This window comes from Sardina pilchardus, chromosome 23 (genome assembly GCF_963854185.1).
Source record: "Sardina pilchardus chromosome 23, fSarPil1.1, whole genome shotgun sequence".
Lineage (NCBI taxonomy): Eukaryota > Metazoa > Chordata > Actinopteri > Clupeiformes > Clupeidae > Sardina > Sardina pilchardus.
The window spans coordinates 900,379-968,408 of record NC_085016.1 but is presented as its reverse complement, the minus strand read 5'-3'; the positions used below and the strand labels follow the sequence as shown (position 1 = coordinate 968,408).

Here is a 68,030-nt window from a genome sequence, read left to right as displayed (position 1 = left end):
ATTCAGAAATATTCAAAACATGCTCAGTGGTCAAAACTATTCTACTGTGATGTGAGCTTTGTACTGGGATCTATGCACACAGGTGAGCATAAAAGATCATAAAATCATAAAAGTTTAAAGCTGTTATTGTCCCACTGGTCTAATCCGATTCAATGATCTATGCTAAGCTGAAGCTACAAGTTGTATTGCCAGACTCACAGATTGGCTGGATGAACGTGAAAAAAGGTAAATATCAATTGTTTTGCTCGCGGGGAGGTGGAAAAATGGCGGAATATCCCTTTAATGTCCAAAGTGACAAACAGGGTTTCCCTTCTTTATTCCTGCTCACTTGTTCTGATTGTTCTCCTCTGTTTGTGGTCAGTGTTGCGTAACTCAATCTGGGCATGCACAATCCTGGCTGGGAGATTCTGCCTTCTTTCCACTGCACTCTTGGCATTTCCAGCAGCTGTAGGTCAGTGTTTTTGGAGGGCTTTACCTGTGGGTTTGCCGGCAGGTCATGACACCAGCAATGCGTCATTTTTAAAAGGTGAAAATGACATCAAGGTGAGCTGAATTAAAGGACGACTGGCTTTTCAAACGTTGTGGTTTGAGAACTTTCCAAAAAGTGAGTGATGTGATTCATAGAGAGGAAGTAAGCCACCCACGCCTCTACCACAGGCTTGTGTGGCCACACAGACATCATCAGCTCATCAGTGGCTTATTGTAGCTACTGAGATGTTTGTCTTTTGTCCATGAAATATGCAAGGGATTGTCTGTGTTAGTGACAAACATGCAAAAGACAAAACTGTTGTCAGATGCTTCCTGCTCACTTATAACATGCAGTTCATGCACTTTTTAAACATGTATTGCTTTTGAACGTAAAGCACACTGAATTAACCCTATGCTTACCTAAAGCACACTGAATTAACCCTATGCTTACCTAAAGCACACCAAATTAACCCTATGCTTACCTAAAGTGCGCTGAATTAACCCTATGCTTACCTAAAGCACACTGAATTAACCCTATGCTTATGTAAAGCACACTGAATTAACCCTATGCTTACGTAAAGTATGCTGAATTAACCCTATGCTTACCTAAAGCGCGCTGAATTAACCCTATGCTTACCTAAAGCACACCAAATTAACCCTAAATGTTTGAAATCCGCTAAAAGGTTCCCAAAATTCCATGACTTTTCCCTGACTTCGTTTCCCTGACCAAAATCCTGAATTTGGTCAAATGTCACTGAAAACACAAAGTAGGACTAACCACAACCACTCAAGCAAGCAGTAATGGAGAAAGCTAATAATCCTGTTGTGTTAACTATATTTAAACTGCTACAAGTCCCTCCTTCTCTTACAGTAGGCTGAGTCAACAGGCGAGTTTGTGATGGCGCAGCATTGAGCAGCATTGAGCAGCGCTGCGCAGCACAAGAGACACGTGGTTAAAAATCTGTCCACGATGGTCTAGATGGGCGTGTGTACGACTCTGCAGTCGATATATCACATGGCCTTAACTTATCGCGGGAGCAAGGCTTCTGCTGCGCAGCAGCGCAGTATCTCTCCAGGTACTGCGGAGCTCAGACCGGCCTTCATGACGTCGGGACTTTTCCCTAATTGGCTTTTACATCTCTGACGTATGTGCTGGCGTTTAGATGCCTCTTCATATCCTGTTTCGTCACATGGTCACGTCTAGACTACGGGAAGTAAAGAGTGTCCAACTTCATAGCAGCGTTTGTATCCCCGCCCCTGCTGTCACCGGCAGCTCTCGCTGCTGCAAGAGGTCAGTTGGGGTTGAACTTGAACGCGCCTATTAGGCACTCTCTACTTCCCGTAGTCTAGACGTGACCATGTGACGAAACATGAGGCACAGGCCCTTGTGGATATGAAGAGGCATCTAAACGCCAGCACATACGTCAGGGATGTAAAAAGCCAATTAGGGCAAAGTCCTGACGTCATGAAGGCAGGGTCTAGGCTCCGCAGTACCTGGAGAGAAACTGCACTGCTGCGCAGCAGCTGCCTTGCTTCCGTGACAAGTAAAAGCCACGTGATAGTGACTGCAGAGTCGTAAACACGCCCATCTAGATCATGGTGGCAGTTCTGCGCCGCACTGCTCGATGCTGCGCCATCACACACTCGCCTATCTTCCCCATTGTGTCGGTTGTAACTCGCCCCTGAATCACGCTGCAATAGATCTCTGAAGTTCGCCTATAAATAAGCTGTCAGCTGTCGTCTTTGAGATCTTGTGCTATCTTGCTGTCATCTTTGAGATCTTGTGCTATCTTGCTGTCATCTTGAGATCATGTGCTATCTTGCTGTCATCTTGAGATCTTGTGCTATCTTGCTGTCATCTTGAGATCTTGTGCTATCTTGCTGTCATCTTTGAGATCTTGTGCTATCTTGCTGTCATCTTTGAGATCTTGTGCTATCTTGCTGTCATCTTGAGATCTTGTGCTATCTTGCTGTCATCTTGAGATCATGTGCTATCTTGCTGTCATCTTGAGATCTTGTGCTATCCTGCTGTCATCTTGAGATCTTGTGCTATCTTGTGCTATCTTGCTGTCATCTTGAGATCTTGTGCTATCTTGCTGTCATCTTGAGATCTTGTGCTATCTTGCTGTCATCTTGAGATCTCGTGCTATCTTGCTGTCGTCTTGAGATCTCGTGCTATCTTGCTGTCGTCTTGAGATCTCGTGCTATCTTGCTGTCGTCTTGAGATCTCGTGCTATCTTGCTGTCGTCTTGAGATCTCGTGCTATCTTGCTGTCGTCTTGAGATCTCTTGCTGTCGACTTGAGATCTTGTGCTATCTTGCTGTCGTCTTGAGATCTTGTGGTATCTTGCTGTCGTCTTGAGATCATGTGCTATCTTGCTGTCATCTTGAGATCTTGTGGTATCTTGCTGTCATCTTGAGATCTTGTGCTATCTTGCTGTCATCTTGAGATCTTGTGCTATCTTGCTGTCATCTTGAGATCTTGTGCTATCTTGCTGTCATCTTGAGATCTTGTGCTATCTTGCTGTCATCTTGAGATCTTGTGCTATCTTGCTGTCATTTTGAGATCTTGTGCTATCTTGCTGTCATCTTGAGATCTTGTGCTATCTTGTGCTATCTTGCTGTCATCTTGAGATCATGTGCTATCTTGCTGTCATCTTGAGATCTTGTGCTATCTTGTGCTATCTTGCTGTCATCTTGAGATCTTGTGCTATCTTGCTGTCATCTTGAGATCTTGTGCTATCTTGTGATTGTTCCCGAGTGGCTCCTGTGATCTGTGGTACGTTAACACGGCACACGTAGATTTGCTACCCCAGAGCTAACTTGCAATGCAACTTGTAACAGGTAGTTAGGTTCAGTTAACACCCGGATTTCCTAATATGGGCAAAGATGGCAGCTTTGGTTCTTTTTTGTAGGTGAACATCAGGTCAATGATGAGGTCAGTGGAGTAGAATCAGACTCAAATTCTGACTAGAGTTGAGCATGACAATGTCAGGCGAGGCACTCATTGCAAACCACAAGCTCAGATGCATTGGGGTCACTTTCACATTTCAGTGCACTGAACACAATGTGGGTTCAAGGAGTCAGAAAATAGTTTCAGCCAGAGTAGCATGTGACCTAGTTACAGCCCCCGACCACATCCTGTGACAAGGACAACATCCTGTCTTGCAAATATAAAATATAAGCATAGTATGGAAAAGGTATGAAGTTTTAGCATTTGACCCCACTACGCAATTTCTAAAAGAAATCAATTTACACCAAAAAAGGCCATTCTTCCTCGTTAATCTTTGTTCTCTTTTAAGTCCCTCCCACTAGGTATCTAATCCCTCTTCAGGCCCTTTCAGTCGGTTCCATTTTCGGTCGACCTGTTCAGAATCAAAGCAGACACTTTGAAATGAAAACTAATCACACTTTAGCGTGATGCTTTTCCAAATATCCACTTAAAAACCTTTTAAAAAAAAAGTGTTTGTTTGTTTTCATGTTACCATGAGTCTGGCTATCACCATACTAAACTCACTCTTTTCAGATTGAATATTAGTCTTCGCTGAAGTCTGCGCTGTATTTCTACTGCACACGATGTGACACTGCCACATTGGTTTAGGTGCTTTTTATCAATTGTTGAATTATTGCATATAATTAATATGTAAGTCTCATGTAATATCTTTATTTGATATGTATATGTACTTATTTATATGTATTAATCATGTCTCTGTACGCTGTATGGAAAAGGTATGGAGAGGGGTGTTTTTTATAAGGCCAATACGCCTACCACCGCGCACCCGAACTTATATAGGGGAATGCGCTAGGTGAATGGGGGCGGTCTGAAGTAGATAGCAAGTGCGTATGTGATTTTTGAATCGGTGGCGCCAGTACTTCAGTGCTGCAGCTACATTGTTTGTGAGAGCTTTCCTGCGAGTTTGAGTCAAAAATAGACAATACTACTGGGGAAAACTTAGTGACAATCCAGCTAAACCGTGTGCGTTTCCTGGAGTGCGTGACCTGCCGCAACAGAGGACGCACGGAGAGACCTGCCGCAACAGAGGACGCACGGAGAGAAATTCTGTCGCTGTCTGCTTGGTGGATTTATCTACCAGATTTCGGTGAGCTCGATCCATTTTTTACTATTTTTTCACATTGCTGGGCCTAGCATAAAGACTGCGATCGCGTTGTTCCTTTTTCTGGGATTATATTTTTTGTTTGTTCGTCGCGGGACTCTTTCATTTCCTGGAATGGATTATTGACATTTGTGCGCGGTCTTGGATAAGGACAGGAGATTTTTCGTTAGTTTGGACTCTTAGGTTTGTGTGCGGGACTGAGAGAAAGAGGGAATTACACGCTTGGGTTTGTTTGGGGACTTAGGAATTGTGTGTGAATATATAGCGCCGCTGTGCGCAATCTGATTTATTGTTTGATGCGTGGCTTTCTTCCTTCAACGAAATATCGTTTCATTGTCTATTGAAAGTATTCTAGCAGCGCTCAGATTTAACTTTTCGTTTTACTTTAATTATTTGGAATATATATGTTTATTGCCAGTCATTAATTTTTCATTCAAAAGAACTCCCTTCGCGTTAAGTAACACGGCCTAAGATAAAAGGTTGAATTGTTACAACGAGGCGTGATCAATGACGTTCTCTAGTTCTGACTCCCTACGCGTGGATAGTACTTCAACCAATCAGACCAACGATCTGGGTGCGTCTTTTGGATAAGCTAGTTTGTGATTGGACCCAAGAGTCGAGGACAGGAAGCAGGGGAGATAGATGTGCAGGTTTCCAGCCTGAGCTGCCGGGTGAAATCCAAATTTGCTGGCAGGTCAGGCAGGGTTCACCCGGCCTATATTACCATTAGCTCAATGTTGTTTATTTCTGGATACGCCTTAGACGTATTTATTTATTTATGTACAGTACAGACCAAAAGTTTGGACACACCTTCTCATTCACTGAGTTTCCTTTCTTTTCATGGCTATTGACATTGTAGATTCACACTGAAGGCATCAAAACTATGAATTAACACATGTGGAAATATGTACATGTACTTAACAAAAAAGTGTAAAACAACTGAAAATACGTCTTATATTCTACAGTTTCTTCAAAGTAGCCATCTTTTGCTCTGATTGCTTTGCACACACTCTGCATTCTCTTGATGAGCTTCAAGAGGTAGTCACCTGAAAAGGTTTTCACTTCACAGGTGTTCCCTGTCAGGTAAGTATCAGCCATTGGACAACTTTTCAACTTTAAAAATGTCTCATTTTGTGCAATTAGGTTTTATTTGTTCTTATTTTTGTTGTACCATTGTTGTGAATAGGCCTATACTTTACATTGTATAGCCTACAAATGTATAGTTTGTTTTTGCACATCTAAAACTTTCAACTACAAGTTTTCAAAATAGCCTTTTGAGGCAGTGTTTTTCTGTTAGTGTTGGGCCGGCCAATAAAGCTCATTTATCATACATCACCTTGTATGTTGACACATTTGTATGAATGCACGTGTTCATAGGTGCATAGAACCCCCCCCCCCCCGAAGTGTCCTCTTTTTTGCAAACTCAAATCTGGTCACCCTATGAGTGCATTTACCGTAAATATTGGAATAGAGCGGCAAAAACGAGACGCCAACGAGACGCCAACTTCCTGCTACGTGAGAGTCACATATCCACGTTGGTCTAAGTGTTCAGAAATAGTTGTGTGAATCCGTGATAAAAAAACCCCTCTGTTTTCATGTAGGCTAAGCTAAACGAAAAGCCAAACTGCATGGAAATAATATGCATTCATAGCCATAACGTTTCTGTTGCAATCAAAATCAACCTAAGCATGAACGTCAACTGTTATACATCTGTCCATCATCGCGTAAAAACCCAAAAGATGTTTTGATTGAAATAACTTTATTCAGATGACAATATTAGTGTGACGTACCTTGGTTTAGCTGTAAGCAAGTATAGAATGTAAAAGGGGAAAAGCACAAATACTAAGAGTCATTTATGCATGTGTCAAGGTTGCGCCTCGATAAAATCAATCTTCAGTTCTGCGTCCTGTTCTCCAAGCGAGCCAGGAGACATGGCTGCACCAGCCTAAACCTGCTCTCAAGTCCTTGGCAAGTCACAGTAATAAAGTCTGTTTTGTCATTTGACATTTTGTGTCTGGCTTCCTGTATCGTACGCATCAGCCCCATCCATGTGTCTGGCTTCCTGTATCGTACGCATCACTTCCTGTATCGTACGCATCAGCCCCATCCATGTGTCTGGCTTCCTGTATCGTACGCATCACTTCCTGTATCGTACGCATCAGCCCCATCCATGTGTCTGGCTTCCTGTATCGTACGCATCAGCCCCATCTGGCTTCCTGTATCGTACGCATCACTTCCTGTATCGTACGCATCAGCCCCATCCATGTGTCTGGCTTCCTGTATCGTACGCATCAGCCCCATCTGGCTTCCTGTATCGTACGCATCACTTCCTGTATCGTACGCATCAGCCCCATCCATGTGTCTGGCTTCCTGTATCGTACGCATCAGCCCCATCTGGCTTCCTGTATCGTACGCATCACTTCCTGTATCGTACGCATCAGCCCCATCTGGCTTCCTGTATCGTACGCATCAGCCCCATCTGGCTTCCTGTATCGTACGCATCAGCCCCATCCGGCTTCCTGTATCGTACGCATCACTTCCTGTATCGTACGCATCAGCCCCATCTGGCTTCCTGTATCGTACGCATCACTTCCTGTATCGTACGCATCAGCCCCATCTGGCTTCCTGTATCGTACGCATCAGCCCCATCTGGCTTCCTGTATCGTACGCATCAGCCCCATCCGGCTTCCTGTATCGTACGCATCACTTCCTGTATCGTACGCATCAGCCCCATCTGGCTTCCTGTATCGTACGCATCACTTCCTGTATCGTACGCATCAGCCCCATCCATGTGTCTTTCCTTCCTGCTGGGTTTTGCAGGAGGCACGGAGCTTCCAGTTGATCCACTGGCGGAGTCTAGGCCTGGCGGAGTCTAGGCCTGGGTCGAAGAAAGTGAACTGTGCCATTGGCATTTCAAACGTCGTCTCATCCAAGCTGTTGTCCAAGGCATCAGCTGCAACAGTTGACACCTGTTTTTGACCAAAAAATGGAGAAACAATCTTTTTGTGAAAATCAACTTTTTAACATTAACGTTTCATTAGTATGTCAACCACGATTGCACTGTTGTCTCGTCAGTCTCTTCAAGGTTGCTAGGGACTCTGATGGTCGCTATAGACTCTGAACAGGATGGTAGACTTAGCAAGCTAGCACTAGCAAAGTTGTTGTTAGTCTATATAGCAATATCCAATGTAAATGGATCATACTGTAATGACGCGTTTTCCATCCTTGATGTAAGAAGTAAGCATATTTATTCACTGGACCACGTGCAAACTATATCCACTATGGTTGATCTTCAGTGTGTTTGCTTGCTATATGTCTCTGCATGTGGCTCTGCAGGCAGATACTAATCATCGAAATGGTACTGCGGTTCGGATCGCTAGTACAGTCTGTTTACAAGCCTGAAACTCTACCAGATCATTCCCAAGCCCACCCATGAGCCCTCCCCATTGAAAATGCAAGTCAACGAAAGTATTTAAATTGACGTTTAAAGACGTCAATGGCAGTGAATGAGTTAAGATAAGATACAGTAAGATAAGATGAACTTTATTGTCCCAGAAGGGAAATTTGTCTTGGGCATTACAGTGATGCATACAACTGCTTGTCATAAAAACAAAACACCAATTCACGCATACCACATAGACAACAGAAGACAACAGAATGGAATTACAGTGGGCATGGCAGACATAGTAATCAATAACTCCAACTTAGAAGAGAAACACTCCTAGCCAATGATATTGCACATCTCCCACATTTGATGAAGCAGCATGCGTCTGCACTCATAATCTAGGTGCTGAGCTTTCTACACCTGTGGAAAGGGGCCTGATGAAACCCATGAATATGCTATATTCTAACATTCAGTGCATTGTAAGATGCAGAAAAAGCGTCAGTTCAGTTGAGATTAGGTATTTCACTTGATGAAGATGACCATGTGTGTGCTTCATCTAGGAAATCCAAGAGGGCAGAAGAGAATCAAACGTCAAACGTGTAAAGCTTTTTCTTCCTCAGTTCCATCTTTCACAAACATGGCATCCAGTACCACTGCTATGCTGATGATACCCAGATCTACCTCCCAGTTGCCCCTCAGACCACATGCACATTAAACAAACTCCATAGTTGCCTCAATGATATCAAATCTTGGATGGCATGCAATGTCTTACAACTCAACAATAGCAAAACAGAAGTCATTATATTTGGTCCCCCTCCCTCTGTCACCAGCCTCAGCAGTGCTCTTGGTCCCCTCTCCAATAACATGAACGCTGTGGTCAGGAATCTTGGTGTCATGCTGGATAGCTCTTTGAATTTTAATAAACAAATCAATAGTGTGGTTAGAAGTGTTTTTTTTTTTTATCAACTTTAGAGTAATATCAAATCTTAAATCCCTTTTAACCCAGAATGATCTTGAAATTCTCATACATGCTTTTATTACCTCTAGACTTGATTACTGCAATATTTTATACACAGGTCTTACTCAATCCAATATCCACAAACTACAGATGGTCCAGAATGCAGCAGCCAGATTGCTCACTGGCACTAAAAAGAGAGAGCACATCACACCAGTCCTGGCTCAGCTGCACTGGCTCCCTGTCAAATTCAGAATTGATTTTAAGATTTTACTCTTTGTTTTTAAAGCTCTTAATGGCTTAGCCCCCCCCTTACATTGTAGAAATGCTCTCCCCACACTCCACCCCCAGGTCGACCCGGTCATCTACAAAACAGCTCCTCTCTGTGCCCCGTACACGTCTTAAAACAAAAGGTGACCAGGCATTCTCTGTTGCTGGCCCAAACCTGTGGAATCCTCTTCCACTCCATATTAAGTCCTCTACCACCCTTGCCAGCTCTAATTTAAAGACATACCTTTTCACTCTTGCCTTTAATAACCCTTAACACCCTCCCTTACTCCCCACTGCCTTTTTATTTATTATTTTTATTTTCTATTTTAATTTATTTGTATATATTTTATTTCACTTAGTCTATTGCTTTTAACCTTCTTATTTTTTTACTTCTTTTATTTTCTTGCTTGATTCTATTTCACCTGTTTTATTCTATATATTTTATTTCACTTAGCCTATTGCTTTTAACCTTCTTATTTTTTTACTTCTTTTATTTTCTTGCTTTACTAACCCCTATGCCGACGGCACAAATGGTGTCGCAAACGGAGGATTTGAGAACAAAGATCATGATTTTCAAACAGTCATGTAACTTCACTGATGACCAACATGTGAAGGAAATAGTTTATGTAGTGGCCATTACAGTCTACCACTATAGCACAGACAACACACTACACACTTCCTAAAGGAAATTGTTTACAAAGTGGTAATTTTCATAGAAAAAATGAATGGAATAAACAATAGAGTAAAACAGCAAGGTATAGAGAAGATGAATAACTCATTTAGTTTGTTCTTTTGTTTTTATTTGAATAAAAACACATGGTCAAATACACTGTGAAATAATGAAATGAAAGTAAGATATGAAAAATGAGAGTAATCTATGAAGGTAATATAACAATAATGTGTTTGTGATCTAAAATATGTCCGAAGTTTAAAATGCTGCATACATCCATAAATAAATGTTTTCAATGCTATGAAGCTTATTCCTGTTTCGGACTGGTGACTTAATTAAGTGCTAAAATGAAATAAGATGAAAGTAAGATGATGTTGTAAACTGTACAAATCAGCGGTGACAGGCAACTACATGTAAATGTTTTATTTCATATAGCAAATGTTTTAGTATTTCAGCTGTATTAAAAGGAGAAGTAGTGTGAGGCTGCTTTATCCACTGCGTCCACTGCGTCCACTGTTCTGGGGGAAGTGGCCTCAATAAACCTCCCCTCACAATTTGCTGACTCGAAAGTTCGCACATCACTTCTCTCCTCTTTCATGAAGAAGACAAACGCCATCTCCTGATCGCTGATACAGATAGACTCCAAGTCCTTCTCACATTCCTGTGGTCAAAATAAAAACATCTTTCTATTAATGCAAGGAACGTCTGTCTGTGTGTCAGTCTGCCTGTTCCACGCATAACTCTCGAATCACTCATCCGACAATGGCACGATTGTGTGCAGTGCCAAATTTCATGTGATACGATCAACAAATGGCACATATATCGCCCAGACAAGCTGCAATTGCCGGTTAATCTCTCACCACTGTAGCCACTCCCCTTGCACACATCAGCGCACCAGTCACTCCCGTGCTGCTTGACTACAGACTGACCCGTAGCCTCCTCCTGAGTTGAGTTTAGACTACATACTGTACATACATACATGAGGAAAATAAACGTTAACATACATATACATGAGGGAAATCAACGTTAACTCTATGAACGTAACTTCACTACATGCGAACTGGGTTGACTTCACAACACTATGTTGCATCCAACATGCCATGTTAATAAAAACAGATTGTTATGGACCCATGTCTCCGGCTATTTCAGTATGCGAACCTGAGTGCCTTATGAGGTAGCCTGATTACCATCGACTTTCAAAGGCTCTGCGAGACTTTAGGCTGACCAACAGCCTGTGCTAACTCGGTTTCTCCAAGCGCTGGTTGACCCGCCTCCTTTAAGTGCCTCGATTTGCTACTGGTCGATGTCAGAAAGCGGTTTGCCGAGTTTAAACCAATAACAAGCCGTTGGAGCTGCTCAAAGTTGATTGGTTCTCGACCAAAGGGGGCAGTTCCACAGATTTCGGGAACTCAGAAATTCTTCCCGATTAGCAGTTGACCAGACCAGCGACAGCAAAAGCCTGAAGCCGTTACGGTCTAAAAAGGAATGATCACCTTCGTTCTGCCTATCACCGAGACCATATGTCAAAATAGTCATGTCCATGACCTCCGGAAGCAGAACGACTTGCGTAAAATATTACAGCAACGTGATTACTTACTGTGCTACAATAAATAATAAACTCTTCACTGCACAAGCAGGCTAGAGTACCACACAATATCACAATAACGTAATCACTTACCGTGTAAGAATAAACAATAAACTAGCGCTAGGTGGCCTGCAGCAAACTGACAGGCCAACACAAAATCTGGCTGCACAATGCAGTAAACACAAGAGATAACAGGCAGACTTACGAAAAACTTCGGCTGCAACAACAACAAAGCACAGAAGACCGCACGGCGGCCCACACCAGTGCGCGCACGCACCTATAGTGGGCTCGCACAAAGCCCACGGCTGCGAACAGGCATATAGGCACAGTATAAACAAAACAAATACACATACTGTATATATATCAGTGCAATTGAATCCCAATAGGCTACAATCATCCCAAAAAAAACAGTTACCAAATATTATGGACCTTCCTCATGCAGGACCTCCACAGCTATAAATATAAATATAATTTATATAAAACTACGCTTTTGACACTCAGAAATGTGTAGTTTGACACGTGAAGGAATGCAGTTATTTTGTGTAAGTGTCTAGGGCTGTAGCCTAGTACTGCCTGAGTGTTCTTCACCTGTGTGTCTGCATTAGGCTACGAGCCAAAAACAGCTGAACTGGCTCCCCTGATTCCCTTCAATATTGTTTTCAAACGTAGACTATTTTAAACAATAATTTTAATACTTCATATAGGTCTAAAATGTAGGATATGTATCTATTGCCCATGCAGCACAGCGAATCAAAGTTAATAGGCCTACATTAGGCTACTTTCCATTTTGCATACGGTCAGTTGTAGGGCACAATATCTAAACCAACTAAAGCTCGACTGAAATATTTTATACCCATTTATTTCAAATGTATGGGAATAGTGAAATCACGCATTCAAAAACGGAACATGCGATTATATTTCAGAACTCTGGGAAAGTCTGGCAATCAAGCTGCGGAGAGATCAGGGGATTCACTTCCTTGTGTGGTTGGCCCAGGCTGGGGCAACAGCTGGCACTGGAGAGATGTGTGCAGACATCAAACGTCAGTTTCCGCCTGCTGTTCCCACTTCTCCTTCTCGTTAAGTTTCTTCTGTTTTCGGATTCACGTTCATCTTCTTAATGTAGCTTATGACACTCTGTCGCTGTGTCTGCATATGCCTACCTGTCTGTCACTAACTTGGGTCAAGGGGAGACAGAGGAGGGGGCCTTCATTCACTTGCAGGGCCTTATGCAACTTGCGTAGTGTGCGTATAGGGAGAACCGGCCCTGGGTGCTTTAACTCAAGTAGAGACCTATTTCATTGGGCACAATTCCCATTGTGGCGTAGTCAGCTTTGCAATAGGGGCACATGCCCTAGTGAAGAGATAATGCAAGTAGTTTTCTATCAGTTCTGTCAGTTTGTCTTCAAACCACTTTACCAGGATGTCTAACTGAAGCGACATGGTGCCTGAAAAATCATAATTACTGCATAGGCCTACTGTATAAACCTCCATCAAGAATTAGATACATAAAGCCATAAAGGCTACATCAGTAAAGACTCATTTAAAATATGGCATTAGGCTACATCAGTAAAGACTTATTCAAAATATGGCAATAAGCTACATCAGTAAAGACTTATTTAAAATATGGCATTAGGCTACATCAGGTAAAGACTTATTTAAAATATGGCATTATAAACCATATAGGCTACAGGTGAGTGGTTGATTTCAGTCTACATGGGGCATGAATTTGATGACTTACCACAACACTCAAATGTACACCATCATCAGTTCTGGAGCATTGCAGGAACTTCTTAGTGCCCGTGAAGTTCAACACAACTGGCCTTCCCTTATGTTGTTCATCAGTTGGCCTGGGCCTGTAGTAGTAAATGGTGATCTTTTCTGAGAGGGTAGAGCAAATTATGGAGATGAAATTCTGTTAAATATCTATCACCTAATTATCAAGACATCTGCAAAAATGAAGTGAATATTTGGTACATACTTTTTGTAGTCGTCAAACTGGCCTTGGTTGTTCTGTAACTTAGAAACATGTTATCTTCCACTTTCCCCTCAGTGAATGCATTCTTGATGGCCTCTGTCTGCTCCTCTTTTGTTCTTTTAAAACAGGGCAGGACTAAAAAACGACACACAAACCACTTGTTACTCCGAATGCACTCATGAGAGCTCTACTGAGAATGAAAAAAATGAATGTCTCACCAGCTTCAACCCGGGCAGCCTTGGACATCACTACTACACAGTCCTGGCAGCTCTCGCCGTGTCCACCCCCCCGGCCCAACACCATCTCCACGCAGGGGCCCAACAGCTCCACCAGCAGACCAACCTCCAGCTCATCCTGGTCACAGCCATCGCTCTCTCCCTGCAAGTCTGGCTCCACGGCCATGTCCATGGAGAAGGTCAGGACTGTGTCCTCCTTAAACACAGACCAGAAGTCTCCTGTTTTCTCAGGAGCTTTCTTAGGATGCTCCACCCCAGCATGGTGGATTCTCTGATGGCAAGAAGGAATTCAACATCAACTCTAGTCAACTCTAGTCAACTCTCACAAATGACCCTCAGCTACTCTCACCAATCCCCTACTGCTGGCATTCAGAATGTTCTTGGCTACTGCTTTTGTATTGGCCATTTTGAAGGTGTGGATGTGTCTTATCAAATCTCCCCCTTCCATTTTCACCAAACCACAGTGCTGTATGACAATCACACATTTGACAGAGTCAAGTTGTGATGAAAGTGCTCGTTTGGGGAATATTACATTTTGGGCACATAGACTGCAGTCAGGTTATCAAGTACAGTCGTTCACATTGCTGTGAATTGTGAAGGTGACCGTCTGTGAGTTGATGAAAATGTTCAAGTTTGAGTTGAGTTTTGAGCAGTTGTGAACTTACCAGCATAGGATTGCCTGAAGACAACAGCTCTGCAAACTCTCTTGGAGTTAAATCTTGCATGTCCAAGTCATTAATCTTCAAGAGCTGATCTCCTTGTCTGGATGAGAAGCAATTCATGTATTCCCATTTAAACATTCCATCGTGCAAACATTTCACATGTATGGCAAACACTACTTTCATGTGGCATGCATTCTGTATAGCAGAATTAGAGTAAAGGCCTACAAATCAGTTTCCAATGTATGTTTTCAAAGCCATTTATGCATATGAGGGAGCAGATACATTATTATTTGTCCCCACCTCGTGAAGAACTGTCTGTTCTCATTAAAAACAGTGTCCACTTCATAGTGATGCTTCCCGTCTTTGACTCTGTGAAGTATGCCGACGCCACCGCTAACTGGTGTCTACCAGCAGCAGGAAAATAGGGTCAGATCACAGAACCAGAAGAGAAAACACACACAATCAACAATTGAGGCCAGAAGCCAGTGAGAGAGTGTCTGGATAGAGAAGAGAATAAAGAGACTCTATAGTCTACTCTAAACCATAGACATACTGTATATACTGTACGTATATATATATTTTTTCTCATTAGGTTAGTGCTTAAAATGATTGTTAATAAATAAATAACCATAACCATATATATATGTATATATATATATATATATATATATATAATCTAAACTATAAGACGTGCCAGTGAGAGAGTGTCTGGATAGAGAAGAGAAAAAAGAGACTTTATAGTCTAAACCATAGACATACTGTATATACGTATATCTATAGTCTAAACCATATACACATATATATAGTCTAAACTATAAGACGTGCCAGTGCAGAGTGCCTGGATGATTGGCTGAGGTTGACGATTGGCTGAGGTTGACGATTGGCTGAGGTTGAGTAAAACTTCATGGTAAGCCAATCAGAGGTAGAGTTGGGCGGGTGCTCCAAAGCTTACATAGTTCGACACACAGTGCGCATCACAAGCGAGTTTGTCAAAGTGAAATCAGTATGGCGAGCCCAAATACTCCAAAAATAGCATTCGCTAAATGAAAGTATACAGTCATTATTTTTTCTTCCATGAAATGAAAGGAACGGATATAATCATCAAATGCACATTGTGCCCTAGTCAAAAGTGCCTAGCCTACATCAGTGACAAGTTATTCAAACTTACTCAAACATCTCTCAACATCGCATGCCTCCACAAAATTAGTTTTGTGTTATTTGTATCGATCCACTATAAACATAATATCTACATACATGCCATTTGATTGGAGTCTCACTCCCTCAGCAACATTAGAATAGTTTAGATGCGTGTACATTGTTTCTCTTAATACTGTATTGTACTAAATGTCCATTTCATTATAATAACGTACGTAATGAACATACACCTGTATCTTAAGTTCCGTAAAAGAGGTACGTTCACATTTAAAAATGGACTTGAAAGTAACGTAACAGTTACTTTCTGAAAGTAGTAACTAGTAACTGTAACTAATTACTTTTTTTAAAGTAACTGCCCAACGCTGCATGCCAGTGAGAGAGTGTCTGGATAATGAAGAGAATAAAGAGACTCTATAGTCTAAACCATAGACATATACACATATATGTGTATATATATATATATAGTCTAAACCATAGACTTACTGTATATACGTATAATATATATATATAGTCTAAACCATAGACATACTGTATATACGTATAATGTATATATATATAGTCTAAACCATAGACATACTGTATACGTATAATGTATTTATATAGTCTAAACCATAGACATACTGTATATACGTATAATATATATATATATATAGTCTAAACCATAGACTTACTGTATATACGTATAATATATATATATATAGTCTAAACCATAGACATACTGTATATACGTATAATATATATATATATAGTCTAAACCATAGACATACTGTATATACGTATAATATATATCTATAGTCTAAACCATAGCCATACGTATATATATATATATTCTAAACCATAGCCATACGTATTTATATCTATAGTCTAAACTATAAGTCGTGCCTTACCTGCAGCTCCATGTTACTGTAGCTCACGCCCTGTCTGAGTGAGAGTGGCATCCTGACCACACACTCTCAGTTTATATGTGCAGCGCATTTCCTGTGTGTGTGTGTGTGTGTGTGTGTGCGTGTGTGTGTGTGTGTGTGTGTGTGCGTGTGGTTAGTTGGTGGAACGGGTAGATGGTAGATATACCGTGACATACTTCATCATCAATCCCCCGTTCCACATACAACACAAACACACATTCTACTTGTTTGGGGACCACCCTTATGATCTTATTATATTTTATATTCAGTGGACAGAATTGGTCAAATAGATGTCATGACTAAACTGCACTGATCTGTGAGTGTGTGTGTGTGCAAGTGTTTTACAGGACTGAATGTGTTTGTATGTGTGTGTTTTGCAGGACTGAGTGTGAGTGTGTGTACTGTATGTGTGTGTGTTTTACAGGATTTACTGATTGAGTGTGTACTACATTTATTTAGTAGTTAAAAACATACACTATAACTAGAAAAGCACTGTGAGAGCGCAGACCTCCGCCAAGTGAAAACACTGAACTGAGGACCACCTGGTGGTCAACTCACACATGTGAACTCTGCTTCACGTGACATAGCCGATCTTGGTTGAAAAAGTTACCCCATTAATTTAGTCATTACCCTGCTGAAAAAAACAGACTGAACAGCGTAAGATGGTTTATCAGCTTGTTAACCAGCTTGTTTGACCACCCTATGATGGTTTACTAGCTAGACCAGCACAAAGCTGGTTTTGCTTATCGTACCACCTCAAGCTGGCCTGTCGTTGCTCTGCTTTGCTGGTTTTTACTGATGTTGGTCATTCTAGCAAACCAGCATGACCATCTAACACCAACAATGTCAAGCTTGGCAGGCTAGGGTTAGGTTAGGTTATAATGGTTTGTGTCCTTCTCTTGTCCATCAACTCCAATATGTGTAACGGTTTGTGTAGAATCCTTCTCTTGTCCACCAACTCCAGGGGCTCCAGGTCGGTGTCCATTCTTACTGTGACAATCTCATTCAGCACAAACAGCCTTCTTACTGTAGTAAACACATTCAGCACAAACAGCCTTCTTACTGTGACAATCTCATTCAGTGTTTCAGTGTCCCTGCTGTACTGCTGCTGTGCCAACAGATGGCAGCAAAGACACATGCACAACAAGACTCTTGTACAACATCTACAACAAGACTCTTGTACAACATCTACATGTTGAAGCACACATTACCGTTTTTTTCAATCGCTAACAAGCACTTACCCATACTTCAGATACTTCTTATAAACTCAAGCACTTACCCATACTTCAGATACTTTTTCTGAACTCTTAACACAGAGTCACACCTTTAAAACACAATTGGCCAAATGGAACATTTTCTTCTCAAAAACACATTTTGTTACATATTCACTAACTCTTCATTTCTCTGCACACACTAACTCTGCACACACTAAAATGAAATTATTCTGTCAAAGAATAAAACTTGTTTTCACTTGTCAAGATACATGCAGTCAATCAGAGTACACTAGGTTTCAAAATACTGGTTATTGTTGACATTACAAAAACTGCATAGACTTTTATGTTTCGGTTTTACAGACATTTGCATGTAAAACAAGCAATCCATCCGTTTTTACACTAAATTTCTTGGTTGGGAACTGTACAGTATGTCCACATGTAATGTTAGGAAGGAATGTAATGTCCGCAACACTGATAAATTGCTCCCGTTTAATGACCCTACTGGGTCTTCATCAGGCAAAATGTTTACATTGTTTACATATAATTGTTCCACAAAACAATTAGGACAATAAGAACTCTAACAATTCCATGTAATTCATCTAAGTGATAAAGGCTACCCTCTGACAGAGTACCTCATTACACCTCTGGCAAATCCCCACACAGAACAGGAACAGGAGAGGAACTTTAACAGTGCACATCCCCACACAGAACAGGAACAGGAGAGGAACTTTAACAGTGCACATCCGCGCACACGGGCCACTGTGGAGCGCTGCATTGGGCTCCTAAAGCGCAGGTGGCTCTGTCTCGGGTCAGCCGGGGGAACCTGCTTTATACCCCTCAGAAGGTCAGAGATCCCTGACCACTACCTCCCCACCTAGGAGCTCTCAGGAGGAGAGAGGAATCGATTTTACGCTTTTAACATTGATATCTTTGGGTAAGCTATGTTTATGTTTCTTTTTTATATACAGTATATATAAAAAAGACGACTTAACGCACCCACACACGTTTTGGTGGCCAACTTTAAGTCGGACCATTTCTTCTTAACCTGATCTCAAATAAAATTATTATATATTTGTTTCTGTTGTATCAAATGTTTCATTAACCATCACAGATAGAAATTGGCAAAAAAAATAAAATACACACCTCTGCTGTAGTCCGATTGACTTCTGAAATGCTGTTGACTGCAACTGTTATTTCTTTCCATACCTTTGTCTTCTGTTTGCTTCTAATACCTGCTTTCTTGCTGCCAAACAATACTAAACGGTGTGCATTCACCAGAGACGTGAGCCTCAGTGCATTTTTTTTCTTTGCCGATTTTCGTGTCTCCATGTCGTAAACTCTAGGGGTGTGGCTTCTAAACTGTTTTGTATAGAAGGCGTGATATGCTAATTACGATTGATTTCAGCCGCCGTGTTTATCAACAGCCGCTCGCTCGTACGATGAGATTAGTGTGATACGCATGTTTGATGAATCTCACGTAAGCCCCGTCGTACGATACTTTCTCTGCTCAGACTTGCGCTGGTTTCTACGTTGGTGATAAATGAAGCCACAGTATGTGAAGATGACACGGTTAAATAATCATTTCAGATAACAGTAACAGTGAACATGACCTAAGCTTAGGGATTTGTTTTATAATTACAGATGCATTTTAACAATATATAAAGCCTTTGTTTTATTCATAAGGCATAACAGTGAACACACATTAATAACTTATTCGATTTCTAAAAGCTTACTTGCATCCTACATGTTCAACAGAACACTGGCTGCCTGCTTGCCCACACTAGCTACATTATTACTTCCCTGTGGATCACATAGTCAGATAAAGAGCAAACAGCACCGTGCACATCACCACAGTTTTCTGGATAAAAGACACACACACACACACACACACACACACACACATTCCCAATAATATTTTTGCATTGTAAACATATGCTCCATTATTTTCCAAATGCATGTTTGTCTAGCACTGAAAATACACAAATAAATAATCATACACTTCTTGCCTCGGTGGGTTTGGTGTTCCAGTTTCACACAAAATTATACAGAGACGACATAATGACGAACCACTAAAGTTAGTTCATGTTCAGGTTCTTATGCACTGCCATCATGTCAAGTGTAGACATCATCAGACTGTAGACTGATCATATATGTTTAGAGGACTGGTCTAATTCTTTTGAACATACAGTATGCACTGCCATCATGTCAAGTGTAGACAGACTGATCATATATGTTCAGAGGACTGGTCTTATTCTTTTGAACATACAGTATGCACTGCCATCTTGACTATAGACAGACTGACATGTTTAGAGGACTGGTCTAATTCTTTTGAGCGTAATATTATGCACTGCCATCATGTCTAGTGTGGACAGACTGACATGTTTAGAGGACTGGTCTAATTCTTTTGAGCGTAATATTACAGTATGCACTGCCATCATGTCTAGTGTGGACAGTTCCACTGATTACATCAGGGGCTAATTGCTGCAGCAGACGCTCTGTGAGTGGAAGGCTTCAGTTCCATGGCCGGTGTAGCCTCCCTGCCTCCTGACCTTTACCCAGAGTGTGTTTGTCCCATTAAGCAGCACTACGGGACAGGAGAAATCTAGGATGCTCAGTGGAGGTGGCTAAGGGTCTGAGGACCATCATGGGGAGAAATCTAGGATGCTTGATGGCTGGAGCTGGAGTGCAGATGTATGAGTCTCAACAACTCAAATACGTGGCCTCTATGAAAGAGTGGAGAGAGAGAGGGAAAGAGAGAGAGAGAGAGAGAGAGAGAGAGAGATGCCAATGCTTAACATCCACGTAAACACATGTATGGAGTTAGCTACAAAGCACAAGAGAAATCCATTAAAGATACAAAAGCATTTTGGCCAACCCTCAAAATGCTTTGTGTCATATACACTGTATATATATATATATAGCACTGGTCATGGGCCAAGCCTCTAAAAAGTACATACAGTGAAACATAGTATTAGGCAACCAAATGTCAGAGATGAAAAACCATGGAATTTCCAATTCAACTGTCAGTATTATTAACATTTCTAAAGTTGTTATCTACAAAAAGGGGGGGACAGAACTGTTTTTCGTATATTTTGATCAGAGACTGTTCTTGGAAATGGAGATGTCTGGTCACCCTACAGTAGGGATGAGTGGGGAAGTACAAAGGCTTCTCATCCCGCTCATATACTGTATATTGAATAAGATAACAGAAATGGAGTTCCATGTCCAAAGAGTGTCAAACTTTGAGCTTGAGTGCCAAACTCAAATGTCTCAAATGGCGTCCTTCTGTCAGTCTATTGTAATGCCCTGTGTTTCTGCTTAGATATTAGCCATTGATAAGCTAACATGGGCTCAAATGCTCATGCACTTTAACTCTAGATGTCTGTAGTTTAAATAGTTAATTGTAATGTATCTATGTTTTTGGGACATATAGCATTTTGGGGGCATAAACTTCTACATCATGTATGTTGCTTGTGCTGCATGTGCTATTACAATTTTTTTCTGAATGCTTACTGTAAACATTATGGCTGTTGGCATTAGCCTAGAACTAGCCATAGTAAACTGCATGAGTGCCACCTAGTGGACAGATGGTGTATTTGTATCAAGCTGCACATTTCATTATTTGTTCAACTTGTCAGTGTTGATATATTTTCCTTGTATTGTACATGACATTATTTTGAACCTGTACATTTGTGCTGCAGAAAGCACACACACACACACACACACACACACACACACACACACACACACACCCATACACACTCATTCTGCTCTATGTTAATGTGTTAGGTAGAGCAGTGTTTCTGCTCTATGTTAATGTGTTAGGTAGAGCAGTGTTTCTGCTCTATGTTAATGTGTTAAGTAGTGCAGTGTTTCTGCTCTATGTTAATGTATTGGGTAGAGCAGTGTTTCTGCTCTATGTTAATGTATTAGGTAGTGCAGTTTTCTGCTCTATGTTAATGTGTTTAGTAGTGCAGTGTTTCTGCTCTATGTTAATGTGTTGGGTAGAGCAGTGTTTCCCAATGTTAATGTGTTAGGTAGAGCAGTGTTTCTGCTCTGTTAATGTGTTAGGTAGAGCAGTGTTTCTGCTCTATGTTAATGTGTTAGGTAGAGCAGTGTTTCCCAATGTTAATGTGTTAGGTAGACTGTTAATGTGTTAGGTAGAGTAGTGTTTCTGCTCTATGCTAATGTGTTAGGTAGAGCAGTGTTTCTGCTCTATGTTAATGTGTTAGGTAGAGCAGTGTTTCTGCTCTATGCTAATGTGTTGGGTAGAACAGTGTTTCCCAATGTTAATGTGTTAGGTAGAGCAGTGTTTCTGCTCTGTTAATGTGTTAGGTAGAGCAGTGTTTCTGCTCTATGTTAATGTGTTAGGTAGAGCAGTGTTTCCCAATGTTAATGTGTTAGGTAGAGCAGTGTTTCTGCTCTATGTTAATGTATTAGGTAGCGCAGTTTTCTGCTCTATGTTAATGTGTTAAGTAGTGCAGTGTTTCTGCTCTATGTTAATGTGTTGGGTAGTGCAGTGTTTCTGCTATATGTTAATGTGTTGGGTAGAGCAGTGTTTCTGCTCTATGTTGATGTGTTAGGTAGAGCAGTGTTTCCCAATGTTAATGTGTTGGGTAGAGCAGTGTTTCTGCTCTATGTTATTGTTAGGTAGAGCAGTGTTTCTGCTCTATGTTAATGTGTTAGGTAGAGCAGTGTTTCCCAATGTTAATGTGTTAGGTAGAGCAGTGTTTCTGCTCTGTTAATGTGTTAGGTAGAGCAGTGTTTCTGCTCTGTTAATGTGTTAGGTAGAGCAGTGTTTCTGCTCTATGTTAATGTGTTAGGTAGAGCAGTGTTTCCCAATGTTAATGTGTTAGGTAGAGCAGTGTTTCCCAATGTTAATGTGTTAGGTAGAGCAGTGTTTCTGCTCTGTTAATGTGTTAGGTAGAGCAGTGTTTCTGCTCTGTTAATGTGTTAGGTAGAGCAGTGTTTCTGCTCTATGTTAATGTGTTAGGTAGAGCAGTGTTTCCCAATGTTAATGTGTTAGGTAGAGCAGTGTTTCTGCTCTATGTTAATGTATTAGGTAGCGCAGTTTTCTGCTCTATGTTAATGTGTTAAGTAGTGCAGTGTTTCTGCTCTATGTTAATGTGTTGGGTAGTGCAGTGTTTCTGCTATATGTTAATGTGTTGGGTAGAGCAGTGTTTCTGCTCTATGTTGATGTGTTAGGTAGAGCAGTGTTTCCCAATGTTAATGTGTTAGGTAGAGCAGTGTTTCTGCTCTATGTTATTGTTAGGTAGAGCAGTGTTTCTGCTCTATGTTATTGTTAGGTAGAGCAGTGTTTCTGCTCTATGTTAATGTGTTGGGTAGAGCAGTGTTTCCCAATGTTAATGTGTTGGGTAGAGCAGTGTTTCTGCTCTATGTTAATGTGTTAGGTAGAGCAGTGTTTCCCAATGTTAATGTGTTAGGTAGAGCAGTGTTTCCCAATGTTAATGTGTTAGGTAGAGCAGTGTTTCTGCTCTGTTAATATGTTAGGTAGAGCAGTGTTTCTGCTCTATGTTATTGTTAGGTAGAGCAGTGTTTCTGCTCTATGCTAATGTGTTTCAGAAATTCCCCTCGACACTGAAAAACAAGAATCGTATGAACAAGAAGCTTGTGATTCTCCACATTCCACACAAGCTCTGCTGGCGAGTGAGTCTCGTCTCGGTCCTGTTTTAATGAACATGCAGAGATACGACTCATCTCAGTACTGTTTTAATGAACATTTTTAACGTAACGCTGCCATGCACCTCCACATGAAGTGAAAATGTTTCTGTGCAATTGATGTCAACTAATTCAGTACTTTCAGGCAGTGTTTCTGCTCTATGTTATTGTTAGGTAGAGCAGTGTTTCTGCTCTATGTTATTGTTAGGTAGAGCAGTGTTTCTGCTCTATGCTAATGTGTTAGGTAGAGCAGTGTTTCTGCTCTATGTTAATGTGTTAGGTAGAGCAGTGTTTCTGCTCTGTTAATGTGTTAGGTAGAGCAGTGTTTCTGCTCTATGTTATTGTGCTAGGTAGAGCAGTGTTTCTGCTCTGTTAATGTGTTAGGTAGTGCAGTGTTTCTGCTCTATGTTAATGTGTTAGGTAGAGCAGTGTTTCTGCTCTATGTTAATGTGTTGGGTAGAGCAGTGTTTCTGCTCTATGTTAATGTGTTAGGTAGAGCAGTGTCTCTGCTCTATGTTAATGTGTTAGGTAGAGCAGTGTTTCTGCTCTATGTTAATGTGTTAGGTAGAGCAGTGTTTCTGCTCTATGTTAATGTGTTAGGTAGAGCAGTGTTTCCCAATGTTAATGTGTTAGGTAGAGCAGTGTTTCTGCTCTATGTTAATGTGTTGGGTAGAGCAGTGTTTCTGCTCTACACTGTATGTTAATGTGTTAGGCAGTTTTCTGCTCTATGTTATTTTTAGGTAGTGTGGTGTTTCCCAAACTATTTTCTCTTGTGACACACTATAAATCTCACAGCATACCATCATGGTGTTAAGCATACAAAATCCATAACACACTCGTCACTTTTATTGACCCTTGCTGGCAAAGCAAACAAAATAATTGTTTTTCCCCCCCTACAGTGCCTCTGCACAGCCTTCATGGCATGCTAGGGTGCCCAACACACCGTTTGGGAAACATTGGAGTAGGTGTAGGAGGAAGTATTTGGACTTTAGAATTACCTTGTTAAAGCATTACAGATGAAGCAGTAGCCTAATGATTGGAATAAATATATGCGAGTAGGTTGTATTATCCAGAAAATGGTGATAGCTTGCAAATGTTTTGAGTTCTTTTGCAAGACACTGCACATGCATATAGTACGTCAAACATGTAAACATTAAGAAGGATCATATTTAAACAAATGCATTTATTAGGGGCATCTCATAAAGCATAAAACATCAAAAGTCCTCCATAACAGAGTGCAGTAAACGTCAGGCGTGCGCACTGAACCTGCTACCCACACTTCCCTATAAAGCAACGTGGATATGGCATTTACATTAGATGTACCCTGCTACACTTCCCTATAAAACAACGTGGATATGGCATTTACATTAGATGTACCCTGCCACACTTCCCTATAAAACAACATGGATATGGCATTTACATTAGATGTACCCTGCTACACTTCCCTATAAAACAATATGTACAGTATATGGCATTTACATTAGATGTACCCTGCTGGAAAAAAACAGCTAGAAACCAGCTTACGCTGGTAGCTGGCTTTAGCTGGTTTTTGCTGATTTTCTTCCAGCTCTTGCTGGTGTAGCTGGCTGTGGGACACAGCTGGTGTAAGATGGTCATGCTGGTGTGACCAGCCTGTCGTGTGGGACACAGCTGGTGTAAGATGGTCATGCTGGTGTGACCAGCCTGTCATGTGGGACACAGCTGGTGTAAGATGGTCATGCTGGTGATCAGCTTGCCAAGCTTGAAATTGTTAGTGTAAGATGGCCATGCTGGTTTGCTTGAATGACCAACATAAGATGGCATGTCCAGTTAAAAGCAGCAATGTAGACCAGCAACACCAACTACAATGACCAGCTTGAGGTGGTACGCCAAGCAAAGCCAGCTGAATTACTATCGTAAGATGGCTAAACCAGCTGAAGGTATGTTTTGGCAAAAGTTTTGCTGGTCTAGCTGGTCAACCATCATAGGGTGGTCAAACAAACTAATCAACCAGCAAACCACCTTAAGCTGGTCAGGCTGTTTTTTTTCAGCAGGGAAGCTGGTAAACCAGCAGGGTGTAGGGGTATCAGGTATTAAATCAACCAGCAGGGTGTAAGGATATCAGATATGTTATATCAGCAGGGTGTAGGGATATCAGGTATCAGCAGGGTGTAGGGATATCAGGTATTATATCAACCAGCAGGGTGTAGGGATATCAGGTATGTTATATCAGCAGGGTGTAGGGATATCAGGTATTATATCAACCAGCAGGGTGTAGGATATCAGGTATGTTATATCAGCAGGGTGTAGGACATCAGCTATTATTTCAACCAGCAGGGTGTAGGGATGTCATGTATGTTATATCTATTTTGCAGATCAAAGCACATATCTACTCACTACTGCAATGATAACAGCCATATTAATTGGGAGAGAACAATATGCGTTCTCTGTGAATGTGAGCTGTTAAACAACAGATCTCAGATCAGCATGACTTACCATGGATGATAAAGTAGAAGGTATCATCCAGGTCCATGTTACTTGCCGTTAAACCCTTGTTTTTGGAATGAATGAAAAAGCCCTCACAGTGTGCAGACTCGAAGATTCGCTCCCTGGAGCGTTGTGCTTTCATGTAGAAGACAAAGGCCAAGCTTTCGTGGTCCTCCTTGGAGATGCTTTTCAGTTTGCTCTTTTCGTATGGCTGTGATAAAACACACATGTATGATTTCACAGGCAGTAAGACTCCAGATGGGCATGAGACTCATGAATGTATTGTGACAGTGTGCACAGAGCTCCACACACTCATTGGATGCATGGTTATGGCACCTACCATTACATTTACGGTTGCTTCAAGGCTGTCTGGATGTCTGGAGCATTGGATGAACTTGTCAGTCCCGGAGAAGTTCAATACAACAGGAACCCCTTTAGAGGGACCGTCCAGGTGGTCGGACTGGTAGTAGTAGATCGTCATCTTTGCTAACCAACACAAAGCAAAAAGCGCACATTTATTTATGTTTTAGCTTTTCAGCTACATTCCATCCCTGTTCAAAATGATCAAATGTTCGTCAATGTAAATCAATTAAAGATGAACGGCTGATGGGCATCTCAGTACAGTAGTGTTACTTCTTACCTGGTCTATCTTTCAGTCTTGTCTGATTGCCATTACAGTTGACAAACAAACGGGGCAGAAGACCCTCCAAAGCAATGTTCTCTTGCTGTTTATCATGTAGAAAATCAGAAATTCCCCTCGACACTGAAAAACAAGAATCGTATGAACAAGAAGCTTGTGATTCTCCACATTCCACACAAGCTCTGCTGGCGAGTGAGTCTCGTCTCGGTCCTGTTTTAATGAACATGCAGAGATACGACTCATCTCAGTACTGTTTTAATGAACATTTTTAACGTAACGCTGCCATGCACCTCCACATGAAGTGAAAATGTTTCTGTGCAATCGATGTCAACTAATTCAGTACTTTCAGGATGGACAGTGGCTAAGGAGGTAAGGACGTAAGGAGGTTTTCGTAAGACTCCAAAGGGGCAGTTCGGGAACCACAAGTTAAAGCTGAGGAAAGACTATACCGTCGAATGTTCTTGTTTATACCACTGCTTGGTCAAATGTCCTATTGTGATGCACTATTTGGACATTTATTCGTGCATTATTTTTCGATAATACGCACGGCTATGAAGTAGTTTCTTTTTTTTGACCGCATGACACAATTCCATTGATTCATATCATTACACGGACATAAATGGAATGTGAATGTAACGGTAAAAATAGCAACATTGTATCTGGACAGCAGCGCAGAAAAAGCAAAATGAGTGATTCATCGGTGACGTTGCTATAATATTCTAAAATGAAACGAAGTACTTACAGTAGGCCAATATAAACGAAAATGATAGTAGCAGTGGTATAAGCGGGATAATCAACTCCGTGCGGTGTGTTTTATAGGAAAATAATGCACTTATCGAAGTGTCTTATTACCACTTCGAACGTGCATTATTTTCCTTTAAAACACACGGCGTGTCGCTGATTATCCCTTACTTAACGGGTGTAACTTAGAATAGTGTGTTTTTTATGCAACTAGTGAAAATATATTTAGTGTAGGAGAAAAGGCATAATTCTGACCTAAGGAGACCTTCGTGGACGTCATAACCACTTCATCAAGGTTGCAGTCGGTGCCCCCACAGTCCTGGCATGTCTCCCCATGGGCACAGCCCCTTCCCCTCACCACCGACATGCTGGTGCCCACCATCTCCACCAGCAGCAGCATGCCGTCCTCCTGGAGACAATCGTCTTCCTCCTGGAGATCTTCATCTTCCTCCTGGAGATCTTCATCTTCCACCTGAAGATCTTCGTCGCCACTGCAGTCGTCCAGCTCTCTGGATGTGCTCAGACACAGTTCCATGATGTGGTCTTCCTTCTTGACTGGACGGAGGGCATCGGGCGTCTGATGAACCGTCTCCGATTGGTCAGAGCTTGACTGGTGTAGAGTCTAGCAGGGCAGTACAAACACCGTAATCAATACATACGAACACCGTAATCAATACACACAAACACCGTAATCAATACACACAAAGACCATAATCAATACTTACAAACACCTTAATCAATGCACAAACACCGTAATCGATACACACAAACACCGTAATTAATACACACAAACACCATAATCAACACACAAACACTGTAATCAATAGACACAAATTCCCCGGAAGTTGAATTTGAATCGGAATGACAGGAAGTGGAATTCAATTCACGGCAATTCAAAACAATTCCACAGTCACGCAACAGGAAGGATGTGTGGACGGAACTATCTAAACCACCATGTACCACGCCACACTGGCAAGGGAGCTGGATTAGCCTTCTAACAACTCCCAAACCCGCACAGAAGCTTAAATCTTTGGAAGTCCAAATTCTCAATTTTATACATCCAGATTGGAAAACTAATCCGCCTGTTACCGTAGTCACACTGTATAGACCCCAGGCCCCTACACTGATTTCCGAGATGAATTTTCAGATTTTCTTTCCACTAGTTCTCCAATCAGAAAAATACTGATATTGGGTGATTTCAATATCCATATGGATAATGTGAATGATAGTTTCACAATTGCATTCCAATCTCTAACTGACCATCTCGGCCTCTGCCAAAATGTTAATTCACCCACACATTGTCATAACCAAACTATTGATCTAGTCTTGTCATATGGCATAAACATAGAGCAGTTAACAATCATACCACAACACCCCACCCTAACTGACCACTATCTTATTACTTTTGAAGTAATATCCTAGTAAAGTGACATTTCGTATGATTTTGTATTGGAGATATAGCTCTCCGCGCCTTTCACAGGTTGAAACATGCCATGGCATTTTGGTCCAAAATGCTATTGGAATGCTGACGTAGTCCTGCGCTTCTCTGGCGAATCTATGTCACCGGGTCGTTATAAATAAGGAATGAAACGCCCCAACACCTTCTGCCCTGATTAGCCTACCTGTGATAAGCCATGTCTGCAGCACTCATTCCCAGATTGATACGAATTCACCATGGTTGATTGGCTGCAGCAGTGCTGCACTCCCTTCCAAATTTCAGAACGTCCTGCCAATTTTGAAAGCCTTTTTCAGAAATGTGAAGTGGGTGGAGTTATGGGGTGCAGTTACACTTTAAGAGTGCTGCTATTCACTGTGTTTTTGACTTGGATCAATAGCACTAAGTCGTCTCATGTTTTTATGCTGATAGTCAGAGTCGTGTCATTGCTTTTACTGTTTATTCCAAAACATGAATCTCAGAGTTTCATAAAGGACATAAATGTGAGTCAATGAAGCATAAGGTTAAGATATTGACTGCGTCCAGTAATCATTCAAATCATTCAATGTTTTTATGTCTTTTTATTATTTTACTTTGTAAACATTTTTAAACTATTGTTTATGCTTTCATGTACTATTACTTGTTTTTATGTATAGCACTTTGAATTACTATTTATATTTTATATTATATTACTATATAAATAAACTTGCCTAGAATTTCCTGACTGGGTTCAATAAATGCTCAATTGTCTTCTGCGATCAAAGGAACAATAGTACTCATCCCAAAGAGTGCTCTGTGAACAGGGCAATGATCTTACTACAGACCGCACACTTCAGTTTGGGACCATTCCAAATAGTAGCTCCTCTGGAACTCAGACAAGGTAGCGTCAGACAAGGTTGCCTTTGACCGACAGTCATGAAGTAGCAGCACAACATCACACAGAGGATGACGTCACATACACACAACCCACAAAATAGAATACCCACACATACACAGAACCCACAGAATAGAATACCCATCAATCAATTCAACTTTTAGCTGAACATTTTTTCCAGATTCAAAATGTGTGACTCAGTGATGATCCTAGTCAAGCACCCAGGGAACTTCAGCATTAATGTACACACTTGTTTCCTTTTACAACTAAAATGCCCGATAGGGCTCAATCGTCCAGATAGAGTGATTAACACCCAAGCATGAATGTATCACCTGAACAGAGCTTCAGAACAACAAAGCAAATGACCTTTTGTACGTTGTGATGTCAGTACTTGCAACGCTGTGGTTTCACTTCCAGAACGAGAGACAAAATGATCACAAGTGATTTGAAAGCTGAAGACACGTTGGAGATGTGAAAACATACCAGCATGGGACTGCCCTCAGACAACTTCTCCGCAAACATCTCTGGAGATAAATCTTGCAAGTCTAAGCCATTGATCTTCAGAAGTGTATCTCCTCTCCTGAGAGAGCAGAAACATAGATATCACAATCACTGCTGAAACCATAAACATGGCAACAGTTTGCAACAATAGTTTACTTTCTTACTTTCTAATGTAACATATACCATTTTTTTCTCAGGGCAGCTGTTTCTGAGCTTTGGCCCATTTTCTCTTTAAAGTGTGACTACGTGAGACACATGGAGAGGCATGCATGATGTGTAGCTGTCAGAGACCTCCGTTCACTCACCTCATAAAAAATCCTTTCTTGGCTTTCTTGTCCTTAAGGACGGTCTGGACTTCATAGTGATGTTTCCCGTCCCTGACTGTGTGAAGGATGGACACACCACCGTTGACAGGCGCATCCTGGATAGAGAAAAGAAAGTCAGAAAAGCACTCAGTGCCGGGAGCGTTGGCAGATGGCAACTTAATATAGCATAGTGTGATGGAATGCAGAGGGGCAGCAGTCTCACCTTCACCTCCATGTTGCCTTGAGTGCAGGGGGATGGAAAGTGGTTGTGCTACCACAAGACTCCGGATATTTTACTCGACTGGCCTCATTTGTATAGTGTGGGGGTGGTGACTTGCAGAGGAAGTTGAACGTACGAAAGCAGAACTTTCTAGGTGACGAGGGGAAGTGGCTAAAAACGTACATCAGTAGGGCAAACAATAAATTATTGTTCATAGTAGACTCCTGAATGAAGCCATACACAAAAAGCTTTGAGTAAAACACGGATGTAGAACCAGTAACAAGGATGTTGAGTACCTAATCGCTTGGAGAAATGTCTTTCCAATGAAAAAAATATTCTCAATTCATTCATAACACTTTCACACGCAACGGCAGTTGACCAAAGTACAGTACATTAAGTACAAGTACAGTACCAGACTAGATCCTATAATATACAGAGGTAATCAGTTAGCAAAAAATAAACCAAAAAGGTAGCAGGACATTAAATAGAAACAATTAAATAATACACTGAACAAATTTATAAAAACAATTTTGCTTTTGCCCCCATTTATCATGATCTGAACTCAAAGATCTAAGACTGTCTCTATACGCAAAATACCCATTTCTCTCAAACACTGCTCATAAATCTGTGTTGTCAAAGATAGTGTAGTTACCAAGATAAATCAGGGATTTGCCAATGGAACGAAATGGCACGTAAAGTTCCAGACTCCTCGGCATGTCCACAAACATAACTTTCCTGTCAATACGCAAAAATAGAAGATACATATTTAAAATGATGTGTGATGCCGATGAAACACTCTTTCAGATGGGATAAATGATTCAACTTTGGAGTTAGGAGCCTACTGTACCCACTACCTCAACTACCTGCAGACGTCGTACAGACGGAGAGATGACCCAGACACAGGAGATGCGCTGGGAGATGACCCTCTTCTACAGACACAGGACAGGAGATGTGTTGGGAGATGACCCTCTTCTACACACGCAGGAGATGCGTTGGGAGATGACCCTCTTCTCACAGGAGATGCGTTGGGAGATGACCCTCTTCTACAGATGACCCTCTTCTACAGACACAGGAGATGCGTTGGGAGATGACCCTCTTCTCACAGGAGATGCGTTGGGAGATGACCCTCTTCTACAGATGACCCTCTTCTACAGACACAGGAGATGCGTTGGGAGATGACCCTCTTCTCACAGGAGATGCGTTGGGAGATGACCCTCTTCTACAGATGACCCTCTTCTACAGACACAGGAGATGCGTTGGGAGATGACCCTCTTCTCACAGGAGATGCGTTGGGAGATGACCCTCTTCTACAGATGACCCTCTTCTACAGACACAGGAGGTGCGTTGGGAGATGACCCTCTTCTCACAGGAGATGCGTTGGGAGATGACCCTCTTCTACAGATGACCCTCTTCTACAGACACAGGAGGTGCGTTGGGAGATGACCCTCTTCTCACAGGAGATGCGTTGGGAGATGACCCTCTTCTACAGATGACCCTCTTCTACAGACACAGGAGGTGCGTTGGGAGATGACCCTCTTCTGAATCGTCTGGCGTTATCAGCCATCTCTGGTATTAGTGAGCACTTCCCCTTTGCCGAGATAATCCAACCACTTCAAAGTTGTGGCATATCAAGATGCGGATGACACAAGGTGAGTATTGCACAGGTGTGTGGCATATCAAGATGCGGATGACACGACGTGAGTATTGCACAGGTGTGCCTTAGGCTGGCCACCATTAAAGCCCACTTTGAAATGAGCACCTTCACTGTATTGAGGGGTTCTTAATAACAAGTCAGTTTCTGGTGTGATCACCATCTGCCTCACACAGCGCAACACATCCCTTCACATAGAGTTGACCAGGTTGTTGATTGTGGCCTGTGGAATGGTGACGTTGCTGGATATTGGCAGGACCTGGAGCATGCTGTCCTATACATGTACACTCATCCAGAGCATCCCATACATGCTCAATGGGTGACCTGTCCGGTGAGTGTGCTGGTCTGGTCATCCCATACATGCTCAATGGGTGACCTGTCCGGTGAGTGTGCTGGTCTGGTCATCCCAAACATGCTCAATGGGTGACCTGTCCGGTGAGTGTGCTGGTCTGGTCATCCCAAACATGCTCAATGGGTGACATGTCCGGTGAGTGTACTGGTCTGGTCATCCCAAACATGCTCAATGGGTGACATGTCCGGTGAGTATGCTGGTCATGCAACAGCTGGGATGTTTTCAGCTTCCAGGAATTGGGTACAGATGCTTGCTACTGTACATGGAGTGTTGCATGGTCACGCTGCAACATGTGGTGATGGGCATGTAATGAGTGAATGGCACAACAATGGGCTCAGGATCTCCTCACGGTATTCAAACTGGCCTCAATAAAATGCACCCGGGTCCCGTAACTCGAAGCACACGTTAGCTTCTCGTAGACCTTACGCATATCGTAAGCCTATCGTAAAACCGTACACTTGTAACACAAATGATTCACAAGTCTACGCGGAATTTAACCTAAGAAAAACAATTATGTGTGCTGACTGCTTCAGACTACACGTAACCCTGTTACAAGTGAACAACTGAGGATAGCCTGCCTATGACTGTGGCCTGCATTCGTGCCAGCCCTTGCCTTCTCTGTGCCTCTGCTAACGTAGGAAGCATTCATTTCCTGCCATTGACGGTGGCGTCCTGCATGCTCCTCATCACCCAGCTAGTTCAACTGTTCACTTTTTTCTGTTTCACATGCAAATCTTCTTTCGAATGTATCATTGTGTTTGTCAGCTTGAGAATAAAATGTTTCTATTCTTCTCTAGCTCTGCAACAATCATTTCATTATCCGCATCCTCAAAGTTAGGCTTTGTTGTTTTCCTGACCACTGTGTTCAAAGCAGCTGAAGGCAGTGGCAGCCAAATTCACATGTTGTTGTTGTCAGGTTTACAGGGGGAAACAGACACTGCCTCCCTACTGTAGGTACCACAATATTTAAGATTGGTTCTCTTTCTAGAAACAGTATACGTTTGGTGCATCTTACTGAACGTGTGACTTTTGTTCCACAGTTCAGAAACAGGCAAGCGTAGTGTAGGCTACATTTCAGCACTCCATGAGATGATGTAGGAGGGGTCAATAGGCAAGCGTAGTGTAGGCTACATCTCAGCACTTCATGTAGGAGGGGTCACCTTTGTTCAGCTAGCCAATGTAGTTGTGCTGTAATGGCCATGATCTATAGATGTTATCTCATCCTATTTCAGGACAGTCTGAGTATGTAGGAGAGTGCCACACTGTATGCTAGTTGTTCTTCAGAGTCAACACGTATATGTACTTTATGCAGTCATTTTTATTTGTCTACAGATTTTATTAGTTTCATTGATTTAATTGTTGGTTGATTGCTGTAACTGATTATGGTAGGAAACACTGTAAGTATTGAAATAAATACTTGAAATATTCAGTCTGCAGAATAGAATACATGGGTTTATATATAATAACCTTCTCCAAACCACAATAACAACAGAACACTCTGGAAATTAGAATACATGGGTTTATTAAAAAGTGTGTAGATAAAAAAAAAAACAAGATATACCTCTAAACCCAAAGAACAATTTCCGTATTTTTACACTTTGTCAGTTACTAACATTAATCTCAGATAGAAGCTACAGTATGAGTCATACAGGTACAGTAGGTACGTACTGAAAGACACAATGAGCCTTTGCCCTGTGTAATGTACAATAGACCAGTATACATGCACTGACACACACGTATACGAATGGACGGGCAGACGGACGGCTGCAGGGGCGGACTCTATGGCAGGGCCGGCATTGGCCAAAGGTAGCCAATCGCCTGGGGCCCTAGTTGGGAGCCCCCAATAAATCACTCCCAAGCATGGTTAAGCCTACATAGTCACTACATGTTTTAATCGTACTTCTAAGCCAACAAAAAACACCAGAAGGCCTGATTAAATACATGTTTCAGCACCCTCCCTCCCTTTTTCATACGGCAATGGATTATTCCATTGACCGGGAAAGATGAAAGACGCAACCAGGAATGTAGAGGTTGAACTGAGAGGTTGTGATAAAAATGAAGCGAAGTCAAGGTTTTCCCAGCGGTTGCAATGACAGAAAAAAACATGAGGATAAAAAGTGCAAGAGGAGTGACGGTAATGGTAGGCTAGTACTAGTAGGTTTTGTGCACATTTGGTATCAACCATTACTAACAGGCTAGGCTTACTATATTATTACAGTACATCAATATCCTTTTTTTCTGCCTCAGGCCAAAAACAAAACCCCCAATGTGAACATTACCAAAAAAGATATCACACCTTGTTTTTACATTACATTACATTACATTACATTTGGCTGATGCTTTTAAACCAAAGTGACTCACAACATGGTAAACATTTTAAGATTTTAAAAGCAAATCTAGCAATTATTCTAGGAGAATTTTAAAAAGGAAGTGAGCAGTAAGAATAATGAATAATAAAAAATGAAAAATGTAAAAAGGTTAGTTCAAATGTTTTCCTTCATGGCAGGTTTGCCTCCATGACCCTAGCTTATTATGACTCACTTGCAACCTTCATGTAGCACTACAGTCCCGCCCACCACCCATCCCACAAGTAAGAACACAATTTCTCCATTAACAACTGGAGTAAACGCCATAAAAGTGAAACCGCCCATGGTAGACTCAAAACAAGCTATGACATGACTAAGCAATTGTACATTTTCATATAGACATTTTGAGAAATAAAAATATGTGCAATTTAACAGAAAAGTACTAAACTACCCAAGATCCAGATGTGTAAAAGTTGGTAAAAGCAGAGCCTTTGATTGGTAGGAATCACCATTGCCATGGGAACAGCCACTGTTCCCATGACTATCAATTCGCTACTCGCTCAAATCCAGAGGGATGCCGAGGTTGTCAGAACTGATGTGTGGCTGTCTGATAACAACTGTTTTTCTCATCTTGAAAGTTGAAGTCCTCAATAGAAACGGTAGGAAGTTTAGACTGACATTGCTGACATGCTAAACAATGCCTTTTGGCAACCCAATTCAGCTCTCTTGGAGGAAGACATGGCAAGCGAGATGCTAATGGTCTAATCCGATTCAATGAAAACATTCATTATGGCATTTGATTTGGAAAGAAAATTCAGGTGAAATTAAATATCTTCTAAACTTTCCATGCCCCCCCCCCCCCCCCCCCCCGGGGCCCTGGTAAACAGCCCCCCCCCCCCCCCCCCCACGCTCCCCATTATAATCTCATATGTCTCATATGTTACATGTTAGTGAAGTGTATTTGTGTGTACACCACTTCAGCTTTTTTAAATGTCCAAGTATTTATTTTATCTTTGTTTTCTTAGCTTCTACACGAAAATAGGAGTCAATTTCTGTCTCTCCGGGTACATTTTTGACTCCTAATTTCTTACTAGTTGCACAAATGAACTGATTGTGACATAGGGCAGACTGAAATGTATATATATGTCTTTCCTTTTTTGGTGTAAGGTGGAAGAAAAAGGATTTGTTGTCTTCAAATATCTTCGTCATGTCTTTAAGTGCCTTTTTTTGCTGAAATGAAAAAAGGAGAAAAGTTAGGAGTTGTCTACAGTAACCTTTGCATCAAAAAACAAGCTCATTCGAAGAATGAAAGGTGATGTTAACTAAGGAATAATGTATAGAACGCTGGTCATTATCGGAGAAAATAAGTACAGGGCGAACCTGACCCCGACGTGAAGCGGAGGGGTCTTTTTTCGCTCTGAAGGTACTTATTTTCCCGATATTGACCTGCGTTATATACATTATCCCACTTATTATACGGCTAAGTTATTATAAGACCACTTCAAAACTTGAAAAGAAGACACCAACAAAACCTTCAACGGATAGACGAAGAGATAACCAACGGACAAGAAGATTCTGAACACTCAAGAAGTTTCGAACTGGTCAGGTTTTTTAAAGAGAGAGAATTGAAGTCGATGGCGAGCCTCCCAGAAGTGAATTCCCACTGTTCTGGGAATATTGTAATAGACTATACTCAGATTTGTAGATAAATATAAGGGTGCACCCAGGTAGGTTCTAGAAATGAATTGATACTTGTGAATATTTATTGTACTGCACTTTTCTATTTACTTATTTATTTGTTTTTTGTCTTTCTTTTATATGTTTATTGTTGATATTTTTCTTTTCTTCTACAAAACCTTCAATACACTAACACATTGTCTATTTATTAAATACCTTAATTTATCTTCCTCAAGTCTATTTACTTGCATCAACACTACCTCCAGTAGTGAGCTATTAGAGCTTCTGGTCCAGTCGATAACATTATGAGCACTTTATATATTTATTGAGCCGTGTGCTACACTTGGCGACCGTTACTTGGCGACCGTTTCGTGGCTTCCGCTAACAAAATAAATAGCTAGTCACACAGATAGAAGTTGACAGTTTCAGGTGTTGCATGGCAAGGTAGTAAATAAGTAAGTACTGTAAGTATAAGACTATTTCAAGTCAATGGAGCGTTCTACTTGCATTGTGAAGAGCGGGATTATAACACAGTTTAAGAATGTTTTACATTATCTTTTGTGTCTCTCACAACAATTCCAACTTGTTCACTCTTTTAAGTAATGAAACCGATAAATTCATAATAAAAGAATTATGATAAATGAACATATATCATAATTCCTTTTAGTCTAGAGATTTCGAGGAAGGTAGAAGAAAAACAAAAATCTGTGTTTCAGTTACCGATATGGCACTCAGCAGTCTTTTCAGTGCGTCATTTTCCTAAAGAACAATCAAACAAATGATGGCATTACCAATTTTACTATTCATGACAATGCATAATGAACCCATCTGTGAAAAGAAACATGAACTTGAAATGTAGATTTGAATACTTTTGATTAAGTTGTCATCATACCTCAGCTTTCAAGGTGAAGGTCCCTTCCTTTTTCTCACATTTTAGGAACTTCCAGGTGGCAGGGAATTGCAGAAAAACATGTTTATCCATTTCAACCATTATGATATTTTCTGAAATAGATGTAAATAAATTCAGTACATAAAACCATTTTTTTTGCTTGTTTCTGTATGTTCCCCTCTTTATACTTCTGTCATATCATTCTGATTAGCCTTCACGAGTTGCAATCTTCATGAGTTGCAATGTAATGATGCTTTTATTGAGTGGTAGGAGGAGGTGAAATTATTTAATACATCTTCTTCAGCAATCATACTTTCAACGTTGCTATTGATCAAACATCTATGTAGATTACCTTGATTGTCCTATTGGAATATTTAGAATATTTTATTTATTTTATAATTTCATTAACATCTGCACAAAACGCAACAGATCCATACTTTGGAACAACATATTTATTAGTATCCTAAAGTCTCCTTTTGTGACATAGTTTACATGTTAGTTCATACAGTATTTGTTAGTGGCTCTGGATAATAGTGTCATCTGAGTAAACCTAATGATGCAGCTGAGGAGAACACACTGTACCTTCTGTGTCACTGAAGCCAGGTCCCGAAGCTGTCCATCCCACATACTGATTGGCATCATTCACCAGCCTCATTGATTTACATTGCCAGAGCGTTGCAACTGAAACAAAGGATGATAGCAGACACAAATGTAAAACTTCATTGATGTGAATGCTGTGAATCTCTACAATAGCAATGATGACTACTTGAAATCGTATACAATCTCTGAGCTTACCTTTACTTCCAGTAGAATTTATACATCAATTAAAGGAATAGTTCAGTATTCTACACTTTAAGTCCATTTTCAGTATTGCCTGGCATGAAAACGAGTGTTTGACACCGAAATCTCGACGATTGAGCCCGTTTGTGGAATTTGGCAGATTTAGAATGGAGCTCTGTATGGCTTTAACATTGCTCGCTTTGTGCATAGTCTATTCTGTCCTTAAAACACCCCTAAACGTTCGTTTTTAAAAGTGTGCAGTTCACCGAGTGGTTACTGGTCTTCAACGATCTTCTATAGCAAGTTAAGCAGCGAAATACAGCTTCTGTCATCTGTTATCTGTTATTATTCGAAATCCCGGAAGTACTTTTTCAACCATGTGTGCCTAATATAACACAACAGAATTTGAATTTCACTGCGAAACTTGCTATAGAAGATCGTTGAAGACCAGTTACCATTCGGTGAGCTGCACATTTTTAAAAACAAACGTTTAGGGGTGTTTTAAGGACAGAATAGACCATGCCCAAAGCGAGCAATGTTAAAGCCATACAGAGCTCCATTCTAAAGCTCAATTCTATCTGATAAATTCCACAAACAGGCTCAATCGTCGAAATGTCAGTGTCACTCATTTTCATGCTAGGCAATACAGAAAACAGGCATAAAGTGTAAAATACCGAACTATTCCTTTAGCAACATTCACTTAGATGTTTAGATGGACAGCTCCTATCTAAGAGATATTCAGACTGCAAAATAGACTAGAGGATCAGGAGATGAAGGGGAATGGCCATTTACAGGGATAAGTGCCATCAAGAGTACACTCGTCGCCACAGTCTGTACACAGCAATTCAATCTCAGCATCTTGCAGCGTCACAATCAGCAGGGTTTCTTCTGTGGTGTCGCAGGAGTCCTCTTGAGGCTGAGGAGACATCAGAGAGAGGGTTAGGGTTAGGGTTAGGGTCCTCGCAGGAGTCCTCTTGAGGCTGAGGAGACATCAGAGAGAGGGTTAGGGTTAGGGTTCTCGCAGGAGTCCTCTTGAGGCTGAGGAGACATCAGAGAGAGGGTTAGGGTTAGGGTTCTCGCAGGAGTCCTCTTGAGGCTGAGGAGACATCAGAGAGAGGGTTAGGGTTAGGGTTAGATTCCTCGCAGGAGTCCTCTTGAGGCTGAGGAGACATCAGAGAGAGGGTTAGGGTTAGGGTCCTCGCAGGAGTCCTCTTGAGGCTGAGGAGACATCATCAGAGAGCACATCAGAGAGAGTGCTGTGTGAGAGTGGGCCTTCATACAGAACTTACTAAATACGTTCACCCCCTTGGAGATTTCCTCCTCTATTGCTCTAATAAATGGAATATTTGTCAATATAATTTGGCAATATTGTATTATTTTTAAACAATAATTGAACAATAATACGATACAAGAATATTAAACGTCAAAGTGAGAGCAAATTCCTACAAAGTAATGTTAATAAAGTATAAACATATAATTCAAAATACGTGATAATCATAATCTGGTTTCCTAATTAGTGAAATGGAGATGGCCTGAGTGCAATGGATGTGTATAGTACAATATAGTAATAGATGTGTGTAGTATAGTATATTAATGGATGTGTATAGTACAGTATAGTAATGGATGTGTATAGTACAATATAGTAATGGATGTGTATAGTACAGTATAGTAATGGATGTGTATAGTACAGTATAGTAATGGATGTGTGTAGTACAGTATAGTAATGGATGTGTAGTATAGTATAGTAATGGATGTGTATAGTACAGTATAGTAATGGACGTGTATAGTACAGTATAGTGATGGATGTGTATAGTACAGTAATGGATGTGTATAGTACAGTATAGTAATGGATGTGTAGTACAGTTGAGTAATGGATGTGTATAGTACAGTATAGTAATTGATGTGTATAGTACAGTATAGTTATGGATGTGTATAGTATAGTATAGTAATGGATGTGTATAGTATAGTATAGTACAGTATAGTAATGGATGTGTGTAGTACAGTATAGTAATGGATGTGTATAGTACAGTATAGTAATGGATGTGTATAGTATAGTATAGTAATAGATGTGTGTAGTACAGTATAGTAATGGATGTGTATAGTACAGTACAGAATAGTAATGGATGTGTATAGTACAGTATAGTAATGGATGTGTATAGTATAGTGTAGCCTAGTAATGGACGTGTACAGTATAGTAATGGATGTGTATAGTACAGTATAGTAATGGACGTGTATAGTATAGTAATGGATGTTGTTACGACCCCCTGTGCCCCTTCAGGCCTGGAGTGGCCAGTGCATGGGAAATGCTGGCCTAGCTGGCCTAATTAGCCAATCATGCACACCTGGTGAAGGTGTGGGTATTTAAGGGCTTGTTCTCTCTCTTGATTTGGGCACTTTTCGGTTAGGCACATTCTGTTGCAGTCACCGTTGGGTTATCTCTCCCCCACTGGCACCTTCTCTATCTTTGAACATCATACTGACTTTGGCATACACGCACCCACATGAACACTTGCATACATAGCCTACCTTTAGTTTCCCCTAGACATCTTTTGGTAACGGTTATGCTTTTGGTTCATTTTAATAAATGCTTTACTGGTTAAAGTTTCTCTGTTGTGCCGACTCCCTCTTTATGTTGCGGCTTAGAGCCGGGTCGTAACAATGTGTATAGTATAGTAATGGGTGTGTATAGTACAGTACAGTATAGTAATGGATGTGTATAGTACAGTATAGTAATGGACGTGTATAGTATAGTAATGGATGTGTATAGTATAGTAATGGATGTGTATAGTATAGTATAGTAATGGATGTGTAATAATCAAGGGACACCATGGGCACAGCAGCACAATAATATCATGCAGCAGCTGAAAGTAGTCCATGTAGGCTAACTTCCAGCAGCACACTAATATCATGCAGCAGCTGAAAGTAGTCCATGTAGGCTAACTTCCAGCAGCACAATGATATCATGCAGCAGATGAAAGTAGTCCATGTAGGCTAACTTCAAGCAGCACAATGATACAATGATACAACTCACCAAATCAACAGCTGCTCCATGGTTTTCAATTGTCTGAAACATGAAGATGATAGTGAGCTGAGAACAGCATTCACAGCATACAAGACAATGATCTTTATGAATATTTAGTTCCACATTTTAACGCCATATCAATAATTTATACATCTAAAAGGACACATCTTCTATTCAAGTGTGGTTAATGGCACAATATCTTGGTTCACTTTTTTACAGTATAACAGTGAATGGGTTAACTGCTTTAAGTCTGAATATTGTAAAAACATTTCCTCTTACCAAAGAGAGTTGACGATTCCCACTCTCCGGGACGATTCCCATTTCTCTCAAAAAATCTTCTGAAGTCACACCCAAAAGATCTTTCCCATTCAGCTTCACAAGTTGAACTCCTTTTCTGAGGAGGCATACTAATGGAGTCAATAATGGCAATCATGGTAGAATATTTCTTTCACCTCTTCATGTCTGCATGCATACACAAGTTGTTTTTTTTATCCAACATGCTCTATTACTGTACATGAAGTCAAGTCACATTTACTTATAAAGTGCATTTTTGTTAGCCTGACTCTCACCAGACCCTTGTAGTTCCGCCATGCTCCACCAGAGGCGTTTCGCTGAGCTTCACACAAGGGTCTGGGCTCGAGGGCAATCCAAACTCCTTCCAGGGAGCAAAACATGATGAACCAATCAGGAGTGGCGAAGCGAGTGTTTGATTCAAACAACAATGGCGGCACGCTGTCTTGTGCTGACATTGATTCTGCTATTTCAGCCGTTTTGTCGAATCTAACGAGTATTCATTCTTTAAAAGATGAACAGAGAATGGTTTTGAAGACATTTACTGGTGGCAAGGATGTTTTCACTCTTCTTCCGGGTTTGGCAAGAGCTTGAAGTAGCCTAGCACGTCATTCAAGATAACGGACAAGTGGTTTATCAAATCACATGCAAGGCCCCGCCTTCAGAAATACATGTCCTATCGAGAAGTCCCAGATCCTTGTGTGAAGCTCAGCGAACTATAAGGATCTGGCGAGAGTCAGGTTACATTTTTGTATGTAAATAAATGTAATTTAATTCAAATGAAATTAAAATAAATGTAACTGCATTAAATACATTTTCAGACTGTAGACAGCTGACAAAACCTGAAGTGCAGAGAGGTGAAAGGTGGAGCATTGGCATTTCTTCTCTTGATTTCTTACTTTAGAGACTCTAGATTTCCAGAGCGCACGCTCCCCACAGCTGCCTCCATCGTGTAGTGGTTTTCTTCATGTTGATGTCTGCAGTGGATGTAAAAGCTGCAAAACACCGATCCAGTCTTGAAGACAAAGAGGAAACATAACAGGCAAGGTAAGCCCATGGTACAGAGGAGATGAACTTGGGACCTGTGTAAATTTGAGGGAAATTGTTACAGAGAGTTCATAACATTCCCAATGTTTTGTGGCGATTAAACCTTAGTGATGCCCCTCCACCACATTTGGATTTGGATTATTTGTAATGATATCCAATTTTTCATATACTGTAGATACATGTCAATAGCTACCTTGACCCTGAAAATGTAGTGTGAAAACTTTGTAAGAAGTAAGTTGTATTGCCTAGTTTTGATTGATCATCTCAATTGAGACTCAGTATCGATGTTTTCCAAGACCAAAGTGTGCTGTCATAAATATCAGAAATAGTAGGCTATCATCTGCATAAAGTGTGCTGTCATAAATATCAGAAATGCAGTATTGTCTCTTTTTATATACTTATGCCCCATTTTGAGTTTTTTTGCTCGACATTGCACATCATCTACATACTTTGGCCTAAAATGACATATCTGACCAGATAGATGGTTATGGTTATAGTTATTTAGCAGATGCCTTTGTCCAAAGCGATAGATAGTTAGATAGATAGATAGATACTTGATTGATCCCCAAGGGGAAATTCAAGGTCCCAGTTGCTTAAGACACCACACACAACATACACTATAAAATAAACAGGATGATGAAAATAACAAATCCACATGACTAAAAAGAACAGTAACATATACTAAAGATACTAAAACAAGGATCCACACGGATGTACTAAGGATGTATAAGCATGAGGGCATGAGGCAGAGACTGACTCTGGGATTCGGTACGAGGTGTGTGTCATGGTGGTAGTGCAAATAAGTCCAACAGTGCAACAGTGCAGGGTCAATGTCTAGGGAGCAGCAGTAAATATGGAGGATAAGGATACAGTAGGTTTGAAGTGCAAGGGTGTCAGCCATTGGTCAAGTATGAAGTTAGACAACAGTCCAGTCAGAGGGGTGGGGGGAGGGGAGGGGTTGTGTATGTGGGCTAATATCGCCAGTAAAAAGTGTGAACAGTCTTTTCAAGCTCAGACACTACAGTTTCTTGGAAAAAAAATCAGAAAAACTGTGTGATGTACAGACACAGAGTTACAGAAGCTACTGTAGCATATTGTTTTCTCTTTCTGCCGGATAACAAGCATCTCTGAACGGACCACATTTCAGCCCTCTAGGTCACTTGATATGACTTAGAAGCACAACTGAGCCCTCGCACCGGGTCCTGTGAAGCTGTGTGCAACAGTAGATCAATGTACAGTAGAATGAAAATATGAGTGCTTTAGACTAGGCCTGTCACCATGACAACTTTGGCTGTACAATAAATTGTCCCAGAAATAATTGCGATAAACAATAATATCGTCATTCTGAGACAATTTGTATCTAATATGATAATGGCATAATAATGCAGATACATTCTTATTCTTTTTAGCCTATAGTCTTAAATCAACAATATTTAACACTGAAACTGGAAGACAATTTAAATATCCACAATAAATGAACACAACAACCAAAACAATATACCGTACACCATAAATCCTCAAATTGTGTCTAGGGCCATTTAATTACGTAGGCTGCACAAAGTACAGGCTTTATTTAGGGCAGCTTGTGTTCGAGGCCTTTAATTCTGTATTGTGAGACATGCGTTTGGTTTGGAGTGGCACAGGCCTAGGCCAGGGGTGGCAAACCTGTGGCTCGTGAACCACATACGGCTTCTTTGCTTCCCCTCATGCGGCTCACATGCGGTTCTTTGCCTCCTCTTGTGCGGCTCAGCTGCACAGCTGATGTTCTCATGACGTTCTCTCCTCCAACTTAAAGGGATATTCCGCCATTTTTGGAAATACGCTCATTTTCCACCTCCCCTCGAGCAAAACAATCGATATTTACCTTGTTCCCGTTCATCCAGCCATTCTGTGAGTCTGGCGATACAACTTTTAGCTTCAGCCTAGCATAGATCACTGAATCGGATTAGACCATTAGCTTCTCGCCTGCTAGCTTCATGTTTAAAAGTGACTAAGATTTCTGATAATTTTCCCATTTAAAACGTGTCTCCTCTCAAGTTAGAAAGTGCAATAAGACCAACTGAAAATGAAACCTGGCGTTTTTCTAGGCTGATTTGACATGGAACTACACTCTCATCTGGCGTAATAATCAAGGCAACTTGCAAACGTACCATAGGCGCAGTGATATCGTACGCAGCATCTGAAAATAGTCCCCATAGACATCAAGCAGTAGTAGTGCCAGTAGCTGCAAGTTGCCTTGATTATTACGCCAGATGAGAATGTAGTTCCATGTCAAATCAGCCTAGAAAAACGGCAGGGTTCATTTTCAGTTGGTCTTATTGCACTTTCTAACTTGAGAGGACACACGTTTTAAATGGGAAAATTACCAGAAATATTAGTCACTTTTAAACATGAAGCTAGCAGGCGAGAAGCTAATGGTCTAATCCGATTCAATGATCTATGCTAGGCTGAAGCTAAAAGTTGTATCGCCAGACTCACAGAATGGCTGGATGAACGGGAACAAGGTAAATATCGATTGTTTTGCTCGAGGGAAGGTGGAAAATGAGCGTATTTCCACAAATGGCGGAATATCCCTTTAAGTGTTTTTTCTGTTTTTTTTTTATATGTTTTTGGTAAATGATAGTACATTTAATTATTGACAGTACTGGCAATAGTTAGACTGCAATGTTTCAATTAAAATAAGTTTACCGTCAAGTGATGGATAGGAATCTACCCCAAAAAAAGAAGCAGCGCGTCTGTTTAGCCAGGTTTAATACTTCTGTCGCATCAGAAAACCCCTAAAGCTAAGAGCAAATAGGAGAGGAAAAGAGCGACTTATCTTTTTGTAGCATAACCCTTCAGGTCTGTCGACGCGACTAAAATAACACTGTAGAAAACGTGTTCTACACGTTAGGTTGGTACTTGGTATGCCAGACTTAACTTATGCATAACACTTCAAACCTGAACATTTCCCAAATACACTGACCTTCACAAGTACAAGGTAAACGTTAGGTAAACGTCAGTCAGAGAAGCAGACTCGTTTTCTTTTGGTTCATTTTCTTAATTGCTGAACACTCGGTTGTTGGTAACCCTGGGCATCAGTTGTTGACAACCCCGGGCATTAAGTTCTCCCTAGTAAGAAAGGAAATATTGTGGGCACGCAGATGGGCCTTCGTCAACGAATCTCCAAAGAGTGGCAACAGCTCTGGGTGTTTGAGAGGGATCACTGTCACTTGGAGGTCCGGGGCCTTTTCAGGCATTTTGAGGCAGTCTGCTATACCTTGAGATTTTACGTTTTTCATCTAACTAAAAACACCTAGGCAAAAGTGTCACATATATGGTTATATTCTAGAGGTCCTCAACAATAATTATATGAGACTAAAGTGGATGTACTGTAATGAAATTACTTTTTATTGTAATTCAGTGTTTACACAATTATTTTAAAAAGATTTAGACTCCAGAGGGTTAAATTAGACTCTGGCAAAGTCTATTGGTTAAGGACAGACCTGTATCTGTCTTTTAATTATTCCAAGTTTAATGTAGCCTAGGCTAAAGCACATCGAATGTGTATGAAATGCACTAGGCCTATACAAATTAACTTGACTTGACTTGTGTTACATTGGAGCATTGCGCATACAGATCACTCAGTGAGGGCTCGATGCACAGATAGGCTACAATCAAAACGATATAAGATGGTAGCGCTCAGTAACTGTAGGCTTTCCACTGATTTGGTCTGACTGTCTGCTACCCAAAATACATTGTCGCCAAATTGCATAACTTAGGCTAGCCTACTCGTCCCCGAAATAGTCATATTTTCCCTCAATAACTAATGACAACATGAAGAAAGTGTTAAACCCCTGTGGTTTACTAACTTCTCTGCCAAAATTGTTCCATTTGATTCACGCTTCATCAATGCGCCTGGGCGAGCGCACGACAACCTCCGTTCATAATATTGAGACACGAAACTCCACCCATGAAACTATATGCTGACACCGGCGGTTACAGTAACAACATGTAAGAGTGTTCTGTAGGCTACTGTAGAATCATTCTCATGTGAATAGAATATTTTCATCAATATGAGACTGTAACGTGACTGTGTTATGACAATGTAATGTTATAGCCGGCTACTCGGTATTCTGTAGCCTACATAGCCTAATACCAACACAGACAGTTATAAAGTAAAGAGTCAGTTTAAACGGCCGATGCCGTTATTACGAGAATCCGTGTGTGAACATCAAAATCGCGGATGAAATAACATGACTTTTCTCATGCTAACAGATAGTAGGCCTCTAGGCTACAGCATTGCCCGGATGCCCGCCTTACTTGAGAGTCTTGCATGGCCATGGCCATGACGAGCGGATGGTCTTGTTCCGATGGCTCTGCAGAGTGTTGATCCCGGCAGCTTGATGTAGCCTATTCGTCCAGAGACCTTTCACGGCAGCCGTCTGATGTGGTATTGAAGTTAAACGTTAGTGTCTAACTGACATTACAGTTGTCTACTTTCGAAAACTTAAACGGGGTCCAGTCGCCGCCTTTCCGTAAATCTGTGAGCAAAATTGTGTCTTGTCGGCTGAACTTACGTAGGCTACACATGGGGCTGTCGCGTTCTGTCTAGGGGTAGTCTTATTTGACACAGGGTGGGGCCAGTGAATAGGATACCAACCCACAGGTAGGCATAGTGCTACAGGTGGCCAACAGCCAAAGTAAAACAGGAAGGAAGCAAGGGCAAAGAAATTAAGCAAAGGCCACCGTCAGAAATGGGTGAAAGAGTAGTTGAGTCATCGATAGGCTACTCCTGCCTGAAGGAAATGGCTTACTGACGCAAGTAATGTGTCTAGGCAGTTCTGGTCAACATGCACATCGTTTGTTCAGCGTTTATGCTTGTGCGTTATGGTTTGTATATTATAGTGTTTATTTAGATTAGATTAAATGAAATAAGATTAGATTGAGTTATTGTCATTATGCAGAGTGCAGCCTACAAAGACAACGAAATGCAGTTTACAGAAGTTAAAAAAAGCAGAAATTGCAATGTAATCGATGATAGATAGCCTAGATAACTTTGATATCCCGATGGGAAATTCAAGATAAGTAGACAGGTGGTGCATAGACAAGAACTATAGGCTATAGGCCTAGTGCAATGTAGACAGCCATATGCAGTTGATTTAAGGTGGTTTAGAGTAGGCTAATACAAATTAAATAAACATGTGCAGTGTGTTTTTTGTGAATTGGCATTGGTTTTGGCATTTTTTTTTTTTTTACTGCAGTTGCTTGGTGTAGTCTTTTTAAATGGTTTAACTTTAAAAATGGAACTATTGTATTTGTACAATGGAACTTTTGTATTTTTGTTATGTGTATCACTTGGACAAAGGTGCCTGCTAAATACCTTAACCATGTTAGACAAATAGCTAACGTTTATGGAATATTTAATGCAGGCTAACTCATGCAGAGAGATTGGCCCCTTGGCCTTTGGAATTAAATTAACCCCACATCAACACATACACTTCATCATACCAAGAGATTGGCATGGTTTTAGCTCAGTTAGCCCAAAGCCATCGATATCTCAAAGTTGCGACACTACCATTGACTCCCGTGTACAAACAATGGCGGTACATCCGGGAACTATTCCATTGAGAATGAATGAATATCTAATAAGACTTTTCTACATGACTTATAGTCGTGTGCATAATAATGCATTTTCATTGAGTAATATATGTATGTGGAAATGCAGTTTATAGTAATTTTCGTAAATATTTCGTAAATATTAATGCGATCGCTGCTGTCAATCCCGTAGTAAACCAGGGACCGAGGGAACTACTGAGTCTACCCACTAACCACGTGACCGCTCTAATCTGGCTTTACAGTTTTTTCCAATCGTTTACACACAATTTTGAAAACGGGGCTCTTTTTGTCTAAACACATCACACAATTAACCAAACACAACACCCAATCAGCAGAACGTAACAGATTGTTAGCAAAATTAAATATTTCTGTCAAAACAATAAACACATTGATAAAACCTTATACTGTTCTCATATCACTAACACATTCTTTGAATGATTCCACACTGTCGCTATCTTACACACACCAACACAATAAATTCAAAACACATCTGTAAAAACCCTCTTCCAATATATGGATCTTACTCAGACATATTGTTTGAGAGCATTAGGATAATTTAGATGACAAAAATATTTTGATGAACCCTCATCAAGCAATGCACAAAACTGATGCTGCAGACAATATTTCTTTCTTTCACTGTACCATATGTTCAGTTATCAATCAACAGAAAATGCCAAAATTATAGCTCTTACTACTGTAAAGTGTAGAAAAATAAAAATTTGTACACAAATAAAAAGTACTGTACACTTACAGTCACTGAAGAAAAACTAAAGCAACAATATAAACAAGTAACAACAATACGTAATACTCTAATCATCTCTCCGTCTAGCTGGATCAAGCCATAAGAGTTCATCCACATCACAGGCTATGGGTGCCTCTCATTTGGGCTTTTATACATCCTCCCTCGCTCCTCGGGCCTCGATCCTCACTGATCAACATAAAGAATAATGGGGCGAAAACAATAGTCTATCCAGTGTTAGTTATAGATCAGTGGGAACGCCCCTCGAGGATCGAGCATAACACACCTGAGTGCTGCATTTTCAATTTTGCACATGCGTGCTTACACACCTGGTGGATGTGTTTATTCAATTTGTTCATTAGTGTGGTCATTGGCAAGCCAGGGCTTTGTAATGAGAAGGAAGTACCTAACAATCTTTATCTGTGTCTAAGGTGTTAAAATGTGTTTTACATTTTGACATTCACTGTGTGTAATGTTTTGCAAAAAGTGTGAAGCTGAATTTGTGCTTAATGTTGTACTGCTCTGCGCAGGTGTTTTGCTTCCTAAGTGTTAAGTATTGTTAACTGTCTGATAACCTTAATTTTAGTGTGTATACGATTGGAAAAAACTGTAACATGGAAGTCAACGGCTGTCGCAACTTTGAGATATCGATGGCTTTGAGTTAGCCTATTAGCTGGTTTCATTCTCATTGAACTCAATGCAATTCAAACCAATTGCACTTGTCAAATGTACTGTGTGCAATACTATACAAGTTTACTACAGTATGCACTACACAGCACTGTACTGTGTACTGGTGTCAAATGTACTATGTGGTCTGCCAGAAAGGATTAGAACTTTCCTCAACAGAACACTCTAGAATACATGGGCTTATTTATAGCCTACCGTCATTTTCCAGCTACAGTATTAGCTGCGGCTTATACATTGTTTTTGCAAAATGTCTTCAGCTGTGAGGTTAATACACGGGGCAGTTCATAATGGCATGAATATGGTTTTATTTCTTTTAACTGGCATAAAACACGGTCCTGCGGCTTATACACAACGTGGCTAATACACTGTAATTACCTCTCCAAACCATAATAACAAAAGAGCTCTCTGGTAAATAGTATACATGGGTTTATTAATAATTGTGTAGCTAAAAAAATACCAGATAAACAGTACATCTATGTGCATACTGTATGCGATATAAAAAAATAAAACAATTTCAATATATAATATAAAACTAATCATTTAAAAAAATCTAATAATAATTCCACAAAATAATAATAATTTAAAAAGATGCAAACTGGTTCCAAATCAGACAAAAAGCCAAAAGAGATGGAGTAAGGTTCACACAGATGGCTGGCCCAATTTGAAATGTTAAAGGTGTAGTAAGTGATTCTGCATATGTCATAGGGGGCCTTACAAACAAACATACAAAATAATCACATATCTACTGAATACAACAACATTGCGTAACAGGTTAGAAATGGCTTAGAATCGCTTACAGTACCTCTAAACCTTGAGAACAGTTTCCGTATTTTTACACTGTGTCAGTTACTAACATTAACCTCAGACAGAAGCAATGAGCCATACATGTAGGCACAGGGGACATGAAGATCCTTTGCCCTGTATAATGTACAGCAGATCAGTATGTGCACCCACGCGTATGACACACGCGTATACTGTACGAATGGACGGACATTTGAAAATAACAATAAGAACGATAATAATCAAGCCAATCTACTTGCCAGTGTGCATACTGCTATTGTGTCTCTTTGATCATTAGTCAATTTCTCTCTCCAGGCCTGGATGCCATTAGCCTGGCACAAGGGCGCGGTAAGGTGGGTGCTAAGCCTGGCACAAGGGCGCGGTAAGGGTGCTTAGCCTGGCACAAGGGTGCGGTAAGGTGGGCGCTAAGCCTGGCACAAGGAGCGATAAGGGTGCTAAGCCTGGCACAAGGGTGCGATAAGGGTGCTAAGCCTGGCAAAAGGAGCGATAAGGTGGGCACTAAGCCTGGCACAAGGGCGCGGTAAGGTGGGCACTAAGCTAAAAATATGTACAGCCTTGTACCTTTGCCATTTTTTTTTTCAGCATGAAATGTTGTATGATTACGAGTCATGTCATAGCTGGTCAGCCTACAGTACGTCAGCGTCTAAAACTCTTCACACATATTTTTCCAAACGTCAATTGGAGAAATGAATGGGAAACTTAGCTCCGGAAACTAAACTCTCACGGAGGAGGGGCAGCACTGTTGAGCTCTATTCCCGACTCTCCTCACTACCATCACTTCTAATCTCCTCCCTCACATCTGCTCTGGCTACAAGGATAGACCTCTGTGCAAGCGTGAAGCGTATGATTGATAAAACCCTCTCATCCTAACACAACAGAACACTATGATCTTAGTGCTGCTAAACACCGTTCAGTGCTAACCTTCTTTGGAAAGAAGTTGTTTTCCCTCCTTTGGTTTCCTCTCTTTTTCCTGATTTTAATGTCTTTTTTAGTAACCCAATTCAGCTCCCTTGGAGAAAGACATCATCCTGGGTATTCCCATGCTGCCTAGCATGTCATTGAGATGTGGTGGCGTTAGCCAGGCTAGAAGCACTGTCATAACATATGTTAGTGGTCGTTCTGTATAGACCTCCAAAGTTCGCCTACAAAAAGGACCCAAAGCTGTCATCTTTGCCCATATAAGGAGATCCAGGAGTTAATTGAAGCCAACTGCCATTAGCAAGGTGCATTGTAAGTTACCTCTGGGGTAGCAAAGAACGTCTTCACCTACCAAAGATCACAGTATCCACAAGACGGCAGTGGACAAAACTGTGTAGCGAAAAACATCTGCATCTCCAACAGGTTTAACAGGTGCGATAGTTGAAAATCCCCATGTTACTTTGCCATAGAAAAAAATCCCCCCCGCCCCCCCCCCATGTAGCTGATACTGGCTCGCATGTCTTGCATTTCAGTGAAGTGTGTAGGCCGTTAGTGGCTTTTAAAAATCCAATCCAGTATTTACTTAATGTTTTTTTTTTTTATAACTTGTACACGGAAGCATGCGTCCAATTCACTCCTAATTACATTTCTGACTCCTAATTCCCTCCATTCATCTGAACAAATGAACTGACCTAGGCTAAGTTCAGGCTGAAATGTATATACATTTTCCTTTTTTTTTGTAAGGCGGAAGAGAAAGGATTTGTTGCATCCAAATATTTCCTTTTTGTCCTTATTTTGAAGTACCTTTTTGTTCTGAAATGAAAGAAAAGAAAAATTAGGAGTTGTCTACAGTAACCCTTGCATAAACAAAAGCTTAATCTAAAAATGTTGATGCTATTAGAGTTTAATAATGTTTCTGTATCTTTACTCAAATCAATTCCACCTCTGTCACTCTTTGATGTAATAAAACAGATAAAATAATCATTCGGATCAAATCCATACATATCATCATTCCCTTTAGTCTACAGATCTCGAGGAAGGTAGAAGAAAAACACAGATCTGTGTTTCAGTTACCGATATGGCACTCAGCAGTCCTGCCAGTGTGTCATTTTCCTAAAGAACAAATCAAACAAATAATGGCATGACCAATTTTACTATTCATGACAATGCATAATGAACCCATCTGTGAAAAGAAACATGAACCTGAAATGTAGATTTGAATACTTTTGATTAAGTTGCCATCATACCTCAGCTTTCAAGGAGAAGGTCCCTGCCTTTTTCTCACATTTTAGGAACAGAAGGTTTGGGAATTGCAGGAAAACATGGTTATCCATTTCAACCATTGTGATATTTTCTGAAATAGATGTAAATAAATTCAGTATCTAAAACTATAATATTTGTTTGGTGTGTTTCTGTATGCTCCCCTCTTTATAACTCATCCATATCATTCTCAATCGCCGTCATGAGTTGCTATCTTCATCATATGCCTCTGGAGTAGTTAAGGCTTTTGGGGCTTATTCACCATATTCCCCAAAGTTTGATAAGTTGACCTTTTCGTCTCTGTGCATGTCTGACGCACCCACCGCTAGCCTAGCTTAGCACGCGTGCCTCCATGTGGCCGACTCCAATAGCCTACACCTCCCAATAGTGACAGAAGAGCTCCCAGCGTTTTCCTGTTTACATGCTGTGATCTAAAGTTGCAACGTGTTCAAAGGACAATGTGAAATGAGAGAGCCATTTTGTAGGCATGTACTGTACATACTTGGAACTATGGATTAATTCAGGAGGGATCACTGAAGAAATCATTCCACTCAAGTAGCTGTGTGTCACCAGAATGTGAACATAGTACCAACTAGAAAAGCACTCCAAGAGCACAGACCTCTGCCAAGCGAAAACATAAAAAAAAAACGAAAGCGACAACGGCAAGCGAAAACCATTTCCTGGATCCAGACGGTGATACGGATCACTCCCAAAATGTCATGATTTCTTCCTTGGGTCATTTCAGACCTTCCCTGATAATGTAGTCGAAATCCATCCATAACTTGGATCTTGCGAACAAACAAGCAAACAAACAAACCCCGATGAAAACATAAGCTCCTTGGCAGAGAGAACTACTGTATGTGAGCTCACTAAATGGCCGTGCCTCAGCAGGTTGCAGGCTGTTGTTGCCACATAGTCCAGGGATACAGTATATACTGTATATGCAATTCATTATGTTTTCTATGTCATGTTTAAAAAAACGGCCACAGCATCACTTAACCCTTCTGTTGTGTTAGGGTCCAGGGATATACCGTATGCAATTCATTATGTTTTCTATGTCATGTTTAAAAAAACGCCCACAGCATCACTTAACCCTTCTGTTGTGTTAGGGTCCAGGGATATACCGTATGCAATTCATTATGTTTTCTATGTCATGTTTAAAAAAACGCCCACAGCATCACTTAACCCTTCTGTTGTGTTAGGGTCCAGGGATATACCGTATGCAATTCATTATGTTTTCTATGTCATGTTTAAAAAAACGCCCACAGCATCACTTAAGTAACAGCCATGTCTCGCTTCTTATCACATCACAGCTGCAGGTTGAAAGCGGTGTGTTTGAGGATTAAGAGCACAGAGGCTACGGGAAGCACCAACTGTCATTCTTTAATGTATTGCAACTATTAAAATGAGGTATTGTGACGTGTTGTAGTATTGCTGCACTATGCAACAACAGAGCAGTAGATAAAATCACCAACAGAACCAGGTTGGCTGACTTACAACAGATTCTTATCGAGGAATGGAATGCCATCCCACAGCAGAATGTAGCCAGATTGGTGACCAGCATGAGAAGAAAGTGGCTAGCTGTTGTGGCTGCATATGGATCCTAGATGCTACTGAGGACCCTGACACTGAGTATAAAATGAACGAATGTATGCTTAACATGTTTTGTTTTCTATATTTCTGTGGGAGAGTGCAATCATTGTTGCAGTTGCAGCCAAGTGTTAAAAACACATTACCAACGACATAGCATACAAGCTAATAAATAACAATGAAGACCACATAGCAACACAAATAGATAGACATTTGGGATTGGGCCAATGATGCAACTGAGGAGGTCATACCTGCTGTGTCGCTAAAGCCAGGCCCCGAAGCTGTCAATCCCAAGTACTGATTGGCACCATTCGCCAGTTTAATGGATTTACAATCCCAGAGCTGAACTGAAACAAAGGATGTAAACAAAGGATGTAAAACTTCATTGATGTGAATACTATTAAAGATCTATTCATTTGAACAGCAATGATGACTGCTGAATGTGAAACATGGTATGGGCCTGAAATAGAGTACAGTCGCTGACTCTACCTTAAAATATTAAACATTAAGCAAAGTCCATACATCAATGGGCAGCTCCTATCTCAGAGACACCCAGACGCTAAAATAGAGGATCAGGAAATGAAGGTGAATGACAAATTACTGAGTAAGTATGGATAAGTGGCAGTGGCGTAACAAGACAGGTACGGGCCCTGGTGCGAGATAATTATTCGGACCATTTCGTTCAAAATATTTACAATATGTAGCCCAGGAAATATTATCTCTGATACATGCAATACACATTAAGGGTGACTATGCAAAGGACCTGAGGCTGAGGACCTGTAGTTTAGTAGTTAGGCTACAGATACAATTTCAAATAAAAATCACACGACTACATGATCCATTCTGGCCGTGAGACCTTTGGTTGTGCAAAATCGTCAACCATGTTCCCAATATTTAACCCTTTAAGGTCCTGCTCAACCATTTGGTAGACCACACTTTGAGTCACAATATCTCCGTGTATAATGCATTCAGCTTAACTCAACCTGAATGAGCCTTCTCTACCACTTGGTTTAGTTGAGCTATGCTAAAAAAAATCCTCTAGAAGGCACTGCGTCTTTGAGCTGTATGCTTTGCAAGTACTCCTTCAAACAGGAAGTGAGACCGAGAAAATTTGTTCGTTACACGAGGGCTGATTTTCAGCAAAATTTTCCAAAATAAGAATATTTTTTCGACACATAATCATTTCAGAGGTGTTATTGAACAGAATTATGCAACTTAATGCAAAAAAAACCCCTCTTATAACAGTCAAATATTTTTTTAAAAACGTGCTCTACCAAATGGTTGAGATGTCCTTTTACGCCTTGATCAAGCTCTACCAAACGGTTGAGATGTCACTTTATGACATTTATCAAGATTTACCAAATCTGTTGCATGACCTCCAAAACATTCGTAAAGTTGCCTATGCCCATGTACTTAATGACATAAGAATGAATAATAAAGACATGGACGAAATAACCTTTTTATTTGATGTTTTTTGTATGCATAAAGATATCTGGCGTTATACTGTTAACAGACATCTCAACCGTTTGGTAGAGGCCTATATCTAGAAAACTGTGGGGTCTGAGTTTGAAAAAACAATTGATTTTTGTTATTAATGTTCTAATTAATTAAGAAATGCAAAAAAAATATTTTTCCAATGCTTTTTTCTTGGTGCGGACTTGCTGGCTCTCGTATTTTCAATGGACAGGATAGCTAACCCACTGAGCCTATAGTTCCCCATGCTGCTCCTCAGGTAGGCCTAAGTCTTAATAAGTTTGAGTTTGGGAAAAGATTGCTCAGCTGTTGTCACAGTCACACGCAATGTCAGAAACATGACAGCAATTAGCTACACACTTCCCCGAATGTGGATGTTACACTGTCGTAAATAATCTACCACCAGTATTTTGGCAAGTGGAAAAATAGATGTTACATGTTAGTAGTAGTTTGGCCACCCTTTCCCTTGCTCTTTACGCTCCTGCCGCTTCTTGCAACCGCTCGATGACTGAACGATGACTGAAATGTGCAGCCACACTATCCATTCAAAAAATCGCAACAAATCGCTAAGCCTACTGTAGCTACCCAGATAGATATCCTTGCTGTATCTCAGTAGAAAGAAAGATAAGCTGGCGAAACAGTATGACGACAAGGAAAGATGGTAAATTTGAATTAGCCGTTTCTATTTGATAGTTTGATTCTTAATGGTGAAGTTCTAAAAAAAAAAAAAAAAAAGGCAGGTAGCGACGGGCCCTGGGAGGTCACGGGCCCTGGTGCGACTGCACCTGCTGCACCTACTATAGTTACCCCTCTGATAAGTGGCATCCAGACTACACTTGTCGTCCGAGTCTGTACACAGCAATTCAATCTCAGCATCTTGCAGTGTCACAATCAGCGTGGTTTCTTCTGTGGTGTCGCAGGAGTCCTCTTGAGGCTGAGGAGACATCAGAGAGAGGGTTAGGGTCCTCGCAGGAGTCCTCTTGAGGCTGAAGAGACATCATCAGAGAGCACATCAGAGAGAGTGCTGTGTGAGAGTGGGCCTTCATACAGTACTTACTAAATACGTTCACCCCCTTGGAGACTTCCTCCTCTATTGCTCTAATAAATGGAATATTTCTCAATTCAATTTGCCCTTTTCAACAATAATTTACACAAATCCCCTCTTTAATGCAGTGGCGGACCGTGAGTTCAGCAATTAGGCCTTCAATAATGACTATTTTTTTGCAAAAAATAAATAAATTAGGGGGGCGTTACGGGGGGATCCCCCCGGAGATTTTTTTTTACATTACAAGGTTAAGATGTGCAATTTCCCTGCATTTCACAGTGGGAGAGAAACGTTCTAACGCGAGTCGGTGTATCACTATTTTCGTTACATAAACAAATACGTCCGAGCTGAATTCCGCATCGTTTATTGGTAAACAACATCTTTATTGGGACCTGGCCATTATCCTTATCAGCAGCATGGGTTTGAGCAGACTAGGCCCTACTTGAAATATTTAGGACTGTTTGTAGAGCTCTTCTATTTAGCTGTAGCGTGTACAGTGCAATTATTTTAGGTTGCTTCTCAGCTCACGTTATGGCCATGCCACGGATTTCACCAATAATTTCCACAAAACTCAAAGAGATCAAAAGTCGGACTAAACTAGCAGGGCAGTAGACTGGCAGTAAACCAGACCTTGGAGGGCAGGGAACCAAATGACAGTTTGACATGCCGATCCCGACAGCTTCACCCAAGTCTCATCAACTTCAAGACATTTGAAAAGTATGTCGTAACTAGTGAATTACAACAATGTGAAAGATCGTGTTTCCAACGACTACAAACACATCAGTCGCGTTAGTGACGTTAGACCAATTCACAGCCACGGGCGCCAGCAACAGGTCTTATTTGAGCTTCCCCCTTGCCGATGAAAATATCATGAGTCAGAGGATTAAACACATCAGATAAGTTGTATTTCATTCATAGACTGTACAAACACTACTGTTAAGTGACTTAACTGGCAGCAAGATGTAACCGTTAACTAGCATAATAGCTAGCTAACTAGCCAGCCTCTCGTTTGCTAGTTGGTGACGTGCATTGCTTAAGCCGAGAGATGTAGTCCACTGAACGGATTCGCACAAAACTTACATAACTTTTAAAGTCTAACGAAAAACAGAACTTTATTCATGTGAAAAATTATCTTTTAAATTCCCACACATCATATGTGAAATGCACGGTCCAACTCGAACGGGACCAAAAAATAATTGTTATCTCTCCATTGACTCCTGTGCATTAAAAATCGTGAAATAGGTCCCATAGACCGGAAGTAGAAGGGCGGGACTTCGGCTCTCTATGGTTGCTTAGGTACCGTAAACGCAGTGATTCCTTGTGAAGGCCTGATGCGGGCCTTAACAAGGGAACTCATTAGCCTGACTCTCGCCAGACCCTTGTAGTTCCGCCATGCTCCACCAGAAGCGTTTCGCTGAGCTCCACACAAGGGTCTGGACGCGAGGGCAATCCAAACCCCTGTGCCAGTGATCAAAAAATGAGCAGCCAATCAGGAGCGCCGAAGCGAGTGTTTGATTCAAATAACAATGGCGGCACGCAGCGAGGAGTCTTGTGCTGACATTGATTCTGCTATTTCAACCGTTTTGTCGAATCTATCGAGTATTCATTCTTTCAGAGAATAGTTTTGAAGACATTTATTGGTGGCAAGGATGTTTTTACTCTTCTTCCGACCGGGTTTGGCAAGAACTTGAAGAAGCCTAGCACGTCATTCAAGATAACAGGCAAGTGGTTTATCAAATCACATGCGAGGATGTTTTACAAGGACCCGCCTTCAGAAATACATCTCCTATCGAGAAGTCCCAGATCCTTGTGTGAAGCAGACAGCGAACTACAGGATCTGGCGAAAGTCAGGTTAGGAACTCATGGGATTGGATGAAAATATATCGCACACTCTCGCTATTTGTTCAGACAGTCTGTCAATCAAATCACATAGCCGACAGCGGTAGTAGTCGAGAACGACCGGGGAAGGAGAAGCAGGAGCAAATAATAAATGGTTAAGTAAAATGTTATTAAAGACACTAGTATTTTTCATTCGTTTGGAAATAGTTAGGCCTTCAGAGAAGGCCTTGAAGGCCCTGACGGTCCGCCACTGCTTTAATGTCAAAGTTAATACAAATCAATGATGATTAATTGAAAAGATATAATTACAATAAGAGATGAATATTCAACCCTCTCAAAGTAACTGACCTAAATCAACAGCGGTCCAGCCCATTGATGCTAATAGTCTCACAATTAGTGAACCTGTACGGCATGCTTATATAAAGACACGTGCCTATACTATATTGGTGAATGTGTATGGCATGCTAATATGAAGACACGTGCGGCGTGCCTATACTATATTAGTGAATGTGTATGGCATGCTAATATGAAGACACGTGCCTATACTATATTGGTGAATGTGTATGGCATGCTAATATGAAGACACGTGCGCCGTGCCTATACTATATTAGTGAATGTGTATGGCATGCTAATATGAAGACACGTGCCTATACTACGTATATTAGTGAATGTGTATGGCATGCTAAGATAGAGCAGCTGTCACCCATACTGAGCACCTACAGTTGAGCATACTGAGAACCTACAGTAGAGCAGCTGTCACCCATACTGAGCACCTACAGTAGAGCAGCTGTCACCCATACTGAACACCTGGAGCAGCTGTCACCCATACTGAACACCTACAGTAGAGCAGCTGTCACCCATACTGAGCACCTGGAGCAGCTGTCACCCATACTGAGCACCTACAGTAGAGCAGCTGTCACCCATACTGAGCACCTACAGTAGAGCAGCTGTCACCCATACTGAACACCTGGAGCAGCTGTCACCCATACTGAGCACCTACAGTAGAGCAGCTGTCACCCATACTGAGCACCTACAGTAGAGCAGCCGTCACCCATACTGAGGCCACCAAGGCACCTATGATGACTACACAAGTTCAAAGCTTCAGCAGCTGAGATGGGAGAGACTATGCATATGGCAACTTTTATGGCAACTTTTGCCCGAGTTCTTCACCAGTCAAAGCTCTATGGGTGAGTGGCGTTAAGCTCTTATTAAATCTCCACTAAAGTTTGTCCACCGACACGTGGGAGACTCCAAGATGAAATGGACAAAGGTGTGTTGGCTTGATGAGAGCCATCAGACTAGATGCAATTGACGGACACCAAACACTGCACGTCACCAAAACCGCAGCATCCCTAATTTGAAGCATGCTGGTGGTAGTGTGCTGAGGAGATACGGAGATACCTCCTCTACAGGCCCTGGAAGTGTGCTGAGGAGACACCTCCTCTACAGGCCCTGGAAGTGTGCTGAGGAGACACCTCCTCTACAGGCCCTGGAAGTGTGCTGAGGAGATACCTCCTCTACAGGCCCTGGAAGTGTGCTGAGTAGACACCTCCTCTACAGGCCCTGGAAGTGTGCTGAGGAAACACCTCCTCTACAGGCCCTGGAAGGCTTATGGAGGTAATAGTAGAATGAATTCAGCTAAATATATGGAAATTCTAATGGACAATCTGAGTCAGTCTGCAAGAGAACTACGAGATTTACTCTCTAGTAAGACAATGAGCCAGAATCTAGTGGCCGAGACCTCAGTCCTACAGAACCTTTGTGGCTGGATTTAAAGAAGCTGTTCACACCTGATCACCTTCCCACCTGGCAGAGATCGAGCAGTAAGTCAGTAGTGAATGTGTATGGCAAGGTAATATAAACACACATGCCTATACTATATTAGTGAATGTGTATGGCATGGTAATATAAAGAGCTGGAGCAGTAAGTCAGTAGTGAATGTGTATGGCATGGTAATATAAACACACGTGCCTATACTATATTAGTGAATGTGTATGGCAAGGTAATATAAACACACGTGCCTATACTATATTAGTGAATGTGTATGGCAAGGTAATATAAACGCACGTGTCTATACTATATTAGTGAATGTGTATGGCAAGGTAATATGAGCTTGAGCAGTTTTGCAAAGTACAATGGAGTAAAAGTGCAGCATCCAGATGTGCACGCCCAATTAAGACTCCTCTCAGACAGAGCGGGCAAAACAGTCAAATGTGCTGTGAGGACATGCATACTGCATGATGGTCTATTACGTTCCAACACTAAGCTGACGTGAGGACATGCATACTGCATGATGTTCTATTACGTTCCAACACTAAGCTGAAGTGAGGACATGCATACTGCATGATGTTCTATTACGTCCCAACACTAAGCTGAAGTGAGGACATGCATACTGCATGATGTTCTATTAAAACGTTCCAACACTAAGCTGAAGTGAGGACATGCATACTGCATGATGTTCTATTACGCTCTAACACTAAGCTGACGTGAGGACATGCATACTGCATGATGTTCTATTACGTTCCAACACTAAGCTGAAGCGAGGACATGCATACTGCATGATGTTCTATTACGTTCCAACACTAAGCTGAAGTGAGGACATGCATACTGCATGATGTTCTATTACGTTCCAACACTAAGCTGAAGTGAGGACATGCATACTGCATGATGTTCTATTAAAACGTTCCAACACTAAGCTGAAGTGAGGACATGCATACTGCATGATGTTCTATTACGCTCTAACACTAAGCTGACGTGAGGACATGCATACTGCATGACGTTCTATTACGTTCCAACACGTTCCAACACTAAGCTGATGTGAGGACATGCATACTGCATGACGTTCTATTACATTCCAACACGTTCCAACACTAAGCTGATGTAAGGATGACCCAATCTCTGATGGCTACCATTATGTTATTATGGTTAAAGGCAACTCACCAAATCAACAGCTGCTCCATGGTTTTCAATTGTCTGAAACATGAAGACGATAGTAGAGTGAGCTGAGAACAGCATTCACAGCATACAACAAGACGATGATCTTTATGAATATTTAGTTCCACATTTAAGAGATATATAAATATTTAGCAATTTAGCAAAGGACACAGCTTCTATCCATTTTTGTCAGTAGCAGCATGAGGGCTAAACAGTGTTTAACATCACTGGGTTGAATATAATGTAGGCCTGCATTCATTCGCCACATCACTACCTGAAAACACCTGTTCAACACCTGTGTCTAAAAGGGCATTCACTAAAGAGTGATGTAAAAGTGCCTATGTTTATTGGTGAGGTAGACCTACTACTCTGCTGCACAAAGGCAAAAGGCAGTAACTTCATCTTTGGTTGAATATCCTCCATAATCATGTATCATGTCTTGAGTCAATCTGTGTTTTTTTTTCATTATTTATTTAAGGGATCATTTTAAGTAACTCACAACAGCCGAAGAGAAGCCTAAGAGGAACCAAAGCAGAAGCCCTCATTTTCCAAATTACGGTTCTTTCCTTTTGTTTCAGGGCGCTGAAGCTGAGTTTAAGGCATTCTGCCTTTTTTTGCCGTACTCTGAAGTTGACTTATGCTACTCTGCCTTTGTTTAGCTGCGCATCAAGGGATGTTAGACTAGCCAACAGCCAGTGATGGAGGAAGTACTGAAACTCAGTACTGAAAGAAAAGTACAAATAAGCAGAGAAATATTTATTCTAGTAAAAGTACAAGTACCACAGTGACAAGTAAAAGTAAAAAGTACCATTTTAATTACAGTAATACCAGTTCTGCTGCTAGCTAGTCCAGATTGAACAGAAATGTTGTTGAGAAAGGTGTTTATGATAAGGTTCAGTATCACTTCACTTCATCCACTCCCATGTAGCCTACAGCTTTTTGTTTGATCATTGTGAAATCACATGTAAAAACAACATAAAACTAATCCATCAACTGTGCATCTGGGACCTAATGTAAGCCTTGATTAACATGGTCAAATCTAACATGGGTTAATGAAATTATTGACCAATCCCGAGGAAACATTATTTCCTAAGGATATTGAAATAAAAACTCATTATTCTTTTTTATTATCATTATAATGATCTTCTCTGTTCCTATCACTTGCTTGTGGGGCTGCGTACAGCAACTATACAGCCGTGCAAAGGCAAAAAGGCTGTAACTTCATCTTTGGTTGAAAATGACGTGCATTTTTGGAATATTTCCTCAGTGTTATGTCAAAACAATAAAACAAATCAACCAGCTGGGCACCTGGGGCCTAATTCAACGCTTGATTAACCTGGTCAAATCTAACACTGGTTAATGAAATGGTTAGCATATCGTTCAAATACAATGTTTTTGGACCTGATGCTATTAGGGATATTGAGAATATCGGTAACGTTTTAGAATAACATGTGCTTATTAGCTATTAACAGTGCATAATAAGCAGTTAACAATTTGTTACTAACAGTTAGTTAACTGTTGTTATGTTGTTAACATTAACTAACTGTTAACATACAGCTTGTAAGTGTTAATAAGTGTGCAACGCAGGTAGCCCGGGTTTGTATCCCACCATTTGCAGCAATTTTGAAGGTTCATTTCTCACAGCTTAACCGATTTAAAGATAGAATGTTATGCTTGTTAACTGTTAGTTACATAGTACACGCTTTGGATTGGGGGGCTGCAGAATTTACTGCAAGCAGGTAAGAAGTGGCTTGTTAACTGTTAGTTACATAGTTCTCGCTTTAGATTGGGGGCTGCAGAATTTACTACAAGTAGGTAAGAAATGTCTTTTTTCACCATTAACAAGCTGCTTGTTAACACTTACAAGCTGCATGTTAACTGTTAACAAATATGCTTGTAAGCACCTTTAAATGCTGCTTATTAACACTTACAAGCTGTATGTTAACAGTTAGTTAATGTTATTAAAGGATAACAACAGTTAACTAACTGTTAGTAACTAATTGTTAACTGCTTATTATGCACTGTTAATAGCTAATAAGCACATGTTATTCTAAAGCGTTACCAGAATATCGATACCAAATCTTATTTCCTCAGTTTCCCACTGAGTTCAGGTCTTTTGCCTTTGCAGTACTGTGTGCTGATGTATGTGCAGTACTGTATGTGCAGATCAAGTGTGCTTATTGACAATAGCATGGGTCACTTTTTAACTGGACAACAGTGATTAGGGTAAACTTCTTGAAGTGATGTACTGTAAGCATTGTAAAAACATTTCCCCTTACCAACGAGAGGAGACGTTGACTCTCACTCAGCAATTTGAAAAATTCTTCTGAGGTCACACCCAAAAGATCTTTCCCTTTCAGCTTCACGAGTTTGACTCCTTTTCTGAGGAGGCATACTGATGGAGTCAATAATGGCAATCATGGTAGAATATTTTTTCCCCTGTTCACCATGCATACACAAGTTATTTTTTTTACCTAACATCCTCTATCACCGTACATTAAATAAGTCTTCAGACTGTACTGTAAATATCTGACAAAACCTAAAAAACAAAGATTTTCATAGAGGTGAAAGGTGGAGCATTGCATTTCTTCTCTTGATTTCTTACTTTAGAGACTCTAGATTTCCAGACCGCACGCTCCCCACAGCTGCCTCCATCGTGTAGTGGTTTTCTTCATGTTGATGTCTGCAGTGGATGTAAAAGCTGCAAAACACCGATCCAGTCTTGAAGACAAAGAGGAAACATAACAGGCAAGGTAAGCCCATGGTACAGAGGAGATGAACTTGGGACCTGTGTAAATTTGAGGGATATGGCTCCAGAGAGCTCAGAACGTTCCCAATGCTCAGCTCCCGGTACAGAGGAGATGAACTTGGGACCTGTGTAAATGTGAGGGATATGGCTCCAGAGAGCTCAGAACGTTCCCAATGCTCTGTGTGGTGCCTCAGCAGCATGTCTAGCTGGAGAGGAAGAGGCACATCAGCCCATTAGAAACTGGACTCATTTAACACAATTGTTTTCCCTCTAAAAATGTCTAATCTTTTTTTTACCTTTTTTTATTTGCTATTTTTTTTGTCTGTCTTGGATGTCTTTATGGTCACAGGTATGCTGGCGATTACATTCCATCATCTTTGGTCTTGTGTATCATTTGGTATTTTTGTAAATTTGTTTGTAATGTCTTGGTGTCATGGTTACGCTGGCGACTACGCCACTCCGTCCGGCACTCTCTGTCTCGTGTCAATGTGTTCTGTGTGGAGCGCTTTGGGTTGCACTGACTGGACTTGAGATCTCACAGCACATCTCGTGTCCGAACATATCTGGGGGGAAAGCTCCAGTAATTGTCATGTTTCATCCCAACATTCAGCAGATTCCCATGTGACTCAAAGAAGCAGAATGTTTGGGAGCAGAATAAGCTGGGTGAACCCTGCCTGGCCTGCCGGGGAATTTGGATTTGGCCTGGACACCTGCACATCTATCTCCCCTGGTTCCTGTTCACAACATTTGGGTCCAATCACAAACTAGCTTATCCAAAAGACTATCCAAGCATATGGAGTCATTTGAACAATGCCCATTGATCATGTCTCTTGTGCAGTAGAAATAAAGACTCCATATACTAATGTTCCATCTTAAATGATGCTTAGTATGGTGATAGCCAGACTAGGAGAAGAAGGTGAAGAGACAGCATTATTGTGTGATGTAACATTTCTCTCTTTGACTTATGATAACAAATTCCATAGAAAAGCTATGTAATAACATCTGTCAAAAAAGCTCTAAAACTGCTGTAGAAATGAAGGTTGAAGTTAGCCAAGCCTTAACCTATATATCATTAGCTTTTTATCCTATATAGCATTAGCTTTGTATCTATATCATTAGCTTTATATCCTATAGCATTAGCTTTTTATCCTATATAGCATTAGCTTTTTATCTATATCATTAGCCTTTTATCCTATAGCATTAGCTTTTTATCCTATAGCATTAGATTTTTATCCTATATAGCATTAGCTTTTCATCCTATAGCATTAGCTTTTTATCCTATATAGCATTAGCTTTTTATCTATATCATCAGCTTTTTTGCTAGGGCGACGCCCCCTCTAATAAAATCTGTACTTGAGTAATGTAGACCGTTATTTGCAAAGTTATGCTCATGGGTTTTGTAAAATGCCCTATGGAAACTCCCCATAGGACTTATCCAAAATGCTTACTGGCAATCAAATGCTTATGGCATGTGGACCCCTTTGTGTAGAAGCATGATCTTGGTCTCAAATGCTTACGGCATGTGGACCCCTTTGTGTAGAAGCATGATCTTGGTCTCAAATGCTTACGGCATGTGGACTCCTTTGTGTAGAAGCATGTGTGTGTGTGTGTGTGTGTGTGATCTTGGTCTGAAATGAAAGGTAGCACTCTGTAGTTTCATGCTTGCATTTGGATCGTACTTCAGGAGTTGTGATATAGAATGACTAATTACACAAAGGCATTTGGATCGTACTTCAGGAGTTGTGATATAAAATGACTAATTACACAAAGGCACCTGAGGATTCTTTAGTTTGTTCTTATCACAACAAAGTCAATTGTGGAGATAAACCGATGTTTGACAGGCAAAGTTATCAGCAGTTAGCGGCATGTAAGAGTCTTATGTAAGGTAGGCCTAATAACACAGCTGGGGCTCTACTCCAAGTCGCGGTTAACATTAGAATATGAATTTATCAGCTGTGATAAGACCCAAGGTAGGGCTGTGCAATTAATCGCAATCTATTCGCGATTATGTATTTAGGACGATGTTAAAAATGTGAAACCGTAAAATTGATTTTTCACTTTAACTAGGGTAATTATGGTACTTATGTTTGCAAGTGTTGAATTTTGTGGCAACAATTCAATATGTTTTTTAACATTAATCATTTAAAATAATTCTTAATAATTAATATTGTTTAATAAGAACAAGCTTTGCACTTAAATCCCAATGGGGGAATTATTCGCAAAATGTTCAATAGAAAACGGCTGTTAAATAATTTCTTACCTTTTGTCATTTCACAAAATAATTATAATCAAAAATCAGATTTTGAAAGAGGAAAATCAGGATTTTATTTTTTGAGAGAAATCGAACCACCCTAACCCAAGGGGATACAGAGGAGAGGGCCTTCATTAACTTGTGTAACTACTGTAAGTGTTGCCCTACGCAACTTGAATAGTGTGCGTATACGGAGAACTGGCACTGCATTTCAATCTTTCACTCCCCTCAACTTGCAAGACAAACATAGACATAGACAGTTTTAAAGAAAGAGTGTTTAAACGGACGATGCCATAACCTAGGCCTATTCTATGTTATGCCGACAGTTTTAAAGACAGAGCGTCTAAACGGTCGATGCCAGAATAACATGAATCAGTGTGTGAACATCAAAATCGCAGATGAATTAACATGAGTTTTCTCATGCTAGCAGATAATAGTATAGGCTACAACAGATGGCAGCCTTACTTGAGATTGTTGCATGGCCATAGCGAGCGAATGCTCTTGCTCCGCTGGCTCTTTCGAGTGCAGAGTGTTGATCCCGGCAGCTCGATGTGTCCTTCCAGAGACCTCTCACGTCAGCCGTCTGATGTTCTTGGTCTTGAACTTGCCTACTGTCGTCTACTTTCAGAAACTTAAATGGAGTCCAGTCACCGCCTTTCTGTGAAACTGTGAGCTAAACTGTGAGCACTGGTCGACTGCACTAGCGTGTGCACCTGGGGCTGTTGCGTTCTCTGGGGTATAGGGGTAAGACTTATCAGACCAATGAATACCACAGGAGCCACAGGAAGCGTGCATGCACAGGATAGCCTACTAGCAAAACTATAACAGGAAGGAAGCAAAGGCAATGGAATCAAGCAAAGTAAGGCAGAAATGGGTGATAGGGATGTATTTGTACACCCCCTACCTCCCAAACACACACACACACACACACACACACACACACACACACACATTTCAAAGAGAGAAGTTAAGAAAAGCCAGTAAACTGTAATTGATATGCTCCATGTATGTAGTGGGAGTGAGGGTGGTGTGTGTGTGTGTGTGTGTGTCTGAGTAAGACAGAGAGAAGGAGAGTCTCCTCTGTTCACCTTTGAAGTGGGTCGAGGGTCAATCTTAGCCAGGAATGGGACAGCACAGCACAGCACAGTTTACAGCAGCACAGCACAGCACAGTTTACCACAGCACAGCACAGTTTACAGCAGCACAGCACAGTTTACAGCAGCACAGCACAGCACAGTTGACAGCAGCACAGCACAGCACAGCACAGTTTACAGCAGCACAGCACAGTTTACAGCAGCACAGCACAGTTGACAGCAGCACAGCACAGTTTACAGCAGCACAGCACAGCACAGTTTACAGCAGCACAGCACGGTTTACAGCAGCACACACAGCACAGTTTACAGCAGCACAGCACGGTTTACAGCAGCACAGCACAGTTTACAGCAGCACAGCACGGTTTACAGCAGCACAGCACAGTTTACAACAGCACAGCACAGTTTACAGCAGCACACACAACACAGCACGGTTTACAGCAGCACAGCACAGTTTACAGCAGCACGCACACGCACCACTGGCCGTCTAACGATGAATGAATGATTCCTCGGCAACACTTTCCATTACAGATCAGTAATAAGTGGGTAATGTTACGGTAATATATATGCAATTTCATGGTATGT

General features: G+C 41.0%; 3 protein-coding genes across 8 annotated transcripts; all 3 read right to left on the bottom strand.

The window, feature by feature from the left end:
- Positions 1–9,993: 9,993 nt before the first annotated feature.
- Positions 9,994–16,389, bottom strand: LOC134071375 (uncharacterized). The gene is made up of 7 exons (XM_062528053.1): positions 16,363–16,389; positions 14,621–14,724; positions 14,324–14,420; positions 13,641–13,929; positions 13,426–13,557; positions 13,186–13,325; positions 9,994–10,523 (listed from the first exon to the last, which is right to left on the bottom strand). The coding sequence occupies exons 1-7, from the start codon at positions 16,372–16,374 to the stop codon at positions 10,323–10,325; spliced, it is 975 nt and encodes a 324-aa protein (XP_062384037.1). The 5' UTR covers positions 16,375–16,389; the 3' UTR covers positions 9,994–10,322.
- Positions 16,390–18,086: 1,697 nt separating this feature from the next.
- On the bottom strand, positions 18,087–30,547 carry LOC134071374 (uncharacterized). Its single transcript, XM_062528052.1, has 8 exons — positions 30,459–30,547; positions 30,236–30,351; positions 29,913–30,009; positions 27,376–27,742; positions 26,380–26,502; positions 26,080–26,225; positions 25,749–25,950; positions 18,087–20,317 (listed from the first exon to the last, which is right to left on the bottom strand). The coding sequence occupies exons 1-8, from the start codon at positions 30,468–30,470 to the stop codon at positions 20,295–20,297; spliced, it is 1,086 nt and encodes a 361-aa protein (XP_062384036.1). The 5' UTR covers positions 30,471–30,547; the 3' UTR covers positions 18,087–20,294.
- Positions 30,548–35,681: 5,134 nt separating this feature from the next.
- On the bottom strand, positions 35,682–67,047 carry LOC134071194 (uncharacterized). Of its 6 annotated transcripts, none has more exons than XM_062527816.1 (9): positions 66,820–67,047; positions 63,960–64,075; positions 63,634–63,736; positions 61,361–61,393; positions 56,335–56,470; positions 54,315–54,410; positions 52,461–52,567; positions 52,288–52,326; positions 35,682–35,994 (listed from the first exon to the last, which is right to left on the bottom strand). In XM_062527816.1, the coding sequence occupies exons 1-9, from the start codon at positions 66,838–66,840 to the stop codon at positions 35,767–35,769; spliced, it is 879 nt and encodes a 292-aa protein (XP_062383800.1). In that variant the 5' UTR covers positions 66,841–67,047; the 3' UTR covers positions 35,682–35,766. The 6 variants fall into 6 exon arrangements, with proteins under 6 accessions (XP_062383800.1, XP_062383797.1, XP_062383796.1 ...); XM_062527813.1 differs by lacking the exons at positions 52,288–52,326; positions 52,461–52,567; positions 54,315–54,410; ... (1 more) ...; positions 61,361–61,393; positions 63,634–63,736 and adding exons at positions 37,162–37,200; positions 37,334–37,443; positions 37,913–38,011; ... (1 more) ...; positions 41,142–41,174; positions 41,412–41,526; XM_062527812.1 differs by lacking the exons at positions 52,288–52,326; positions 52,461–52,567; positions 54,315–54,410; ... (3 more) ...; positions 63,960–64,075; positions 66,820–67,047 and adding exons at positions 37,162–37,200; positions 37,334–37,443; positions 37,913–38,011; ... (3 more) ...; positions 42,323–42,438; positions 46,773–47,034.
- Positions 67,048–68,030: the final 983 nt, after the last annotated feature.

What these genes read in the sequence shown, in the direction of transcription:
- LOC134071375 (XM_062528053.1), bottom strand. An exon ending in CAGTTTGACGACTACAAAAA is followed by an intron (nt 13,326 to 13,425) that starts GTATGTACCAAA and finishes CTACCCTCTCAG; the next exon opens with AAAAGATCACCATTTACTAC. An exon ending in GTGTACATTTGAGTGTTGTG is followed by an intron (nt 10,524 to 13,185) that starts GTAAGTCATCAA and finishes TTTTGACCACAG; the next exon opens with GAATGTGAGAAGGACTTGGA.
- LOC134071374 (XM_062528052.1), bottom strand. An exon ending in AAGAAAGGATTTTTTATGAG is followed by an intron (nt 30,010 to 30,235) that starts GTGAGTGAACGG and finishes CTGCTCTCTCAG; the next exon opens with GAGAGGAGATACACTTCTGA. An exon ending in AAGCAACCGTAAATGTAATG is followed by an intron (nt 25,951 to 26,079) that starts GTAGGTGCCATA and finishes GTTTTATCACAG; the next exon opens with CCATACGAAAAGAGCAAACT.
- LOC134071194 (XM_062527812.1), bottom strand. Translation starts at nt 46,799, where the DNA reads ATGGCCATGGCCATGCAAGACTCTCAA. An exon ending in TGGCCATGCAAGACTCTCAA is followed by an intron (nt 42,439 to 46,772) that starts GTAAGGCGGGCA and finishes TTTGTCTTCAAG; the next exon opens with ACTGGATCGGTGTTTTGCAG. An exon ending in ATGGAGCAGCTGTTGATTTG is followed by an intron (nt 39,027 to 41,141) that starts GTGAGTTGTATC and finishes ATGTCTCCTCAG; the next exon opens with CCTCAAGAGGACTCCTGCGA.